The sequence below is a fragment of the Nicotiana tabacum genome, chromosome 3 (assembly GCF_000715075.1).
Source record: "Nicotiana tabacum cultivar K326 chromosome 3, ASM71507v2, whole genome shotgun sequence".
NCBI lineage: Eukaryota > Viridiplantae > Streptophyta > Magnoliopsida > Solanales > Solanaceae > Nicotiana > Nicotiana tabacum.
In genome coordinates, this window is record NC_134082.1 from 199,852,100 (window position 1) to 199,924,188 (window position 72,089).

Here is a 72,089-nt window from a genome sequence, read left to right on the forward strand (position 1 = left end):
ACTCTTCATTTCATATTCATGCATCATGTTTCAGTTTACAGTAACCAGCGTGTCAGTTGTGTACCTGATATTGGAAGCAAAAAGAAAAGGAAGATCAGCAGAAATGCAGTAGCATACAACAACAGCGACACCCAGCAACCAGTAACAACCAGCAACGAGAAACCAGTGACAGATTTTAAATCAAGATAAAAATCCAGCAAACCAGTGAAGTAGTGGCAAACAACCAACCAAACTCAAGGAACAAATCAAACAAAAATCCCGAGACACCAACAACAATTAACGGGCAGAAGCAAAGGGAATCTTTTCAGATTGAAAGACTAGTTAATATTTAACCCTTAATTTCTGAATCCGTATATCAGAATATTTAGATTGTATATCAGGTGTATACTACTCTCTTTAAATTTCCAGAATGTTTTTTATTTTTTATTTTTTGGAAGTCTTAATATTTTCGGAATTTCCTCTCTCTTCAATCTCTAGCTAATTCTCCTCCTCTTTTGTGTCAAAATGACTCTTATTTATAGCAAGACCCTTGTCTTGAACCACTAACCCGAAAATATTCTTCCACCCCCACACTTGCATGTTTTGTTCTCCACTATATTAAACAACTACATTATTGCCCACTAACTTATATCTTGTCCCCCACTATATTAAACAATTATATCAAACCCCCACTACCTCATGTCTTGTCCCCCACCATGTACTATTTTAATATTATTAAAATATTATTTAATCTTAATGGACAGAGCACTCAAAATAAATAATTGATCAGATTTTCAATTCCAAAAATACCCCTCCGACCTTATTGAAATTACCATTTTACCCCTGAAAATACTGCAATTTACCAATCTACCTCCATCAGCTATAACCAATTCGTCTAATCAATTCTAACCAAAATACAACAGCTATAACCAATTCCTAAACAAATTTGAACAACAAATTCAAACTAAATGATGAACAATAAAGAAACAACTGGAATTATTTTGACTGAACAATATCTTTTAACAACAAACCTACTTTCAGATTCAACAACAATAACAAATTGATCATAACAAACAAGTAGATTCAAATCACTAACTCAAAAATTAATTGAACTTCAAATTAAATCTAAAAACATTATAACAAGGATGAAATGATTCAAACTAAAATGAACACTCGACATTAAATCACTTGACGAACAACTAAAAAACTTCAAACAAAAAATGAACACAAATTAAATCTATATTAAACAACAAAGATGACGGATCCAAGCGATTAAACTAACACTCTTCTATAAAACTAAACAAGAACATAAAACAAGTTGAAGAAATAATTAATTGAACTTCAACTTAAATCTAACAACATTATAATTAAACTAACAATTTTTTCATAAACAAGAAAAAAATTAAAAAAAACGATAAACACAATATTAATATCAAGCATATATTGATTTCAGATCCGAAAATATCAAACAAAATACGGACAGAAATGAAACTTAAACCAACTAACCGGATTGGAACAACGACGAACTCGAACGGAAACAAATCTACCCGGAAATAATTATCGCACCAAAATAACTCGACGACGAAGACGACCAACGAAGAAGAAGGAGCAGCAAACGCAGCAGTGGCGGAGCAGCAGCAGCGACGGGCAGCAGTAGTGAACAGTAGGGTCGTTTGGTCGAAGACGATGAAGAAGCAGCAAGGTGACGGGCTGGGTTGGTGGAGCTGGGTCTCGACGAAGGTTTTCCGGCGATGTGACGACGACGAAGAAGTAGAAGGAACAACAAACGCAGCAGCAGCGATGGTGTTATGGTGGTCCGTTTGGACGTGAGCTGAGGGACACGACGAAGAAGACGCAACACCAGACGCAGCAGCCATGGCGAATGTGTGTGGCTGCGTTGTTTGGCGTAGATGGTGGTGGTTTGGACAGCCATGGGACGTGAGGTGAGCAGAAACAGCGGCAACGATGGCTGCTTGAGACGGAGCGACGATGTTTGTTGACGGGCTGCTTCAAGTGGTCGACGGAGCTGTTCGTCGTTGATGGCTGGAACGAAGGAGATGAAGACGGGGCAGCCATGGGAGGTGATGGTGGAGCTTGAAGAAGAAGAAAGAAAAAGAGGGGGGTGGCGGATGGGTAGTGTTTTAGGTTTTGGTTTTTTTTTTGTGAAATGAAAGATAGAGAGATAGGGGTGTTGGGTTTTTGGGGTTATGGACTGGGTCGACCCGGTTTGAAATGGACCGGGTCGTAGGCGAAGGTTGGGTATCTTTGGGTCTGTGGTTTAAAATTGAAGAAGAGGCCCAATCCGATTTTCGTCTATTTTTTGTTCTCTTTTCTTTCACTTATTGATAAAACTAAAATGTATGAAATTAAATTATAAAAACCAAAATTATCTTAAAATATAATTAACTTCTAATAATAATTATCGCCCAAAATTAAACATCAATAAAATAAAATCACACAATTTGGACATTAAATGCTAAAAATGCAAAAGATGCCTATTTTTGTAATTTTTATTCTTGTAAAACAAACTTAATTACTCGTAATTGCAAACCTAAATCTTAAATGCAAATGTGACATATTTTTGTATTTTTTATTTATTAATTTAGCAAATAAACATGCATAGACAAATGCAAACAATACAAGAAAAATAACACAAAATTCACAACAATTGCAAACAATCAAAAAATTGTTTTATTTTTTTGGAATTTTTGGGAGTAATTCTCGTAAAGGCAAAAATCACGTGTTTACACGCAGTACAATACTGCGTTTTCCTTAAACGCAGTATTGTACTGCATTTTCCTTAAACGCAGTATTGTACTGCATTTTCCTTAAATGCAGTATTGTACTGCATTTTTCTTTAATTAAATATAGGCATTATGACAGAGTTATAAGGTGGGCCCAATTTTAATAGGGAAACGCAGTACAATACTGCGTTTAAGGGAAACACAGTATTGTACTGCATTTTCCTTAAAAAATTATTATTTTTAATAAATCGCAGTATAGTACTGCATTTAACTTTAACGGCTAATCTTCCGTTAAAGTAAAACACAGTATTATACTGCATTTTATGTACTTGTGTAACTTTTTTTTTAACAGTAGAAAGGTAGTTTTTGCCCAAAAGGGCACTATTTAAGTTATGCTACGTTTGGAAAATTTCACCTGTCATCAGTTGTTACATTCTGTGTTGCTGAAACTAATCTGACATAAAAGAAGCATTAATTCAGAGTAGCTCAATTAACTGTCACCTCATTGTATCCATTTCTATAAGGTGAAGATCTTGCATTAATTCCTCAGTTAAAACTACCTGCTGCATATATATAGTGCATACTCCTCCCCGAAGAAAAATTCTACTCAGAAAATGCCCACGTTTTGATATTAAGGTAAAGAGAAACTAGCTAAGCTGTGTGCAGTATATATTTATAGGCCACGTAGCTTTTAAATATATTTGACATCCTAAGAAACAGTAGGATTTGACGCACTCAATTCAAGTCATGACATGGTAGGAAGAAGGAATGGAGGGAGTTGGAAGCGTTGGGATATACTATTAACCATGCGATTTAGATATAGTATTATATTTTATTCTTTATGGAACAATTATTTATTTAATAGATCATTTGTTACATGTGTGTCCTTTTAATTATGTGGTAGATAATTTAGTGTATGGAGTCTTAGCTCATGTACAAAAGATTAAATTGTTGGTTCTCATAATTAATAAACTATATTCACAATCAAAGATATTGTTGGACAAAATATCTTGATGATTGTAGCACAAGATTATAGTATAATTTGTCTTGATTATGGGAGTAGTTTTACTCCAACTTCTTGTGCTAGTATACTCAGTGTATATTGAACGAACCAAGTAGAGAAAAGATATTTTTTATACTGAATATATAAAACATTTTCTCTAATTTATTAAATGAGCTTATACTCCTAATTTTGATATAATTATTATGATCAATGTAATTTGTTTATTGTTTTGATTTATCAAAAGGTACGACTCTATTTAGAGTTAGTGTATGCCTAATAGATTGGACAATAACTAATAACATTTGTGAATAATAATTAGTTGATAGAATCCATGACTCGTTTTGAGTTTGATGATACCCCTTTATGTAAGCTTATAAGTTTTCATGTGAAAACCCGGCTGGTAGATTTTGTATCCGTCACACGAAATGTTTTAACCGGAATTGTAAAGGATTTAATTGGTTGATTAAATTAAATTTTCAGTGATTTAATTTAATCAACTGATATTTGAGATCTTAACATGGGGATTTAAAATAAGTGTTATTGAATTTTCGAAATTCATATTGAGGAGTTTAATTGCAGTCTTTTAGTGGAATAAATTGCAATTTGTTATAGTAAGAATTAATTCATGCTAATTTCAAATTAATACTATAATTGGTAGCCTCTTATTATTTCTGTGGTCCCTGCTATACCTAGTAAAAACCTGGACAAGACTTGGGTAAAAAGTGACTTGGGAGAAAAGTCATCTAATAGAGTTGGAGTAAGATTCTACTTGGAGAAGGAGAATCCTACACATTTTTGGAGGAAGATTTTCATCCAAAAATAAGTCTATTAAAGGAAGACTAGTTTCACCTAATAACTTACCTTTCAGTTGTGTTGTTCTTGCCCACCCAATAACAAAATCGTCCAAAGGTTTTACTAGGTAAATAGCAGAAGACTGCAGCCCTGGATTCTTGTTGCTTGGAAGGTTTGTGCAACTACTTTAAGAGGTTAGTGCTTTTAATCTCGTTATTATTGCGTTGTCTAGTTCACATGTATTTAATGCCTGAATTGTATGCTTGCTTCCACTGCGCATGTTCTAACATGAAGAAAATCTGTGGAAATATCATAGAGACTGTATCATATGGTGCATCCTTCCAGACCAAATTCCATAAATTTAATTTACATTCTTCTTCAACTAATATCAGCCTAAAACTCAATTTCACCCAAAAAAAAGAAAAAAGAAAAATAGGGAGGAATCAAGGACCCAAAGAGGCTATTTTATAAGCGAAAAATCGTTAAAGTAGTGGCATCTGAACCAGCTTTCGTATATCTCGACTACTTCACTTGGAATCTACTACTCCCTCCAGCAAAGATATTAAGTAATTTTGTCTACAAAGCTTAGGCTAATTTGAAATTTTTTTACGTAACATCTTTTATTTCTGCTAGAATTTGTGAGCAAAGTGCAACACAACTTGCAGAGTATTGTTGGGATTGAAAATAACAAGCCGTCGTACGGAAACTAACAAAGCAAATTTTGACGACTATAAATCAGGCGACAAAGAAAATTTACTAAACAATACATAATAAATTATTATGATTATAAAAGATAAGACAATTTTTTTGAGAGACTAATCTCCCTCTAAACAAAATGTCGCAAGAGTTACATTGTAGAGGTTGTGTTCCGTGTAAGAAGGACTAACCTTCAATGTATACTGTAAGGAAAATAAGTAGATAATATTGACTAAGAACAAGAAGGTGTTGGTTGTATCTTCTTACTTGTTGTATTTGTAAATAATAATTCTGGAGAAAAGAAAGCTAGCGTATAAACGTAAATATAAACGAAACAGTAATTAATTTGAGCTCACTGAATTCATAGTGTTTCCTTAAGGAATTTAATCCCCTCCTATTACCCAAGATTATGGATCATTTCCTCCCAGGATTGAACGAATTACACACTGGTATAGCGGTACTTCAAACCCGGTGTTTCAGCAAACACAAAGTTCGGCAGCAAATCACACTTACGGTTACTTTGTTTGTAGTTTAAAACAATGCAGAACAATTGAGGAGAACTCAGAAGTCAAATGAAAATTATGAGATGAAGGACTTCAATTTATAGCCAACGTTGAGTTTTAATTGAAGAGGAGATCAACAACAGGCAGATTGCTCTCAATTCCGTTTCTGTCTGTTCGTATATTTTCAACAAGCTGCTGCACATATTTATAGTGCAACCAGCTGATGAAATGCCATTCATTTGCCCATGGTGGAGCATGCACTAGGCTGCTATTGGAGCAATCACTTGGAGCACTTGCTGTTATGGAGCAAGCACTTGGTCATGGTGGGAAAAACACTAGGCCGCTGGAACACTTGGATTCTATCCACGGATTGGAAAACTCCGTTACAAACACGGATAATATTATGTTAATATTCACTTTTAACAAATAAATTTGTTCCAAAAAATTAATCAATCAATTGATCATTTGACCAAATCCAAATCCAAATCCGAAGCCGAAGCCATAGCCGTAGCCAAGCCGAAGCCGAGCCGAGCGAGCGACGACGACAACGCGAGGCTTGCCTTCTTCTTAACTCTTTAAGACCTATAAGAAGAGCAATTGTATATATACCCACCAAAAGCCTTTTCCTCATCCAATATGGGACAATGTCTCATTGTCAAGAGAGGAAAACTTAAAATTTTATTTTCCCTTCATTTCTCATTCACCCTCTTTTTAAGACTTTTTCATCTTTAAATGAAACTCAACAATCCCCCACATGAATGGGGAATGGCTATACACGAAAGTATGCATGAAAAACTTGTGTGATTTGCAAGCAAGGATTAATTGCATCTGGATAAGTAGGTTTCCCTTTGAATTTTCTATCGTGAACTTATGTCGGATATACTCGGTCAATCGGTAGATTTGATATCATTGAACCGTTGAACTTTAGTGTATACCTACACAACCATAAGTCACACAATCAACCCTTAACCATCTTTGGTGTTCTCATTGTTGTGTTCGTTTCAACCATGAACACCGTCTGGTTTCATAAGTGCGTAGAGAATTAGCCTTGCAAAATTCTCCTTGAAGCGGCTAACACTTCACACTTACATAGGTGATTCATAAACGTGTCATCCCGTAGATACACTATTTGATATACCCCGTATCAAATTTAGAAATCATTAAAAAGCCTTAATGCTTTATCCTTGGTACTGAACATTGTCTCATCACGAGAATGGACCAAAATTTTTGTTGACAATGTTGAACCGTCATTGATGACTTTGTTTGATCTCCTTGAACCTAGATCTTGGGATCTTCAGTCTTCTAGGTAGAGTTACCGCCACAATGACTTGTTCTCGGCCATAGTCCCATTCCTCTCGATGATTTCTCAACTACCTCTCTAGTTAGGCCTTTTGTAAGTGGATCCGACACATTATCACTTGACTTTACATAGTCAATCGTGATAATTCCTCTATAGTGTAATTGCCTAACGGTTTTATGTCTTCGTCGTATATGACGAGATTTACCATTATACATAACGCTCCCAGCCCTTCCAATTGTCGCTTGGCTATCGCAATGTATACATATTGGTGCCAATGGTTTGGGCCAAAATGGAATGTCTTCCAAGAAATTTCGGAGCCATTCAGCTTCTTCACCGACTTTATCTAAGACTATGAACTCAGCCTCCATTGTAGAGCGGGCAATACAAGTTTGTTTGGACGGCTTCCAAGATACCGCTCCTCCACCAATAGTGAATACATATCCACATGTGGACTTTGAATCAGTTGAACCGGTAATCCAATTTGCATCACAATATCCTTCAATCACTGCAGGATAGTTACTGTAGTGCAAATCAAAGTTGTGGGTATGTTCTAAATATCCCAAAACTCATTTCATTGCCATCCAATGAGATTGACCTGGATTGCTCGTGTATCGACTTAGTTTACTTATAGAACAAGCTATATCTGGTCATGTACAATTCATGATGTACATTAATCATCCCAACACACGAACATAATCCAATTGTGATATGCTTTGGCCTTTGTTCTTTACTAATGCAAGATTCACATCAATTGGAGTCGTTGTAACTTCAAACCCCAAGTGCTTGAATTTTTCAAGTACTGTCTTAATATAATGAGATTATGACAATGCCAAACCTTTAGGAGTCTTTTGGATCTTAATCCCCATGATTAAATCCGCAACTCCCAAGTCCTTCACATCAAACTTGCTAGTTAGCATACGCTTAGTCGCATTTATGTTGGCAATGTCATTACTCATTATCAGCATATCATCCATATATAGGCAAAAAATGACTATGTGATTTGGAACATTTTTAATGTACACACATTTATCACATTCATTTATCTTAAAACCATTTGACAACATTGTTTGGTCAAATTTCGCATGTCATTGTTTAGGTACTTGTTTTAGTCCGTAGAGGGACTTAACAAGTCTACATACCTTTTTTCTTTACCTGGAACCACAAACCCTTCAGGTTGTTCCATGTAGATTTCTCCCTCTAAATCTCCATTTAAGAAGGTTGTCTTTACGTCCATTTGATTAATTTCAAGACTATAAACTGCAGCTAAAGCTACTAGCATTCGTATGGATGTAATTCTCGTCACTGGAGAATATGTATCAAAGTAGTCACGACCTTCTTGTTGTCTATAACATTTGACAACAAGTCTTGCCTTAAATTTATCAATAGTGCCATCATCTTTCATTTTTCTTTTAAAAATTCATTTAGAACCCAAAGGTTTATTTCCAGGAGGAAGATCAACCAATTCCCATGTATGGTTGTTCAATATGGATTCTATTTCACTATTGACTGCCTCTTTCCAAAACAATGATTCTGAAGAAGACATAGCTTCTTTAAAAGTTCGAGGCTCATTTTCCAATAAGAAAGTCACAAAATCTGATCCAAACGAAGTAAACGTTTTTTGACGTTTACTACGTCTTGGATCCTCCTGATTAAATGTACTTTCTTTTGTTTCTTCCCGAGGTCGTTTAGATCCTTCACCAAATGACTCACATTCCTTTTTATACGAATATATATTTTCAAAGAACTCAGCATTATCTGATTCTATAACCATATTATTGTGAATGTCGGAATTTTCTGATTTATGAATCAGAAATCGATATGCTTTACTATTGGTCGCATATCCTATGAAAATACAATCAACTGTTTTCGGTCCTATTTTTACCCTTTTGGGTTTAGGAACTTACACTTTTGCCAAACACCCCCACACTTTCAAATAATTCAAGCTGGACTTCCTTCCTTTCCATTTTTCATATGGAATGGATTGTGTTTTGCTATGGGGTACTCGATTTAGTATCCGGTTAGCCATAAGAACAACTTCCCCCCATAAGTTCGGTGGCAAACCAGAACTTATCAACAATGCGTTCATCATCTCCTTTAATGAACGATTCTTTCTTTCCGCAATCCCATTGGATTGGGGTATATAAGGGGCTGTTGTTTGATGAATAATTCCATATTCTAGACATATTTCTTCAAAGGAGATTCATATTCACCACTCCTATCACTTTTTATCATTTTGACTTTCTTGTTAAGTTGTGTTTCAACTTCATTTTTATATTGCCTAAATGCGTCTGTTGTTTCATCTTTACTCTTAAGTAAGTAAACATAGCAATATCGCGTACTGTCGTCAATAAAAGTTATGAAATACTTCTTTCCACCGCGAGATGGTATTGATTTCATGTCACAAATATCTATGTGAATTAAGTCTAAAGGATTTGAATTCCTTTCAACCGACTTATAAAGATGGTTAATATACTTAGATTCCACACATATTTGACATTTTGATTTTTAGCATTCAAACTTAGGCAATACTTCCAAGTTAATTATTTTCCGCAAGGTTTTATAATTGACATGACCCAAACGTACATGCCATAATCATTTGACTCTAGTAAGTAAGAAGAAGCTGAAGTTTTATTATTATTTTCGACAACTATTACATTCAGCTTGAAAAGACCCTTAGTAAGGTAACCTTTTCCTACAAATATTTTGTTCTTACTTATCACCACCTTGTCGGATACAAACACGCACTTGAAATCGTGCTTTACAAGAAGTCCAGTAGAGACTAAGTTCTTCCTAATTTCGGGAACATGAAGGACGTTGTTCAAAGTCATGACTTTGCCAGAAGTCATTTTGAGAAATATCTTCCCATATCCTTCAATTTTTGCTGTTGCAGCATTTTTCATAGAAAGCGTCTCTTCGGGCCCAGCAGAAACATATGTAGAAAATTCTTCCCTCACAGAACAAATATAGCGAGTGGCTCCAGAATCAATCCACCACTCCATAGCACACAAGTCATCAATATCTTCGTGCTTTTCAATCATGTTTGCTTGACCCTTCTTCGGAAACCATGTCGATGCATTGGCAGTCACCATCAGACCAGTTTGGTTTCCGTTGTCATTCGTCATTTTTTTCTGTAAAAGAATGACAAAACAAACGTTTAGTAAACATTTAAACTTGGAGTAAAAAAATCACGTAGATTTTAATCTCCAACAAACCGCCACGAAGGTTTTAATACTGGAGGAAAAAATCACGTAGATTTTAATCTCACACAAACCGCCACGAAGGCTTTAAAACTGGAGTAAAAAATTACGTAGATTTTAATCTCCAACAAAATACCACGAAGACTTTAATCTCCAAAACGGGAGTAGACAAAACCACAAAGGTTTTAATCTCCAGAGCAGTAAGTATAACACAAATACAGAAATAAAATAAAATTCCTTAAGCTTGTTGGTTGTATCTTCTTACTTGCTGTATTTGTAAATAATAATTCTCGAGAAAATAAAGTTAGCGTATAAACGAAAATATAAACAAAAAAGTAATTAATTCGAGCCCACTGAATTCACAGTGTTTCTTTAAGGAATTTAATCCCTCCTAGTACCCAAGGTTATGGATTATTTCCTCCCAAGATAGAACGAATTACACACTGGTGTAGCAGTACTTCAAACCCCAGTGTTTCAGCGAACACAAAGTTCGGCAGCAAATCACACTTACGGTTACTTTGTTTGTAGTTTAAAACAATGCAGAACAAGGGAGGAGAACTCAGAAGTTGAATGAGAATTCTGAGTGGAAGGACTGCAATTTATAGCCAACGTTGAGTTTGAACTGAAGAGGAGATCAACAACAGGCAGATTGCTCTCAATTCCGTTTCTGTCCGTTCGTATATTTTCAACAAGCTACTGCACATATTTATAGTGCAACCAGCTGATGAAATGCCATTCATTTTCCCATGGTGGAGCATGCACTAGGTTGCTATTGGAGCAATCACTTGGAGCACTTGCTGTTATGGAGCAAGCACTTGGCCATGGTGGGAAAAACACTAGGCTGCTGGAACACTTGGATTCTATCCACGGATTGGAAAACTCCGTTATAAACACGGATAATATTATATTAATATTCACTATTAACAAATAAATTTGGTCCAAAAAATTAATCAATCAATCGATCCAAATTCGAAGCCGAAGTTGTAGCCGAAGCCGAAGCCGAGCGAGCGACGACGACGACGACGACGCGAAGTTGGCCTTCTTCTTAACTCTTTAAGAGCTACAAGAAGAGCAATTGTATATATACCCACCAAAAGCCTTTTCCTCATCCAATATGGGACAATGTCTCATTGTCAAGAGAGGGAAACTTAAAATTTCACTCAAAATTTTATTTTCCCTTCATTTCCCATTCACCCTCTTTTTAAGACTTTTTCATCTTAAAAAGAAACTCAACAGAAGGAAAGAAGAACAACTTATCAAAAATACTATGTCCTGGCAAGTCACTACCTTGAAAGCGGTTTCGGCCCGACTGGGTGCAAATCGTTAAGACCGGTCGCTCCCCAAGTTTCCACAACACCTCCAAACACGTGCACTCGTGGCTAAAAGTTTAGAATTTGCACAAAAAAGTTGCCCAGAAAGAAGAGAAGATGAAAGTTTTTTCTGTAATTGTTACAGAAATTAAAATGTTGTTGGAAGAAAGTGATGATTAGCAAGATGAATTATTGGTTAAGAATTGAGTGAATATGATGGCTAATGATCATCTTATTTATCGTCAATTAGGGAAGTTGCATATATGACAAGTGTAGAGAGTCTTTAACACTTGTCCAAATATATTAGTCCATTTGACAAGTGTATCTAATCTTCCATGCATGAAGACACATGGTAGATTTGCATAGCCACTTGTCAAAGCCGTTCAACACTTGGATTTAAGGCTTCATGCAAGAAGCCACTTGGAAATAGATTGAAAAAATAAAATGAATTATGACTATTGGTTATAAATGAATTTTTCAAAAAGAAATTTTTGCCTTTGCATTATAAATAATACCAATATATACAAGTCCAATACATTTCTTAAGAAAAAGGATCAAACAAATATGGAAGAGATTTTTGTTTTCCTTTTAGTAAAATCAATTATGATAAATATATTACCCTTCGATCGATCGAGTAATGCAAAAACTCAAAAAGAATTAAAAAAATGAGGACAAACTCTAACAAGTACAACACTTAAGTGATCAAGATAATTCGTAAGCAAAGTCATGAGATACATTATTTTAGTTGGCCACTCGACATTTTAGAAACTGGAATAAAGTCTCCGTCTGAATTGTTCCTGGACCCAAATCGAGCCGGATATGGACTTCTTTTACCAAGAGGATATAGTGAATGTTTAAAGAGAAATTTTCATAAAACACTACTTTTTAGTAGTAATTAGCTATTTATAGATACCATTTGCTATATTACGGAATATAGATATCTTTTTTGTGGCTATAAGATGTATTTGATGTATTTAAGCTATTGTATTCATGAATACAGTAGCAAAAATAGGCGTGAATTAGGGAAGTCCAGCTAATCAGTTGTTGTATTCGAGTGTATTCGACTGTATTCATGGAGTGAAATATGGGATTACAGCTGGACAGATTATTGTATTCGACTGTATTTGACTATATTCACTGCGTGAAATAGGGGATTACACTATTTTTAAAACGGAAAGTGAATCAATTAACATAATGGACTCCTAATATAACTCAAACACAATTATAACACACAAATTTTGTATTTTTCACTTATAAAAAAGATTCTTAACCGCAAAATACCCCAAAAACATAGCAATCTTTAGAGAAATTATATAATACATCTGAATACATAAATTATATTAATTAAATAAATACAATCGAATACATTCATACATATAGCGAGACAATGAATACAATGAAATAGACAGAATACAGAGGGATACATTGAAATATAATGAGAAAAAAAGACACTGAATACAATGAAATATATGGAATACAACGAGATACATTGATTTACAAAGAAAAAAAAGATATTGAATACAATGAAATACATAGAAATACAACGAGATACATTGAAATGCTCTTTAAAAAAAAGGAAACAGAATCTTCAAATTGCTCAACCCCAAACTTCAGACGATCAATTTTAGTCGACAATTTCCGACGACCCATCGAATTCCGACCATGATTCCATAAGCAGTGTTGAGAGAAAGAAGAAAAAAAAGAAGACAACGAAAAAGATCCAAATCCGTTGGAGTCGTCTCCTGTAGAAGAAGAAAACGACTGCAACCCCAAACTATGTTATTGAAGCAAGAAAAAAAAAATCTATTCCCTGTTTGTGGAGTTGTCCTTTAAGTTCAAATACCAAATTACCAATCTATCGTGTGCAGAAAGTAATTATTCTTTCACTAAGAATAATTGATTAACCATTAGGAATATGCCGTTGCAGTTGTCGGATGTGGAAGTCGGAGCAATATTTGAGGTGGGTTTTGCACAAATTCGTTGGAAGGAGGAGGAGATCAGAAATTTTAATGGGATGGGGGAAGAGAATGGGATGTATCAACGTAGAGAGAGAAAGAAAATAGTGTAACTAATTAGCGTATTTAGTGGCTTAGGGCTAGGAGGTAACCAAAATTAAATAATTTGCTATAAACCTTAAAAGATATCTATAGAATATAATTTTTTTAAATGGTATTTATTTAAAATAAATAAGGTCTTAACCTTTGCTATAGGAGGTAAAAATTCCATTATTAATTGACATTGCTTAAAACTAGTAAGATGTGGGCTTGTCTTGACGTTGAATGAGGCAGCCCACTATTGGGTTGATGGAGTCAAATGAGCTCATGTCTTGGACATGAGCCCATTTGCTTTTGGACTTTAAATCTGCAGATATGGCCTTTTAAAGCTATGTTACAGATTTGGCCCTATCTTGCTATTTGCAATCCGTAGCCAACTATTTACAAAAATAAGTTTACAGATTGTCTTTCTAATCTACAACTTAACTACCTTACTAAATAAGTATTTTTTAAGAGATAAAAAAAGATTATTGGGACTCTAAAATATAATAATAATAATAATAATAATAATAATAATAATAATAATAATAATAATAATAATAATAATAATAATAATAATAATAATAATAACTTAGCTTGGTGACAACAAAGGGACAAACATGGCTACAAGGGTTCAAATTTTAATATATATGCTCCTTTCAGACAACCAAATGCCCAGTGGAATTATATCTAATGCTTTAGCAAAAATAAAAATAAAAATAATTAAAGATGGTTAACACAATTTAATTAACTAACATATCGTTATAACATTATCAAACATTCAAGAGCATATAAAAATGAATTACAATAGAAGGATAAAGCTACTAATATTTTCCAGCTTCATTATCTTTCATTCCAACTCGATTTTATGAGTTTACATGGTCCGAAAATTACCTGGACAGCAGAAAGAAGAACAAATACAGCAGAGTCAGCTCTTTCCAAAATCAACAGCAAAACGATTAAACGGCAACAACAACAGCAAAAGACAGCGACAACCGGTAGATTCAAACCCAAGAAAATAAACTAGAAATACCCCAGCAAAACAGTTGAAACAAACAATTATGTAACTCCAGAAAAAAATTTCAAGACTACTCTATTTTCCTTAAGCAAGTTTTTCACTTAAGAATCAACTCACAAAAGCTCACAATTTTCAGCTGCTAAGGGATATTATAGCTACTGATTTTTTCCTCTTTTTTGTGTATGTAGAGATCTCTAAGTTTGATGGAGTGTCCTCCTTCTTCTTTTTTATATCTGATAAAACAACCAGCTATTTAAAGATTAAAAGTCAATCTTTTTGACAGATTTTTTCACAAAATCTACTCTTAAATTCAAAAGCAAGACTTTTTTGGTTCAATCTTGTCCAATAGAGAATATTACAAACAAAATCTGCTCTTCACTATTCAAAGATAGACTTTTATTCAAAAATTATCCAAAAGTCTATATTTTCTTACCAAACAAATGACTTTTGAGTTTTGTACTCACAAAGTCTTGAAGCAGTTAAAAAAAAACAATTACCCTATACTCTCAAGTAATTCTTCACTACCTCACTTTCATCAATACAAAATAATTTTACCACTTCAACAAGTGCAAAAACACGAAATTTAATATTTCGAACATCAAAAACTAATGCTAAAATAATTATTAAGAGACAAAATAAAATCTGAAAATTAAAAATAAAATAAAAAATCAGCCATGAAAAAGAATAGGATTTTTACCATTTTACAAATCAAAAGGCCGAAAAAATGGTGGTATGCCAAAAGAGGGTGTTCGGGGAGGTTGCAGAAATTTGGCCGGATTATGGTCGCCAGATTTTTGGGGTAGAATTGGAATCAATAGGTAGGTCTTGAGGAGTTCTATCCATTGATGTAGGTGTTATGGGGTGGTAGTGGTTAGAGCTTCAAGAATTTGGACAAAAAAAATGACGGGTAAAATTTTCTAGATCTAAGATTCAAAGAGTTTGAGGGGTTTTTGAAGGATTTGGTTTGGAGATATGAAAAGAGGAGGTTGTGGAGATTACATGGTGTGAATTTTAAGGTGTTTGGAGGTGGTCTGCCGTCGGTGGGTGATTTCCGGCGGCGGCTAAAGGCGGCAAAGAGAGAGTGAAAAGAGAGAGAAGAGAGGGGAAGGAGAAAAGAATTATGGGTGAAAATGGGGATAATTTTCAGATTTTTTAGGATTTAAATACCTAGGCCAAGAATGAATGAGAGTAATTGGATTAAGATGGAATGGATGGGTAAGATTTGATCATGTTTCATTTATTGAAATGGAGTAGTTTTATTATGAAACTACGTCGTTTTGATCCGGGTCTTGACAAACCAACAATTGGACTGGGTCGGCCGAATTGGGCTAAAAAATTGGGCCTGATTTGTGCATAACTCAACTGAAAATGGCACTAATCTAAACCTTAAAACCCCCTTAATAATCCAATGCTAGAATCTATAAACACACACAATAAACCTATAAAAAATATAATGTAGGAGAAATAGAAAGAGCAAAAATTAAATGTTTACAGTCTTTACAATAAAAATGAGACTTCATTCTCTGATTGGATAAATAGACTACGACGGGCATAACTAGACCGACGTCTATCCAAGTCTATTATGGATTTGCTTATTCCACCAGGGGTGTCAATATTGTTAAACTCACGGGATATAACAATTATATGTTCGACAAAAATGTTAAACAACTTTTAAACCTGTTATAGGGACGACTGGCGAGTGATGTTTCTACTCTTATCGCAAATATCTTATGTTTCCATGAATTAAAGTAGAGGTAAATATAACATGTGTTTGAATTTGGTGCACCATAGAACCAGAAAGCGGAATAGATTTTATTCTCAGTGAAATCTTAAAATCTTTTCAAGAGATAATTAAGAAATTAAAGACAATTATATAAGGGCTTTTCACTATCTACCACTAAAAATAGTTCTCAAGTTGATAGTAGATAAGAGTAGAATTAATCCTATCAATTTAAAAGGCAGTTCTTTTGATTGGTCCCTAGATTAATGCGTTTGAAAGATCAAACATCCTTATCACTTTGCAGATTTTATTTCACGTTGCTTCATCTTAAGTTGTACTATAGTAATATTCTTCATGTCGTGTCGTACTTTTTAGTATTCTTTTAAAGTTTCCCTTGTAAATTATACTAGCGACACAAATTGTTGCTGCTAACATTAAGTCCATCAATTCAATGGAACAGTTCAAAGTATCAAATCCTGATAATGCTAAATCTAAAGAGAAGATAAAAATGAGGATAATGAAATGGACAGGAAGATTGGGAGTGTCCTAACACTAGCAAAATATTTGGTATACAAAGATTTAGAAGTGGAAACAAATCCGTTAGGTTTATCAATAAGGAGAACACAGTGGGGTAGCCACATATAATGAAGGGGGTCAGTAGAACACCTTTTAGCAAAAAATTGTATATAAAAAAATTATATTGCGTACATAATGAATTAAACTATTTATTAGACGCATGTTTTTAATCTAAAACCAAATAATACACCACCTGCGTAGTTAATTAAAAGTCCATTTTCAAACCTCATTTCAGATTAGGGATGGCAAAATAGTTAAAAGAAAATAGTTAACCACCCATATTATCCACACAAAAATGGGTTGGATAATGAACTTTTTAAAAACGGGTCAAATATGAATAAGAACCACATTATCCATTGAGAAAATGGATAACAAATGGGTAACCAATGTGTAACAATCCGACCGGTTGTTTCAAGCTCTAGCGCGTCGTTCTGCAGTTTGAGGCCATGAGCAGCTTCACTTCAGGTATTATGACTTGTGCGCACGGTTATAATTGAATTCCGGGAAGTTCGGAGTTGATTTGGAAAGAGAATTCTCATTTCAAAAGCTTTAAGTTGAAAGAATTGACTAAGGTTGGATTTTTGAGTAAACGACCTCAGAATCGGGATTCAAAGGTTTCAGCAGGTTTGTGTAATGATTTCGGACTTGGGCTTATGTCCGAAATGGTTTTTGGAAAACCCAGGAACGTTTCGGCGCCTGTTGTGGAAGTTAGCATTTTGGAAGAATTTCATAAGTTTGGGTTGAAGTGCATTTCAGTGTTATCGATGTCTGTTCAGGATTCCGAGTCTGGGAGTAACTCCGTATGGTGATACTGGTATTGGGAGCACGATCGGAAATGAATTCGGAGGTCCGTAGATCATTTTGAAGTCATTTGGCTAAAGATAGAAATTTGAAGGTTAATGAGAAGTTTGGCCGAGAGTTTGACTTTTTGATATCGAGGTCGGATTCCAATCCGAAAGTTGGAACAGGTCTGTAATGTCGAATATGACTTGTGTGCAAAATTTGAGGTAAATCGGACGTGATCTGATAGGTTTCGGCATCGAATGTAGAAGTTTGAGATTCTAAAGTTCATTACATTGGATTGGAGGTAGATTCATAATTTTAGCATTGTTTGATATGATTTGAGGCCTCAAGCAAGTCCGTAATGTATTTTGGGACTGGTTGGTGTGATTGGACGGGGTCCCGGGGGCCTCGGGTGGATTCCGGATGGTTAACGGATCGTATTAGAATTTGGAAGAATAGCTGAAGCAGTTAATATCTGGTATAACCGCACCTGCGAAGATTTGGCCGCTGGTGCGGAGCCGCAGAAGTGGCCAAAGGAGCGTAGATGTGGTGGAGAAGGGAGAAAGTTGGGACCGTAGATGCGGCCTGGGCACCTGCAGAAGAAGGAGCGCAGAAGCGGAAATAGGTTGGGAGCCTCGGACCGCAGAAGCGGCAATTGGACCGCACCTGCGGGACCGCAGAAGCGGTCAAGAGACCGCAGGTGCGAAAGGACTGGAGGCAGTGAGCTCTCTTTAAAAATCGAGTTTTGGTTCATTCCACCCATTTTCACTTTGGGTTGGACGATTTTGTAGCTTTCGGAAGGGAGATTTTCTTCATCTATGTCAAGGTAAGTTGTTCCCACTCATTAGACGTTAAATACATGGTTTTGTTACGGATTTGAGCATGAAAATTTGTAGAAACTTGGGGTTTGAGGGAAAACCTAGAAAATTAATATTTTTGGATTTTGACCACGATTTTGGGTATGAAATTAAGCGAAAATCATATAGTTGAGTTCGTGAGCTCATGGGTAAACTTTATCTTCGAAAAATTTCGGACTCCAGGCACGTGGGCCCGAGGGAAATTTTGTCAACTTTTCGATCAGGGTTAAGAATTATTATAAATTGGATTGTAATGAGTAATTTAACATATATTAATGGATTTGCATAATTATTGGCTAGCATTGGAGCATTATGCATCGATTCGAGTCTTCGGAAGAGCGTGGAATGCCGGATTGGATCTTCGGAGCGAGGTGAGTCTCCTTTCTAACCTTGTAAAAGGGCATTGTCCCCATAGGCGAGTTAATTAGTTATGTGCTCCTATTTGTGGGGGCTACGTATGCACGAGGTGACGAGAATCCGTGCGTAGCTACTATTATGCTATTGTCCGGATAGTCTAGGACCTAAAAGTATGTTGTACTTGAAAATATTTGTAATCCTATTGGCGGTTTGAATTGCTTAAATTCTATCGAATTGGTAAATGAATTTCTAAAAGGATTAAATTTCATTTTTCTTAAATCGTAAAAAAAAAAGAATTTGGATTTTCCTTGGATAGTTGTTCCCTAATGAAGTCTTGATTAACTGTTTGAATATGTGATTCTATGTGTACCTGTGTCACATGTATGATTCGCGAGCAGAGTATTTGTTTATTTTATGTTGACTGCGTCAATGGATGATTCGCGAGCGGGGTAATAGATGCATCTATGGTTCGCGTCGTTCGACCCTCAGCAGTGCACATTTTACATTTATGTTGGATCGGGCGGTATGACCTCATCATGATATGCACATGCTTGTATTGTTGCTTGAGATTTATAGATGTTGACATTTGCCTTTTCTGGCCGGAGAATTGATAAAGATAATGAAAGGTAAATCTTTGGAAATCCATTATTATTTGGGAAGTTGTTTACCTGCTATCTGGCTTTATGAATTTTAATTGTTGTTTTATTAAATTCCTTGATCTCCTCACATTTTTGCTATATTATCATTGGACCACTAGTAAGTGTCGAAGTCGACGTCTCGTCTCTACTTCTTCGAGATTAGACGGGATACTCATGGGGTACACGTTGTTTTCGTACTCATACTACACTTGTTGTGCATTTTTGTTGCACAACTTCATATGTGTCTAGTGGCTTAGTAGCATAGCGGCATAGTTGATACGGAGACTTAGGTGAGCTGCATTTGTCGAGACGACCCGCAGCCAGCAGAGTCCCCTTCAGAGTATTTTATGGTGTTGTCATTACTGTCCACCTTGTATTCCGGACAGTTACTGTATTTTATTTTATTCCATAGTAAATGCTTATGCACTTGTGACACCGGGTTCTGGGATGATTATGGGATATCTTGTATTAACTGCTTAACATTCATATTTGATTTGAAACGATTATCTTTTACTGGTAAAATTGAAGGAAAATCATAGTTCTAAAAAATTATTAAAACGAGAATTTAATTTAGTATTTTGGTTGGCTTGCCTGACAGCAGTGTCCGGCGCCATCACGACACTTAGTGAATTTTGGGTCGTGTCATAATAGGTCTAACCTTTACATTTGTAAAGCCTCAAATTGGGGGTTCCTCAAGTTAGGGAGACTAGGAATTCTCTCAAAAGTGATTATATGCAAAAAGTCAAGGATAATATGGTTACCCATATTATCCGCCGATTAACCTTTTCTTTATCAGTATTAAATATGGGTCGGATTGAATAATTTATCTATTTTTTTATTATCCGTTTTCGATCCGAACCACATTCGACCCGACACACCGCCTGTTTGCCCCTCCTAATTACACATATCAAGATGAGGGCAAATCGACATGTGCCGATCTTTAGCAAACGAAGGGCACAAACTTGAAGACAAATTGCTGTTCAAAAAAAGTTGCGTTCAAGGATTTTGAGTTTCTTCTACATACTGATTTAAGTCATGTAGCTTACAAAAGATTTTAAGAAATTTTTTCAAATACTTCCAATTATACAAAATGAAAAAGTAGGTATATCGCCGAATGTTGAGAGACTTAATTGCCATGACGTGTCTGTGCTGCAACTAATGTATGGGTATTCACTATTCACTATTCAGGTGCTGTGCTGGTGGTCCATCCTTATTTTTCTTGGGCCAAACATAGACGGACCATTAAATTGGGCCCAATTTTTATTTTGGTATTTTAATCAATTTTGTTTCATTTTGGCCCTCCAACTTCATTTCTTTTATTCCATTTTAACACAAAAACTTTTATCCCAGGTAAAAATATTGCGCATACAAATACCAAGCTGCTACTTCCGCCCCCACCCCACTGCCTCCCCCCCAGCAATTTTATTTTTTGTAATTTTAAATTATTATTTTTTTTTTGTTTTTCTGCCCCCTTCCCTCAGGAATTTTTTTTATATATATATTTTCAGTAATAACTACGGGTTCAACTAAACCTATAATTTTTGACGAGTAAAAATTCATTAAAATTGCAAAAATAATAGATATAAATCTTTAACTTTAAAAATATAATGGGTTCAATGTTAAAAATATTAAAATTAAATCCATATAATTTAAATTCTGGATCCGCCTCTGCGTTGGGAGTATGAAATTTGGCTTAAAAAATGACTCTCACGCACCTACAAGGGTGAGACAAATCACACATGGAATCTAGTCAGCTTTTGTGTTAAAGTAGAACAAAAGGACCAAAATAAAACAAGACTGAATTAAAATGCCAAAATAAAAAATTAAGCCAAATTTAATGGCCTGTCTATGTGTTTGGCCTTTTTCTTTCTGGTAAAAAGACGATCCTTCCTTATCCCACACCTAAACAGTTTGATATCAATGAACTCATATGACATCAATCAACTTTACCCTTCTCTTTTTCAAGAACATTTTCCAATTTCTCTATCGATATCATATGTATCGATGTACATACAAAATTTGAAAATTTATATCAAAGAAAAGTTAATGTAGCAAGGAGAATATTCACACTCATGATCAAATTATCTCTTCTGTGAAATTGTTTTCTTTTGAGATCCTATTTCTTTATGTATTCTTAATTTATGCTCCTTATTCTCTGCTTTCTATTTCAAGCATGCTGAGGTGATTGGGAATTATTTTTCGATGCTTTTCCATTTTGACATACTAATTTAATTATCTGAATACCAATAAATTGTCTACTAAATTTGTTTGATGACTCGAATACTAATAGCCAAAAAAAATATTTATCAAAATGAAGATTAATACATTAAACCATAGAATTAAACTTGTTCATGTTCCCGTTAAAATCAATCTTGCTCCAAGTCTTGTATTCTGTGAAAAAAGCTCTGGATTTTTGCCTTCTGCCCTTCTCTCATCAGCTACTATCCAACAACAGCAATGTGGTTTAGGCCCAAAATCGATTTCTTAAAAGGGAAATTTTCATAAAGTACTATCTTTTAGTAGTTATAAGCCATCTATAAATATTATTTGCTATATTACGAATTATAGATATCTTTTATGTAGTTATAAGATGTATTTGATATATTTAAGCTATTGTATTCATGAATACAGTAGCAAAAATAGGCGTGAATCAGGGAAGTCCAGCTAATCAGTTGTTGTATTCGAGTGTATTCGACTGTATTCATGGAGTGAAACATGAGATTACAGCTGGACAAATTATTGTATTCGACTGTATTCACGGCGTGAAATAGGGGATTACACTGTTTTTAAAACGGAAAGTGAATCAATTAACATAATAGACTCCTAATATAACTCAACAAACTCAATTATAACACACAAATTTTGTATTTTCAGTTATAAAAAAGATTCTCAACCAAAAAATACCCCAAAAGCATAGCAATCTTCAGAAAAATTAAATAAAACATCAGAATACATAAATTATATTAATTAAAAAACTTATGAATACATTCATGGCATATAGCGAGACAGTGAATGCAGCGGGATACATTGAAATACAATGAGAAAAAAAGATAATGAATACAATGAAATACATGGAATACAACGAGACACATTGAATTACAATGTAAAGGGAACGGGAAAGATGGGCAGTAAGGGCGGAGAGGGACGCGGCAGTGGTACGACGGTCAAGAATGATTTTAACATTTCGGAAGATGAAGTATCAAGGGAAAATTTTGTTGCCCATATCATTCCAAGGTGATTTACCCGTCCTTGACACTGAGATGTTTGACCTGTGTCAGCTGCTTCGGGATTAGTTTATAAAAAAATCTTGATGTTTGACCTGTGTCAGCAGCTTTGGGGCTAATACATATTTTTAAAGAATTTTTTGAAAGAAGACACGATTGTCATCGTCGGCGTAGCAGAGAAATTTTAATGGGAGGGGAAGAGAATGTGATGTATCAAAGTAGAGAGAGAAAGAAAATAATGTAACTAATTGCGTATTTAGTGGCTTAGGGCTAGGAGGTAACCAAAATTAAATATTTTGCTATAAACCTTAAAATCTATCTATAGAATATAATTTTTTTAAATGGTATTTATTTAAAATAAATAAGGTGTTAATTTTTGCTATAAGAGGTAAAAATTCCTTTCTTAAATATTGGGCCTTAAGAATTGGATTGTCCAGCGTAACAAAAGAGCATGAGGTACACATCAAAATGGATATCTAGAATAGAGATTTTTACATTCTTATGTCATATAGTAAACTATATTACCCTCCACGCTTAACTTTTAATATAATTACCTTTTATATACCTAATTACCATTTATGTACATTTTAGGGGTTTAATGGTATTAATTAGTCTTTTAATTTAACTCTACCGTATATTCCCACTCCCTCCAAGTTTCTCTCTCCAAATCTCACCCCCTCACCCACGTATCAAACCACACCCCACGATTTCCTCTTCAATCACCCACTATTTCCTCTTCTAAAACTAGCGAAAATTTGTAACCCCTCCACCATTAACAACCATTAATGTAACATCCCAGACTTTAGACAGAGTCCCACATCGGCAAAACACAAGAGGGATGCTGGGTATATAAGTTAACAAGCCTTAGACCCTAGTGACACGTTTTAAACCCGTGAGGGTCTAGTCCCAAAGCGGACAATATCACTAGCGGGCTGGGCAGTTACAGATGGTATCAGAGTCACTCTTGTGTCAGTCATACTGATGTAGATTAGAGATCAATTGAGTTTAGGCAAATTCCGGTTAGGCGGGGCAAAACCTCAGTGCTGAGTCTAGGCAAATCCCATGAGGTGGGGCAAACCTCAGCGAGGACGCTGAGTCCAAAAGAGGGGGTGTATGTAACATCCCACACTTTAGACAGAGTCTCACATCGGCAAAACACAAGAGGGGTGCTGGGTATATAAGTTAACAAGCTTTAGACCCTAGTGACGCGTTTTAAACCCGTGAGGGCCTAGGCCCAGAGCGGACAATATCACTAGCGGGCTGGGCTATTACAATTAAAAAGATTTGAAGCTTTGAATTCGAAATTGGGTTTTCAAAAGACATTGTTTGTTTGGATTGAATGTTGTTGCAAAGAATTGAGAATTCTCTCTACGTCTCTCTCTATCTCTCAATCCCAAATTTCAGTAATATAAAGCAAAGGAAAAGAGAACAACAATTCTACCATTGACAGCCATTAAAAAACTTTGAAGCTTTGAATTCGAATTTGGGTTTTCAAAAATCATTATTTGTTTGAATTGGGTGTTGTTGCAAATAATTGGGAATTTGGTTTGGAGTTTATATCTCAATTTTGAGGGGTTTTGGTAAAGATTAGACTTGGTTTTGGCTGAATTTCAGATTGAAACTCGAAGAAGAAGAAGAAGAAGAAGAAGAAGAAGAAGAAGAAGAAGAAGAAGAAGACACGACATACATTATATTGCAAAAATTGTAGAAATATTGTTAAAAAAAAATTGTATTCTGTTGTTTATTTATTTTTCTTTTATTCATTTAACTATTGTATGAAAGTTGAACAACATTGTATAAAAATTATATTTAAGTTATATGATACTGTAGTTGTATATAACTGAGTAGAAATAATGTACAAAAATTGTAGATAAGTTGTATAATATATTATTAGTTGCATGAAATTTGTTTTTACTATGTATAAATCATATACAAAATATACAAAAGACATTGTATAAAGTTTGTATTTATGTTGTATGTTATTGTAGTTGTATTTAACTGGGTAGAAATAATGTATGAAAGTTGTAGATAAATTGTATAATATATAATTAGTTGTATGAAATTTATTTTTACTATGTATAAATTAGATACAAAATATACAAAAGATATATTGTATAAAATTTGTATAAAAATTATATTTAAGTGGTATTATATTGTAGCTATATATAACTGAGTAGAAATAATGTATGAAAGTTGTAGATAAGTTGTACAATATATAATTAGTTGTAATTTGTTTTTACTATGTGATTAAGTTGTATGATGTTATAGTTGTATATAACTGGGTATAAATAATGTATGAAAGTTGTAAATAAGTTTTACAAGCCTATGACATAAGCTTTGAGATTTTTTCGGTCTCTTTTAATTTAGACAATGTGATATTGAAATTATATAAGGTAGTTGAAGGGGCAATTCGTGTCATAATTGTACATAACTGGAGGAAAAGTGGTGGGACACAAATGCACGGATTGTTTTCTTTGTGTCCTCAATCCTACAAGAATCATGAATTCTTTACCAAAATAAAACTAAAATTAAAATTTGTGAATTTTAATCTTAGTGAACTAATCTAGGTTGTCCGCTTGGAGCAAACATTACATAATCCTGGTGAAAGCATAAAGAGTTTGAAGACAGACTTTTTAGAAATAAATTTAGTATCTTACCAGAATTGGTTTTCATAATAATATTCATGATCATGCACGTCGTTGTTGAGAGTTTTATGCTCCAGAATTGGTGATCTAGTGAAGAAGAGAAAAAAAAAGTAAAGGGTGTAACTAAATCCCTTAATTGAAGGCACTAATAATGGATTGGGAGCCTTTTAAGGTGGAATGTATATATTTTATAAACAAAACTTGTGTAGGTAGGGTAATTTACTAAACATGAACATTTAGGGTAATAATATTTCCAATAGTGTATAGGAATGAAAAAATCTGTTTAGAATTTTATATCCTCGCTTGCCCATGGACAAAACTTCAAATTTAATACGTGTTGCCCCTCACTTGTCTCATGGGCAATCTTTTTAACTTTTGACCGATGGAGAAAGTGTGGATTAGAAATTAAAGACCACCCCAAAAAGTGTGATATTTCTGTAATTTTTTGCTGAGTCAAAGCACGAATGGTCAAACATGTTTTGCTGGAAAAAACAATACAATTATATTTTGAAAAAAAAAATCTCTGAAAAAAACCCAGAGAACTCTTCCAAAACCAAACATAAACACTCATAAAAGAATAAAATTGAAACTAAATCAAAACAAAAACAGAACAATATTCTTATCCAAACACGTTAAGATCCAAAGGGTCTCAGAAATCTCCTCCAACCTCTGTATTTTCACTAAGTTTCTATGACTTTGAGTTTCTCTTTAAATGATGACTAGCAGTAAATAAGTAGTATTCACGATTCGGTTTGAGTCGGTTTTCCTCCTAAAAAACCAAACCAATTAAGTTTCCATTTTTCTATTACTGGAATCAAGCCAATGCAATTGAATTAATTTTTTATCGATTAAGTTGTTGTCGATTTTGTCAGCTTTTCGATTTTTTTTGTTGGGCTTTCTATAAATATGTGAAATACACCGTACGTCATGCACATGTCCTACGGACTATATTCTAGCATAACACTTCCAAGCTAATTACTCTCTATGAATAGTTATCGTTTACCAATATATTTTGATGATAATTACATAAAATAGTGATGAATAATTTAAACACTCAATTAATGACAAGTTATTTTTAACATGAAATAAATTATTAAACTTAACAAAACAAAGACTACAAATCAAATTAGAAAGTAAAGGCAAAGAACTAAATTACTATAAAGGCAAAGAACTCGATTACAAACCAATAGTGTAAAAGATTAATATGTACTGTAAGATTTTATGAATTTAATATAAAAGTGTACACATATGTGTGTAACTATAATTTTTAAATAGGTATTTGGATAATCTGATTGATTTGATTTTTTTGGTTAGTTTTTCTTAAAACCTAAACCAAACCAAATATTGTCGGTTTTTAAAATTAAAAATTAAGATCAAATCAAACCAAAAATATGTCTATTTTTTTCTTAGGTTTGAGTCGGTTTTTGGTTTGATTCGATTTTTCGTTTCCGTGAACACCCTATTAGTAAATAAGCAGCATGGGCACGAGAATAAATAGGGGACAACTTCTTTTCGCCATCAAATGATTGCAGGTATTCAGATATGTTGTATAGTTTGGTGTGCTGAACTGATGGTTAATAAGAGAAGCATGTCACATGGCTGAGCTGATTTCACCCCTCCGTTAACAGAAGCATGTCATTTCTCTTTGTGTTTCTTCATTTCTATTCACAGCGCGTAACAAGTTGGCATTAACAGCAGGTAGTTACGGACAAAAATACATTCCAACCCGCTGCAATGAGTTGATTAGTATTATGCAGACGAGAAAGAGTTACTTTAGTTATTGAGCTGGTAGATGGTCCCGTATTGGTTGAGGGTCTCGTCTTGGACAATACTCACCTCATAAGCTAGTTTTTAAGGTATAGTTACGCTTGTTCTAGATGTTAGGCCAAGCGTGTGTGGTGTTAGAGCAGTGACAGAGCCAGGATTTTTATTAAGAGAAGTCAAAATATAAAGAAACGAACTCACCAAGAAGTCAAGGGGTGTCATTATATAGTATATATACATATTTAAAAAAAATTACTGAGCTAAACAGTGTAATTTTCTGACGAAGGGGTGTTGGTTGACACCCCTTGGGTGCATGTGGCACCTCCACTGTGTTAGAGTGTCGAATCAACTCTATGCTCCAGTTTCTAAGCGTGAGCATGGGGACGGTGTCAGAGTGTCCCGCATTAGCTAAGGAATGCGCTATTTATCTCCTTATATACTCTTGGACAATCCTTAGTAAGTTATATATTCAATTGGTATGATTGCCCGTAGAGAAGTAAAATTAAAGTATTCTGTAGTAAATGGTGATGTAAATATGTGTAACTAACTAGTGACATTGTACTTATATAAAGCAGCTCACTGACTATCCCGAGTTCAAAGTAGAAACACAATGACCAAGCTCTTCTTACTCGCATTACTCTTCCAATCACTCATTGCTGTCTCTGAACATCACGGGTCAGGGCAGAGCGTTGCACCACCAATTGCAGGTGGCACAACTCCAGCTGCCCCATCCAGTGCCGCCCAAGAGTTCTTAGATGCTCACAACAAGGCAAGAGCTGAGGTGGTGTTGGCCCTCTGAAATGGAGCACGATGCTGGCTAATGCCACCAGCATTATTACGCGCTATCAGAGGGACAAACGTAACTGTAGCTTTGCAAACTTAAGCAGCATCAACTATGGCCAACTTCAACTCCTGTTTAGAGGATTGGTTGCAATACCACCACAAGTAGCTGTGGATATCTGGGTTGCAGAAAAGAAGTTTTACAATTATGCTAACAACTCCTGCATACAGGGCCACGAATGCTTCTCTTACACCCAAGTGGTCTGGAAAAACTCGCTGGAACTTGGTTGTGCTCAAGCTACTTGCTCCAACAACCACTATTCTAACCATACGTTTCTATAATCTACCCGGAAATGTAATTGGAGAGAAACCTTACTAATCTAGTCTCCACTTTTCTGATCTACAATTTTAAGCAGAATCCAAAACTATTGCTTTTTATTAACATATGCTTTCTTTGTCTTTTTTGCGCCAAACAAACATAAATACTTTAAAACTCCAGCGATAGTTGAGCAATGAATATGAATTAGATTTATGTACGAGACTGAAACTCAAAATTGCTGGTTCTTACACACAAAGTAAGCTTTGCTCTAGTAGCAGTAGCAAAAGAATGGAGGGCACTTCCACAAAGACACAAAATTATAGGAACTTTGATCATCCTCCATTCTAACACAAATTACCATTCATTTATACAGAAGGGATGAAAGAAAAAAAAAATTGAGACCCCTTTCAAAAAGAAAAGAAATAAACAACTGGATCCTCAATTAAGCTTAAACATACCATCAAAGTAGTCATTTCACCAGGTCCTTCATTATTAGATACCGGAAAGCAAAATTATGTGGAGCCCATTCAATGTTCTTGCGGCCCTTCCCCTGTGGAATCTTCTTAATGCTCTTTCTAAGAGAATCCGGTAAAGACTGCTGGACCATCTCCATCAAACCGGCAGGACATAGGCCAGAATCCTTAGCAAAGGACTCCACTACTTTTGGCAAAACTATTTTCTGATCCTTCCTCACACCGAAGGTAGCCCTGATATATTCTTCTTTTGCGACTTCCAGCTCCTGAAATACTCTCTTGGGTGTATAGACTCGAACCTGGGAACAAAACATTTGACTCCCCCGTTAGACAAACAAACGTAATCGTTAGTCATCAAATTTTGTTCTCAAATGATTACAAAATATTGTCATCTTTTTCTTCCTTTCTATCATTAAGTGCAGAAGAAAAGAATGAAACTAGTCTCCAGAGACTTCTTAGTCCAGATCCAATTTTATAGATGCCAAGGAGGCTGGCTTCCACGTCTCCACTAATTCAACTTTTTTCAAACGTGCAACTGAATTTGCATAGTAGAGATCAACTATTTTCATGACCGGTGAATAGATGTCCACAGATCTTAAATTAGTTTTAAGATGGAACTTGATGCTATTTCTAGCTTTGCGATGAACAAAAGCAGTAGTTTAATGAAATTGCTCATGGAGAAGATAACAACAAGAACATATTATAGCCCAATACCGCGGGATCTGAGTGGTTGCCAGAGCAGAGTGAAAAATGCAGTAGGGGTTCTGGATGTTCAATAGCGTATGTTTGTCTTTCATCCCCCGTCTTGAATTTTCCTTTAGAAGAAAGTAACAAGCGAAGCCACTGCATCCAGATTGAACTTTATCAGCATTTCAAGTATCAAATTCTCCAAAAGCAGTAGAATTAGCGATGTTTTAAGAACAAAAAACACTAGGCTTGAGTATTATTCTGGAAAGAGTTCAGACATTTTGACTACAAGAGGTAAATAAAGATGCTAAAGCTCTTGGGATATACTTCAAAGAGAGTATATGTATTGAGGTGTTAGCTTAGAAAACAACTGTTGCACGTGTAAGTTAACCTGAAACGGACATCTAACAAGAAAATAGCTCATGAGGTATACCTGTCCTGGTCTGGACATTCGACATCCCAGGATAGAGTTCTGTATCACATCTGCACTTACTACATGACCTCCAACATTATAGGCAGCCTGGATTAAGCAATAAGGTAAGACAACATTTCCACCAAGCAACTCTTAGCCAAATAAAAAAGTTTGTTGGCTAACCTTTAAGAGTAGATATATTCTCTTCACATTGTTTTGGGGAATACCGTAAGCTAAAAATGCCTACACAGAACAGTAAAACTCCACCATCAGCTAAAAAGTAGTTATTGACTTCATTGATTTCTAAAACTACAATCAACGAGGAACCTTACATGCATCACCAATGCATTATGTACGTTAATCCAGAATGCTAGCTTCTCTTCGTGAGTCAACTTTCGTGGATCTATTTGTTCTAAGCGAGAAATAAGTGACCTGCATTATGACACTTCAATGAGCATTATCCAGTAAGAAAAAGCTAAAGTCGTGCCATGAGGTGCCTGAATATCAAACTGTACTCACCTGAAATTCTGTAACATCGGTTCAATATCCCCCAATTTCTGAGTATCTCTATATACACACTGTACTTCAACCATAGTGCTGTAAGGTCCACTGAATTCCTTCAACCCTTCCACATGAAAAGGATTGTCCAGCCGAACATCAAAAGATGAATCATTCCTAAATCCTGGACTCCATATGTCTTTTGGAGAAAATGCACTTATGGAAGACAAAGATGAGGTTGGCGATGAAAGACCAGGATTTGTTAGTGGAGGATCAGCAAGCTTGCAATATATGGTGCACATGCACTTTATCATATCCTCAGACAGCTTATTTGGTGTCTCTGGAACGTGATCAGAGATACGGGTGCCAAGATGCTCCGCCAAACTGATTACATTTGAAGAAACATTCTGCGCATACTGCAAAGAAGGCATACGCAGACGGCTCAATTTTTTATAGTTTATCGGTTCTGTACAGAAAAAACTACTCCACATTTCTAAGACTTTTAATGCAAAAGAGAGTGCAACAAGAATTCGTCTCCATCGGGTAAATTACCTCCATCATAGATAAAGGCTGAGAATGACAAGCACGCAAAGCTTTGCCCAGTGTCTCCTCAGGTGGAGAAGCTCTGCTCGACTGAGCTGAACGCTGAGATAATGAAGAATGGCTTCTATTAACTCCAGACTCATTAATTTTGTCTTCTGCCATGCTATTAGTTTCTTTCCGTGGATTTAATTCTGCTTGACTATTAACTCGGGATGAAGAGTTTTGCCTTCTCAACATCACATCAGAATTGGAGAATTCAAGACGCCTTCTTGAGGTACTTATAGGAGATTTTAGTTTAACATCTTTTGTGGGAGGAGACAAGGATGAGATTTGTTGATCAAATGCTTTCCTGTATAGTGAGAGAAGATACTGTTCCAGATGCCCAACTTCCAACTCTAGTACTGCAATATCTCTAATCAGTTCTGTTGCTGGCTGGAATCAATTGAGAAAGTACAATCAGCATATGACAAAGACAAGGGTAACAGATCATCTAATATATAAGAAAAGTATCTAACAACAACCATGAGCCAACAACAATAGACTATTTGAGCCTTAAACTATGAAACCAGCTTCACAGAGAGTTGTAAATGTGGAAATCCCCAAATTTACACATACTCTGACAGTATATCTAAAGCTAATAATATGTGCATCTCACATATCTGAAATCCAGCTCTTCAAATTGGAAGTACCTCAAATATATAGCATATTATATAGTTCATTTTACGACTACAAGGAGCAGGAGGAGGTACCTTAGGCATTGAGGTCACTTCATTGACATCTTGAGAAGAAGTTTTATACCCTAATGCTTTCTCAAGAGCACATCGAACTGCAACTTGGTCATGTAATCTTCTCTCCAGCTGCATTATCTGCAGTGAGATATGGTTTTGACAATTACATTAACAATCTATTTAATTCAACTGTCTGAAAAGATATATCATCTATGTTAGGCTACCTCTTGCCTCAGAGAACTCTGAACTTCAGCCGTGGATGATTGTTTCTTCTCGCTCACATTACTGTCATTCGCGTGCCTCATATCCTAGTGAAATATAAAATGAATGTCAGTTGAAAAAGCTGGGTACCTCGACGAGTTGTACTTATTTCTTTCTGTTTGAAGAAGAGAGAATTAATAAATCGAATCATAGAGATATTAGAAAACAAGAATCCAGTCTCAGCATTTCCTTGGTCAAGTACACAGAAAGTGAGAAATGGATTTTAAAGCAGAGAAGGACAAGGAATACAGGAAGCTAGGTAGAAGATCATGACAGCATGATGTGGGAGTTCCATTCTGTTTTTTTTTTTTTTTTAACTTTTACCTTCCTTTTCCAACATTTTGACATTGCAAAATTTCACTCACAGTATAGCTTGAGAGCCTTTAAATATCAGAAGACAAGATGGAAGTTTCCTTACCAACTTCAATCGATTAGAGGCCTCTACAGAAGGATCCACAATGTCCTCCTTGGGTCCTCGTTTATCCGGGAAGCTGTCATTACAGAAACCACATAACAAGATTGAATAAAGCTGTAGACGACACTCAAGAAACCACATAAAGGAAAGATTTAGCCACGGGGCATATCCGGACTACACCAAAGACTTCTAAAATAAACAAACATGCTTTATGCAGAACTAAAGAAGTAGGATTTAAGAACAGAAGAAAATGGCATGGAAGTTCAGAAACTTGGATGCTAGATTTAATAGTCCATATCATACAAAAGCCCTTTCCCCTTTCCCAATCTTCCTACAAAAGCTTCCTAATTTTGCAGTAATGCTAAGCTCACAATGGTACCAAGAAAATTGCAACAAGGGTCAGTTCATCAAGTAAACACATAATTGCACAGATGTGATCTGGAGAGGTTTCTTTGTACAAAACACTAAGTATTATCTACCTTGGGGAACATACCCAATAAGCAAATTTTCCAGTTAAGCAGACCTCTAATGCAGTGAAGTAAGAAAGAGAAAATGAGAAATTATAAAACAAGAAGAAATCCAAAGGCTACCTCTTCGAACGCGTGTGTATAGAAGATGTCACTCTATTTCCAGGCAATTTACTGGTACAGGTACTAAACCCTTCAAAATCCATATCTGCAGCCCACTCAATGACAACGAAAAGCTTCCCCATTAGCCATCAAGAAACTAATTTTCTCGGCCCATGCGTAAATGGAACAGCAACAAAATGGATCACAGAACACTTACCATTGCATACTTCAATACAGCTAACTATCAAAAATCAGATTTTTGGAAGATGGAAATAGACCCACAGGCATAAAGACCCCAAATAGGCCTTAAAAATCTCAGCTTCGAATCAAAAACTCATTTTTTCTCCTTGCATTTGCAGAAAACTCAAGCCACCATACTCAAGAACTAACTGGGGCTCAAGCTCAACAGTGTGAAATCAGAATAAAGGCCAAAAAAGGCAGCCCTTTTGACCATGAGTTGAAAGTAACAGATAACAGATGCTCTCTTTTGCTCCAAAAAATCTGTTATTCCCACATTCCCAATATAGCTTTTGTGCAATGAAGGGGAAGGTGAATGGAGCTTTTTTCTACTGAAAAAGAGTAAAAGAGTGACAAGAGTCTTCCTACTAAAGCTCTAAAATGTCAAAGGTATCTAAAAGTAGGTATATTTACTTGACCATAAATTAGAGGAGTTCACAAAAGGTCAGGGATTGGAGGGAGGAATAAAAATGGTGGCTTAAAGGGCTTAATTAAAACTAAAAACAGATTACTAACAAATTCAAATGTATTAATCAATATTACAAGTATTGACAACCCATTTTTCCACATTCGTTTCACTTGTTGTTGGTAAGCTAGTGGGAGTTGTTGACCGGCCCTTTCACCCCTTTGTCCCACACCTTTGTGCCCACTCTTATGTATACCTCTTAGTCCCCAAATTTAATCCGTATATTTTTCTATTTGTTTGGCTAATTTACAAATCCATAGACCATAGGTCATAGGTTATAACGTATTTCTACACAAACTTTTTAATGGAAAATTGAGCCTTTCAAAGGTTGTTTTTGAGGTCAACAAAAAAGTTGTATACTAGTATAAAATTGTAGGACCTATGGCACACTTAATAAGGTATTTCGTGTGAATTCAACCACTCATATACTATAAAACTATGCACACATGTATATGCATGTACTTATGATATTATCATTATTATTATATGATTCATACCCAAGAACGACCAAATCCTCACATATAGGGCATAAAATCTTTACTAGCTAAAATAAATACGAAGCTTTCAGTTGCTCAATCATGGTTTATGTGACTAATTTCATGAGGAGAGAGAGACCAAAAAAAAGTTTAGTTTTCTTTTTTGGGGGGAATTATGCTTTCTTAAAGAAATTTTGTGTTTGAAATTTACTGTTACTTTTTTAAAGCTATTGTGGAAATCATAAATCTTTTTCCATTTTGAAGCAGCACTTTTCTTGAAGTACCAAATTCATTTAACTTTTGTTGCCTTTACATGAGGGGGTCCTTAAATGTGGCTAACCAAGTATAACAAAAAAGGGCCAGTAATCGAAAGGAACCATGTCTATATGTGAAATTAAGGTTTTTAACATATATAAGGTTAAAAGAAAAAAAAAAGTAGTGCCATACCTCAAAAGAGATGAAAAGTGAGGGGTTAAAGGGAACATTGGATGCTTGAAAGGAAATGAAGTTTTGTGGGGTTCCTTTTGTCTAAATTTTCTTCTTTTTTATTTTAATTAAAGGCTAATAGGAGAAGGCAAAGAAGATACCTAATTGTCCTTGAGTACCAAAGAGACTAACGTTTGTCAATAGAATCCTGAAAATAAAATATGCTCAAGGAGGGACCTTAACACTTGACCTTTTCCAAGAAGGAGACAAAAGAAAAAGAGCTATACTATTCGCTAAATGTAGTCATCAGCCAGGCCTTTGGTTTTTGTCGTGATGTTCAACTACTCAGTAGAAAAGCTTCTTTCTTATTAGCATCAAATCAAAGGAGGAGGTGGTGCAGCGGACCGAGCTTGCTTTTTCCTTAATTAGAGATTTTGTGTTTGAGTTATGAGTATGAAAAAATTCTTGGTAGGGAGTGTTTTCTTCCGAACAGGGTTAAATTGAACGAGCTAGCCAGTTTTCGGACTGGTCATTCAAAAATAGTTAGCGTTTACAAAGTCATTGAAAAACAGCATTATTTTGCTGCAATAAGAACCGGTCCAGCATAATATACTGGAGATCGGTACACTTGTGTATGAACTTCCAGCATATTATGTTGGAACTCCAACACGCGGAAAGTCCAGCATAATATATTGGAGAATGGAGCACCTTTGTATAAACTTCCAGCATATTATACTGGACCGGTATATTATACTGGAACTCCAGTATATTATGCTGGAGTTCCAGTATACTTATGTTGGAACTCCATTATAATATATTGGAGTTTTAGTATACTTACGTTGGAACTCCATTATAATATATTGGAGTTTCAGTATACTTATGCTGGAACTCCAGTATATCATGCTAGAGTATTTTTCGGATTTTGAATATTATTTTTATTCAGATTTATCATTACATGAAAAGTGACTAAATTTCGATTACTTTTGAAACTGTGGCTATTTTTGAATGATCACTTGTAAAACTGGCTACGTGGTCCGAATTCGAATATAGCCGGGCTCCGATGCGAGTGAAAGAGAACAAAAAAAAAGCTTCTTTCTTGTATAGCTACTTGTGAAGAGCAAGAAAGGAACAGTTTTCCAGAAATAAATTGTATGATTTTTTACTTTTTGCAGAAAGAAACCAAAAAGTTTACAACGGAAGCAATGAAATGATACAGTAGCACAGAAGATAGTGATTTCTTACTGTCGAATAATGCCACTTACATTTTCCTTTCAACTTTCTTGATTTTTAGTGATCTTGATAAATACGTAACAAATTAATTCAGCTTTAAAACTAAAATGAAATGGAGTTGTATTTGCCTGGGTAGATCAAAGTTCTGATCCTTGTACTGAGATAATAAATTTAATGAAGTCCACTATTATCATATAGTTAACTGTTTAAGAGCAACAATAGAAATTGGAAATCTGTGGTCCTAGTAATAATGAGTTAAAAACAAAACCGAAAAAAGAGAAAAGGAAAGAAAAACTGAAACTTCTATTTTATCTTATTGTCCATTTTTATATGAACTGATTCGGACTGGGCATCTCCCAATGTGGTAGGCAGAAGATAGTTAAAAAGTGTATTATAACATAAAGAAATATGTATGATTTAGTGGAGCAAGTGAAGCATCTATTTTCAAATGAATCTGACAGACAGGCCTTGTGGTTCCATAAATAGTTGAGCTGTTTTATTGATATTCTGTAAATTGTGGATTACAAAAAAACACAGACATGCCTAGTATATTTTGCTAGTAATTTGCTTAGTAGGTGCACAGAGATTCAAGACTGAGATTTTCTTGAAAATGTAGTTGGTATCTTAGGCATTAAAAATTAGTTAGATCCCCTGTATCCCCTTAATTTAATTTCATTGAAAATCTGACTTTTGAAACCTTGTACCTCACCAACAAGGATTGCGATGGAGTGGTAAGTACTCATTCATCCTTAACCATAGGTCTCGAATTCGAGTCCCTGAATATGGAATCGCTTTTGTTAGGGAACGTTTTATCCTCCAATGTGGGACTTCCCGGTGTGACGTCGGATTTAGTCGGGTCCCAATGTGGATATAGGACACCGAATAGGAAACCAAACAAAAAAAACCTTTATACCTCTCTCAAGAAACTCTCATCAGCACAATTCTAGTTGAAATGTTTAGCCAGGTCCAATGTGAATATCGGACACCGAGTAGAAACCAAACAAAAAAAACCTTTGTACCTCTCTCAAGAAACTCTCATCAGCACAATTCTAGTTGAAATGGTCAAACAAAGATTAAACTAACAAAAATCTGGAGTGTTTCACTGCTATAGTTACAGCAGTAAATAGACATTTACTGAAATTAACAGTAGTTTCGAAAAATCAAGCAGAGAATCAATAGTTTTTTTTAACCTTCACGAAATTCAATCTAAATGGTGGAATAAAACAAATTAGAAGTAAACTCTAAAAGAAAGTACTAGCTTGATTGATTGAACGTAGTTACTGACTTCACATTCCAAATGAAGATCGTATAACATAAGCTTAATTTTCTTGTCGCCATCAATGTTAACCAATTGCTTGTACTTATTATGTACACGCCCAGAAGTTTAAATTAAGAAGTTGAAAATTAATTTACAAACTACTAACTAATTAAGTAAGTTGAAAATATTACAGTGAGAAACACTGTTTCAAGTTTATCCACATATCAGTAGCTAGCTCTTTCTAAGAATCAATGCAGAAAGACTGTCGTATAGCAATAATATGTGACAAAAGTCATTTATGATTACTGAGAAGAGTACAATCGATTTTTGAAAATATAGGAAACAGTTCACGGTTCTTTTGATGTGCCCATATTGTACTCATTTGTATTCAAAACTGAAATGAATCTATCAGAAATCAGATTCTTGTTTTCACTTCTTTTTGCTTGATTCAGTTGTTACTTATGAGTCATGATGTGAATATCTCACGAGCTGAGGCCTGAGCTTCTGGCATAGAGTCAGCAAACAAAGACATTGTTAATAAACTTGACACTAAAAGGATCCGACATGGAGAGAAAAAAATAAGGCTTTTTTGTGGGATGGTGGGGCTGAGACGAGGGGCAGAAAGGTGTTAGAATCCCCATAAAAAGACATTAAAAAGGGAACTTTCCAAAGGGATTTGGACAAGGGAGTCAATGCCAATGATATAAGGATGCATAAAAGGCATCTCTTTCTCCCATGGCTGTCCCCACAATATGTAAATGATACTATAAGGGTTCGCTTGGTACGGGAGATAAGGGATAATTATTCTTGATATTAAATTTGAGATGAGTTTATCCCACATTTAGGGATTATTTGGTTGGAATACGATTTATACCGATATAAGTTATGCCGGTATAAGTTATATTAGGATAAGTTATGCTAGGATTAGTTATGCTGAAATTGTTATTTATTCATTGTTTGGTATGTTATATTAAGAATGACAACTGCATAATTTCTAAGAAGAAGGTATAAGTTATACCGGTGCTAATTACCCCACCTTCTATAAGGTATAAGTTATCCCAATATTAAAATTAACACCGGGATAACTTATACCTGGTTTGCTAACCAAACAGAGTATTAAGGTGGTATTAAAGTTTTATACCACCCTTATACATTCTTATACATCATACCAAACGACCCCTTAGTTGGGATATAATCACGATATAACTAATCATAACTTGAGATTGTTGTTAGAACCGAAAAAACCAAGTGTCATGCGGAAGCTAGCAAAGTAAACCTTGAACGACGATAAATCATACAACAAAAGAGAAATATACCAAAAGAGACACAAACATTTAACGTGGTTCGATCAACTGACTTACGTCCACCGCGGAGATGAACAATCCACTATAATAAAAGAGAGTACAAAATATCGAGAGAACAATCTCACGAAGAGGCAAACACAAGTGATACACTAACACTTGTCCCGTAAAGTTCTCCCCCTAAACACGACTCTCAAGCCCCATATGGGTACATTGTGGATGCTACTGAATGAGAAGGACGGATCTTCAATTTATAGAACTCCAAACCTTTCCTACAAGAAAAAGGGACTAGCCAAACATGGAAGAATTATATTTTCCTTCTAGGAAAAGAAAAACCCAATTATGGTAAATATGTTGTCCTTTCCTTTATCAGATAGGAAAACCAATTATGGTAAGAAAATCTGGACAAACACCTAATAATTATAGTGTTATTTTTATCCCTATATGAGGGTGAAATAAGGGATAATTCTTTCCCAACCAAACAACCCCTAAGGATACAGTTACGGATTAAGCAGAACTCAATCTTTATATACTCCCTCCGGTCCATAATAAGTGACCGTTTTAATTTTGGCATGCCCATTAAGGAAATACGAACTTCTAGAGGAAAAAAAGATGTATTCACTAAATTAACCTTAATTAATTGTTACCTTGACACATTGAAATATATGTAAATAAGGGCAAATTTTGAAAAAATAAAATAAATTGCTTCTTAATTATGTAAATGGACACCTATTTTGAACCAAAATAAAAGATAAAATGGTCACTTATTGTGGACCGGAGAAATTATATACGAAAAAATACTCGTAAATAGAATTAGATATGCATTGCAGACTAACGACATCTAAATCCTAAAAAATTGTCATTGGTCTGTCTCTCGCACACACTCCTAACTCATGAAACACAATGTGGCTCTCTAGCTGGTGTTGTTGCTGCATTTCTTGTTATCCATAGTCATTGGCCACTAGTAACATCACTGCTGCTACACTATTCCACTACCCAACGGCCACTATACTTTTTGCCCCCCACGCTATACACCACCTCCTTAAAAATTTTGACATGTTTCCTTGGATCGTTCCGATCGGATAGAGATAGTTATATTTCCTCACATATAACGGGTTGTTTCGATCTTTGGTTTCATTTCATATATTAGGATTTAGGGGGCTGTGCCATTTTATTTGTTTATATATCTTTGAAGCTGGCTGTTTGAGCAAAAAAAGTTTGAAATCTTTTTTGTTAAACTAATTAAATAAGAAGATAGAGGGTAAATCCTAGTTAAAGATAATTAATTCTAGATTCGAGATGAATAATATGAATAGAAAAATATAGCTGAGTATAAATGCTGGCAGTGATTATGGCCAGATTTAATAGCATAAAGAGAGATGCATTAAGTAACATTAAATGACAACAAAATGTAAATAAACGAAAAGATTCACCCAATCTTGAGTGGAGCGGATCCTCTTTTATTTGATAAAGATGAATGATAACAGATACAAGAACCTTAAGACTCTTTTTGGATCTGATCAAGATCTGGGATCAGAGATCCTCTGATCTCTTTAAAGAGGTATATTTACATGTTTTCTAGAGAGAGGGAGAGGGAGAGAGAGCCCCTTTTTGGGAAGTTCTGTCTTCCTATTTATGAGGGGTATCCATAGAAAATCCTAAAAAAGTACAATTTAGAGAGAATATTCAGTAGAATATTCCCTTTGAGGATTCCAAAGCAAACTAGCTATTTCATCGTTGTCCGATCTCGGCCTTATTGATGAATGTCCGACCTCAGCTTTATTGATGACTGTCCGACCTCGGCCTTATTGATGACTGTCCAACCTCGACCTTATATCTCCGCGTGCTGAATTTCTCGGATCTAATTTTAGCTTATACAGTTAGTCCCTCCACTTATTGGGGTCGTCTCTTGGTCGAGCTCGATGAGCGAACTTCATTAATCGTAGTTCGAGAAATTCGAATGGGGAGGTCGACTAGTGTGGATCGCGGCTGAAGGTCCCAATCTTTACTACAAAGTGGTATCCCCGCAGGATGAACTTTAGCAGAGTTCGATCAGGGCCAATGACTCGAGTGATGGGTCGATCGAGAAGACGGTAGAGTTGGAGAAGTCCGTCGAGGCCGGGATGGCGGCTTTGGCAATGATGGCGGCATCGGAGGAGATCATTCACTTCCTCGGATCTGGACGGGCGAGTAGGCCGAATGTGAATTCTGACGAGGTCGCCGAATGTGAATTCGGGCGAGGTCGCCGAATGTGAATTCGGGCGAGGTCGCCGAAAGTTGATTCGAGCGAGGTTGCCGAGTGTGAATTCGGGCAAGGTCGCCGAATGTGAATTCGGACGAGGTCGAAGGTCGATTCGGACGAGGCCGAAGGTCGATTCGGACGAGGCCGAATGTCGATTCGGACGAGGCCGAAGGTTGATTCGGTTGAGGCCGAAGGTTGATTCGAACGAGGCCGGAGGTTGACTCGAACGAGGCCGGAGGTTGATTCGGACGAGGCCGAATGTTGATTCGGTCGAGGCCGAATTCTTCTTTTTGGCGATGGCCCTTAGCAGTAGGGTGTTATTTCGAGCTGGTCGAAATTTTAACCCGTCGTGGTTCGAATGAGGTCGAATGTTGATTCAGACGAGTCCGAGTGTTGATTTGGACGAGGCCGAAGGTTGATTCGGACGAGGCTGAATGTTGTTTCGATCGAGGCCGAATGTTGTTTCGATCGAGGCTGAATTCTTCTTTTTGGCGATGGCCCTTGGTCGTAGGGGTTTTATTTCGAGCTGGTCGAAATGTTAACCCATCGTGGTTCGGACGAGGTCGACCTCTTTTTTTTGGCGATGGCCCTTGGCCGTACGGGGTCGACCTCTTCTTTTTTGGTGATGGCCCTTCGTCGTACGGGGTGTTATTTCGAGCTGGTCTAAATGTTATCCTGTCGTGGTTCGAACGAGGTCGGCCTCTTCTTTTTTGGCAATGGCCCTTGGCCGTACGGGGTCGACCTCTTCTTTTTTATGATGGTCCTTAGCCGTACGGGGAGTTATTTCGAGCTGGTCGAAATGTTAACCCGTAGTGGTTCGAACGAGGTCGACCTCTTCTTTTTTGGCGATGGCCCTTGGTCTTACGGGGTCGACCTCTTCTTTTTTGGCAATGCCCCTTAGCCGTACGGGGTCGACCTCTCTTTTTTTGGCGAATCATAGGCTACCATACTGTCTGTAGACATCGGAGCGGATCTTGGTGTACTCGATTTTGTTACTTTTTTTTTTGGAGAGTTTCGGGTGTCCTCTGGGGAGTCCCAATTTCTCTTAGCTTCTGCGTTTTCTGGGTGAATCCCAGTTTGCTTTTGTGTGTTTCCTGGGTGAGTCTCAGTTTGCTTAATTTTGCTTGCATTGGAAAATATGAGGTGTTCCCAATTTCTCTTTTTTGTTTCTTTTGGTCCTATTTCTAAGGGTTGGGCTTGTACCATGAAACAAAGCAAATAGATTATGGAAACGGAGTCGCGGCCCAGAACATCATAACGTCCACTTAATCACTCATTGATGTAAAGTTCTGTCTCATCAACATGCTCAAATGTTGGTATTAGCACATGCTTTAAGGACTTTTAGGTCTGCATCGTAGAGCTTCACTATGCTAGAATAGAATTTTGGATCTAGAATAAACTAAAATTTTAACTAGAAAATTCCCACAAACGGCGCCAAATTATTTGAGCAAAAAAGTATGAGACCTTTTTTGTTAAACTAGTTAAATAAGAAGATGGAGGGTAAATCATAGTTAAGGGTAATTAATTCTAGATCCGAGATGAATAATATGAATAGAAAAATATAGCTGAGTATAAATGATGGCAGTGATTATGGCCAGATTTAATAGCATAAAGAGAGATGCATTAAGTAACATTAAATGGCAATAAAATATAAATAAAGGAAAAGATTCACCCAATCTTGAGTGAAGCGGGTCCTCTTTTATTTGATAAAGATGAATGATAACAGATACAAGAACCTTAAGACCCTTTTGGATTTGATCAAGGTCTGGGATCACAGATCCTCTGATCTCTTTAAAGAGGTATGTTTATATATTTTCTAGAGAGATGGAGAGGGAGAGAGAGCCCCCTTTTTGGGAAGTCCTCTTTTCCCTTTTATAAGGGATATTCATAAAAAATCCTAAAAAAAATACAATTTAGAGGAAATATTCAGTAGAATATTCCCTTTGAGGATTCCAAAGCAAGCTAGCTATTTCATCGATGTCCGACCTCGGCCTTATTGATGACTGTCTGACCTCGGCCTTATTGATGAATGTCTGACCTCGGACTGTCCGACCTCGGCCTTATTGATGACTGTCCGACCTCGACTATTGATGACTGTCCGACCTCGACCTTATGTCTCCACATGCCGAATTTCTCTGATCTAATTTTGACCCATACACTGACCATTAAATAATGGTCTAGTTTATGGTTAAGTAATATAATGCGGAAATCATAATGATTAATGAAGATTGTTCATATAGTGAATAACAACAATCATTGTCATGTGGTGAATAATATATGAATTGTAATGTAAGAATTGCGTAAATTTAAGGGTATTTTTGTCTTTAACTACTATTATTTATGTATCACTGACATAGGTATTATTGTCTCGCGTTTCATTCCCTATAACATAATACATAAATTCATGTATAGGAATTAGTAATAGTATTTGGTTTCCGGTATCAAACTCTACGTAACTTTACATTAGATGATAATCTATCTAATTATATTATTATAAAAGCATGAATATTTCACGCTAAATGTTAAACGACAAAAATATTCTTAAAATATTAATCGACTATTTTGCCCTTACAAAGCTAAATTCATTCATTGGAGAAAATTGTAAATTTAACTTTACCAAATATTTCGACATCTCCATTCAACTAAACTTCTGCCTACTTAGAATTTTGATCAATCCACCATGAATCGGAAGTCGTTCCCAATTCAAGTTGGCAACTTCCAACTCTAATTTCTCCGCTTCTTCGTTTTCGACTATCAAAATTTATATAAGCTATTAACTTTTATTTTAATTATATAATATCAAGGCACGCGATTTTTTTTTTTATTTTGAACTATTGATAGGTAATTTTGTAAATTTTCTATGATCATACATTATTTGATTTGTAAAAAAATCTCTCCCTATTTAATTATACATGTATAGTAATTGTGTGGTAAATTTTTGTATACTTTATTTCTGTTCTACATAATTTGTTAAAATTTTAACAATTTAATGTATAATTTTTTTATATAAATCTATATCTATCTATCTATATCTATTTTATATTGTTATAAATGTATGGATGTTACACGCTAAATGTTGAACGATTAAAATATTCTTAAAATATTAAGTAACTTTTATGTCAACTGATAGTTAAGTTATCTATTCAAAAAATAATTTCATAGTGAAATTGTAATAACCTTTATGTAATATAAATTTATATAGAACTTCTAATCTTAATCAAGTGCCAACCTTTTAGCTATTTGGGATATCGTGTCCTACATATTATTTACAATTCTAAAACCAAACCAATTCTATAAGGATGAAAGCAATTTGGACCAATTATGGAGAGTTATATTTACTTTGAACACATACGGCTGAGAATTGTGTAGGGAGTAAATTCTTAGGATTTTAATCCTTCAAAATATATTATATATATCTTATACTACTCCCTCTGGTTCATTTTATCTCGATAGAATTTTTTCTTTTTTCCAAAACCATATACATACAACAATTATTTATTGTTGTCCAATTGAAGTCCTCCCGTCCAATGAATTCAGCTAGATTTAAAAGAAGTCCAGAAACTTATGACGAACTACATTGAAACTATCCTAATTATAGTTAACAAGTTCTAATGAGTAACAACGATAAATGCCTTACCGATAGTTTTTTTTTTTCAAAAGATAATTTCGTGTTGAAAAATTTAATTACATTTTCATTATATTGGATAAATTATAACTACCATTTATATTTTAAACTTTAGATGAACTAATTGAATGACAAAAATATCCTACAAAATATTGATCAAACTTTTGTATCTTCCAAAACATAAATTAGTGTTAAAAGAGACAATTCTAAGATGAACAAAATTGTAAAATCGAAGACTTTGCCTATTCACTTAGTTAACTTTTAGTTGAATACATAATTAAGAATTATAGTTAAGATAGGAGTTACTAGAAAAAGGTAAAGTTAGGTAGGAAAACGAATTTGAATTGAACTTAACGATTTCACGTTGGATAATAACAAAAAAAATGTCCAAAAGTATCCAAACTAAAGAGGACAAGACTTTGGTTGAGAATAGAATTGCTTCAAGAATTCTGTAAGTAGTTCTATCTTTAATACCTAAAGATACTCGTGCATTGCACGAACGTAGAGATTAGTATAATAAAAATGATAAATAACATGTTATAATAAATTAAGTTACATTGATCACACAAATAAATTTTTTACTCAATATATAACTTAAATCCTTATAATATTATATGGCCGATAATATCGCATTGCACTGTTGAGCGTACGAGATATGCAGTTAGATTATATTGATTATACTAGTATTAGCACCCGCGCAGATGCGCGGACACTAACCATATTAAATATTTGAGTTATTTGGATTATACGTAAAAAATCTTAAAATTTAAATCTTCTCGATAAATATAGATAATCATTGGATATTAATTAAGACATGAAAATGATTAAACATTTCTCAAATCTCCTAGTTATAATTCTATTTTTCTTTTTTGGTACCATTCTCGCCGGTGTCATTGGATAAAAAAAAATAGTCAGAAAGTAAAATAATAACTCATATTTATGCAAAACAATCAAAGGTTAAGATTATGAAGGACTCTTTGGATACGACTTGACTCTTTTACTACAGCTTGAACTCTTATTTGGTGTGTTGATATATTCTAAAATTATTTCTATTTTAAATTTCAGTTTCTAAAATTTTATTTTTCAATAATAGTTATATGAACAACGTAAGTGAAAATATTATCCTTAATTCAAAACTCATTTTAGTCGGTTATCTAAAATTTAAAAAGTTCTTTAGCCAGTGATTTTCTTTCTAGTATGACTCCATTTTGATATTTGACATTAACCATGTTAAATATGTGAGTTATTTGAATTATATGTAAATAACCTTAAAATTTAAACGATCTAGGTAATTATAGATAATCTTTAGATATTGTTTATGAAACACTACATGAAAAAAGGCTAACATTTTCTCAAATCTCGTAGTAATAATTTTATTTTTGCACCATTCTTATTAGTGTCATTGGAACCTAAAAATAGTCACGAAATAATAACTCGTATTTATGAGCTCTGGAAAAGCACAAAGGTTGGCACAATATGAACGATTCTTTGGTTACGACGTGACTCTTTTACTACTACTTAAATTCTTATTTGGTATGCTATTATGTTTAAAAAAATATTTCTATTTTAAAATTTTAATTTCTACAACATTATATATATTTCAATAAAATAATTATTTTTATAATGATGCAAGTGAAGATATTATCCTTAATTTAAAATTTACTTTAATCGGCTAGCAAAAAATTTAAATGATTCTTTAGTCGGTAAATTTTATTTCAGTATGACTCCATTTTGAGTTTATCGATATCTCTAGCCACAAATTTCAAATTTTGAATACCCTTACATATTCAGATTTTTTGTTCTTTGAATCATTAAATGTTAGATTAATTGATTGTTATTATATAACATTGCATATATTGTCTTAAAATTGCTAAGCAATTTTCTCACCATATTTGGCTTAACCTCAATACAAACTACTTAAATTATAATTAAATTCAAATTCGTACATCATATCACTTTGTTAGCAATAGTGATTTTTTTAAAAACGACACACAATGTAAATAAAAAAATATTCTAAGATATCCTTATCTTATAATCTATGTATTTGAGTTGAAAAAAATATTTGAAATCGATGAGATCATCTTCCAAATTGTTTACACTCAACAAAGATGAAACAGAAGAAGAAATTCGTTGTCGTCTCTTATTTCTGGTTTTTAATTTTTTCATACATTTTTTCTATATTTATTTTCTTTTATCCTATTTTTTTTTATGTTTTTCTTTCTTTTGTTACACAAAATTAAGTTATTTCGTAATAAAATGATGAGTTTTAATAGAAATTGTCCACATAAGAACTCTATTTATATTTTTAATCTTTGGTTGAAATTTTTGTCATATTTTTCTTTTGGCTTTATCTTATCAACCAAAACAGGAGCTCACCCAACCACTTAAACTAAAAAATTGAGGATGTGTAATTTATTTATAATTCATATGTAACATGTGTATAATCGTGTGTAATAGGTATATCATCTATGTATATTAGCTATAAAAAGTAAATAATAAATCTGGCCGGATATTTATGTAATAATCCATAAGATTTTGGTTTCTTGATTTTATCCATGATATGACTTCTATTATAATTATTTTAAAAACTCTCTACTAAAATTTAAAAATATCTTATCTTTTATTTTAAAAATTACATTATAATTTAAAAAATAATCCCATTTCGAAATAATTTGTTTACATTTTAAAAATAACTATTTCACGTCATACCAATTTTTTTTTTAAATATACTTTTCGTTACACTTGAAAATCGCTATAGAAACTATCAATTAGAAACAAATATCGCTCCTTTTGAATTCGAGAAAAAAAACTTTCACATAATCTAATGATTCAAAACTAATATTTTTCAATGAAAAAAATACTACACCCTTGCAATGTTGGTTTGACTGCAGCTAAATGAAGAGGTCGGCTTATATCCTTCAATTCCTAGAAGGTGTTAAATAGAAATTAATCAATTATATAGTCAAAGTTTTGTTATTTGTTTGATGTCCTTTATATAAATTGACTCTTCAAACAAATATTTTTCAAAAAAAAAAAAAACTTGTGTTGAATATTGATTGATTTTTGTAATGTTTCTTTCTCCAGCATGTAGGTTTACTTCATTATATATGCAAGTAAATTTTTATCAACTTTTAAACTTTTTTTTTGTTATAAACATAGACGTGTACCTTATATATTATATTTATTTTAAAAGAAATTCGCTTTATTCAAATCTAGCTATAGTGTTTTAAAGAATTATAATTATAAGATTTTAAATGTAAAAGAGTTTATAGTTATATGGAGTATTATTTATTTATTTTTGCTAGAGGCGAAGTGGAATTTACATAATCTGAATTAAGATAACAAAAGTTCCTAATATAATTGCATATGATCACTAACCGAATTAAGTATGATAACATGGTAATAAAAGATATTTTTTTTATTTTAATTCAAATTTAAAAAAATTATATTGAAATTATATATATATATATACATATTTGACTAACATAGTCAAATATAGAATAAAGTTATCATATACTATTGATATTTATTAGTTTGTCACTTGGCTTAACTACATAATCAATTATTTATGGCAACTTTATAGCTTTAATATATATATATATATATATATATATATATATATATATATATATGTACGAGATATGCAGTTATATTATATTGATTATATTAGCAAAATAAGCTGTACGAAATTAATAAACTAGTGAGCCAAATCTAAGATTCAACTCCGTGATTAGTGCAGCTTCCTGATCTCTGGGGGCCAAGCCGTCCTTTATAACACCCAATATACGACGTCAAATTATTAATTGCGTTAGCAACTAGCAATGAAGCATTAATCCAAATAAAAAAACATTAGCAATAATATTAGTATGCAAATTAACATAAACAATAATGCATTTTGACATAATAATAACAAGACTGGGACGCGAACTCTGTTTCTCTCTCGACGCATGTTAGCTAAACGTGTGCATCCATGGGGAAGAGGACTCAAATAAGATGATCGAAGCAAAAGAATCATGTAGACAAGCTACAAATCCGATGAAGAAGCGAGGAAATCAAGTAAATCAGGAAGTAATGGTGAATTGCAGTAACAGTCAAAACCTAAAAATGGTGACCAAGGAAATTGAAATTGAGCAAATTCGAGGCAAGGAGAAGGAAGATAATCAACAAGAAGTGACATGCAGAATTGAATTACCATCACAATCGGAGATAGATTTAGCAATTGAAGCAATCTCCAATGATACAGTAATGGCTAGCTCTAATGGAATAGTAATGGCGGAGGAAAATGAAGTTGTGGGAAAAATGGAAAAATTGAAAAGGGCTTTGTAGGAATGGGAGGAAGGAATACAACAATCTGGGAAAAATCAGGTGCAAAACAACACGGGCGGGAAATCATGGGCAGATGAAGCTGAAGAAGTAGTAAAAACTAGGGCAAAGATATCAATTTGGGAAAACTTTGATATCACAAAAGTTGCAAATGCTGGCTTCAAATTGGAGTATGTGAATCCAAGTAAGCATGGAGAAACAACAATTTGTGAGATCGAACTGGAGGATATTATTTCTGAAATTGATTTCTGGAAGAATACCATTGTCTGCTATGTGCTGGGAGCACACCCTCCCTCCAATGTGCTTAACAGTTATATACAAAAACAGTGGGGCAAACATGGTATTAACAAGGTCTCAATGCTGAAAAATGGGATAGTTATGGTGAGGTTTGACAATGTGATTGGGAAAGATGAGGTACTGCAGGGAGGGATATATCATTTTGACAATAAACCATTTATTGTCAAGGAATGACATAAGGATATGGAGTTTACCAGGGAGGAACTCTATACTGTCCCAATTTGGGTGAAACTACCTGGATTGGATTTCAAGTATTGAGGTCCTAAAGGGCTTATCAAGACATGAAGCATGATAGGCAAGCCTCTTATGGTGGATAAGAATACAAAGAACAAGATATGTCTCAACTTTGTTAGACTCCTTATTGAGGTAGCTGTGGACTCAATAAGGTGAGATTCAGGAATGAAAAAGGGGTTTTGATTGAACAGAGAATCCAATATGACTGGAAACCAGTTTTATGTAAACATTGTCACAAGTATGGTCACTTAGAGGAAGAATGTAGAAGGAAGAAGCAAACAGTTCCTCCAAAACAACAAAATGTTGAGCCAGAAGGAAAAGACACAAATAAAGAGAAGGAAGAGAACAAAGTAGAAGCAGTAACAAGAGTTGAAATCACAAAGCCAATAGAGGAGAAGGAGCCAACAAAAACAATAGGAGGAAATATGAATGCAGAAGGATGGGTGACACCTCATAACACAAGGAAGTATCCTAAGGAACAAATACAACAGTTTTCAGCAGGACATAACACCTTCAGTGTGCTAAGTGAGAGCATCACAAATAGACAGTTACAAAGCAGACAAGTTTCAAATGGGGGAGGCACTGTCCTATCTCCAAAAGGCCATGGATAACATGCTAAGCTGGAATGTTAGGGGCTTAAATACTCCTAACAAACAAAAGGAGGTAAAACTCCTATGTACTAATGAAAATATATGTTTAGTAAACTTGCTTGAGACTAAGGTGAAAACTGGCAATATGGAGAAAGTAATAAATAATATGTTTGGAGGATGGAAGTATATTACAAATCTGGATCACCATTATAATGGTCGAGTAGTTGTAGCATGGAGACCTGATTACTATCAGGTCAAGTACATAAGTGGTACTGCCCAAAGTATAACCGGCCTGGTTACAGATGTTGTTCTGCAGAAGGAATTTTATATTACAGTTGTGTATGCTTTTAATACAAGGGAAGAAAGAAGAAGTTTATGGCAACATTTAGAAAGTATGAGTGGAGGAATTAAGCAACCATGGTTGGTAACAGGAGATTTCAACTCTGTCCTGCTAGCAGATGATAGAATAGGAGGAAATCCTGTTACTATATGTGAAGTGGTGGATTTCCAAGAGTGTATTGACACTTGTGAACTCATGGAGTTACCATGTGGAGGTAGTAGATACACATGGAATGATAATATGGTGATAATAGAGTCTTTTCAAAGATTGACTGGGCTTTTGTAAATAGAGAGTGGATGGATTATATGCCAGTGATTCAAGCTATATATTTAGTGGAGGGAATAAGTGATCATTGTCCACTGAGAATAAGTAAAGATACAGGAGGGAGGAAGAGGGATAAAACTTTTAAATACTGTAATGTGTGGGCTCTACATCCTCAGTTTAAAGAGGTTGTGACACAAGGTTGGCAACAACAAGTAGCAGGGTATAGTATGTTCCAAGTAGTTAAGAAATTGAAGTTACTAAAGAAGGCACTGAAAAAGCTCAATCATCAACACTTCAGGAATATCTTAGTAGAGGCAGATGAAGATAGGGCAGCTCTAAACCAAGCTCAAAATAGATTGCATTCTGACCCCTCTAACAAAGCTTTACAAGAACAGGAGACAATCATGTATCATAAATTCAGGAATTCCTCTTATCTAGCTAAAATGTTTTTATTGCAAAGGAGCAAAGCAAGCTGGATTAAGCTAGGAGGTGACAACATCAGATATTTCTACTCAGTAATCAGACACAAAAGACTCCAACAAGCCATTACACAGATCAAGGATCACCATGGGGAATTAACTACAGATAATGCAAGCAAAACAAATGTTCTGGTAGACTACTATGAAACTATGCTAAGCAAGGAAGGAAGAAGAAGAGCAAAAACATTTCATAGCTTTCTGAAGAATTGCACTACACTGAATTCTTCACAGCAGATGGAACTCATACAACCATACACAGTCAAGGAAGTGAAATAGGCTATGTTCAGTATAGATGTGAACAAAAGTCCAGGCCCAGATAGTTATGGAAGTAGATTTTATAGGGAAGCTTGGAATATCATTGGTAATGATGTGACTACTGCTTATTGGAATTCATGGAGAATGGAAAACTGTTAAGGCAAGTAAACTCAACAGTAATATCCTTGATTCCCAAAGTCCCAGTCCTAGAGTTTGCAAGTCAATTCAGACCAATTTCTTGCTGCAATGTCATATAAAAATGCATTTCTAAGATGTTGTGCAAGAGGCTTAAGAGAGCTGTATCAATACTAGTAGCTGAGAACCAAACAACTTTTGTTGAAGGTAGATCACTAATTCATAATGTCCTTATATGCCATGATTTACTGAGACACTATAATAGGAAAACACCTCCTATGTGCCTTATGAAAATTGATTTGAGGAAGGCATATGATATGATCAACTAGGATTTCATAGAGGAAGCTTTGAGAGGATTTGGATTTCCAGAATCATTCACTAAACTGGTGATGACTTGTATGACTACAACACAATTCTCTATAAGAATTAATAGTGAAAACCATGGCTACTTTGAAGGTAGAAGGGGGCTTAGGCAAGGGGATCCTATCTCAACTCTATTATTTTTTCTAGTTATGGAATACCTGTCAAGGGTTCTTGGTAAGATGAGTGAACTTCCTGACTTCAGATACCACCCCATGTGCAAGGAGACAAAGTTAACTCACTTAGTATTTGCAGATGATTTGATGATTTTCTGCAAAGGAAATCTGAAATCCATAGCTAGAGTAATGGAGGCATTACAGCATTTCAGTGATGCCACAGGTTTGGAAGCAAACATAGACAAATCTAGCATGTTTGTAGCAGGGGTTGATGAGGAGACAAGGCATGATATGTTGAAGATTACTGAATTCACACTATGGACCTTTCCTATAAGGTACTTAGGCCTTCCTTTTACATCAAAGAAGTGGAATAAGATGGATTACAAGCAACAAGTAGACAAGATCACAAGCAAAATTACTGCTTACATAAGGCAACTGTCATATGCTGGGAGATTGCAAATAATAATGGCTGTTCTATTTTCTATATAAAACTTTTAGAGTGCTATGTTTATTCTGCCTCAAAGTGTGGTAAAGCTTGTGGACAAGAAATGCAGGGACTTCTTGTGGGGAGCCACTGAAGACAAAAGGAAGGTTAACCTAGTAGCTTGGGATAAGGTCTGTATTCCTAAACAGAATGGAGGGTTAAACATCAAAAGCTGCTGTAAATGGAACATTGCTGCAGTAGGTAAACTACTATGGCAATTAACTAGGAAAAAAGACATTATATGGGTCAAATGAGTTAACAATGTATACATAAAGGATATGGCAAATATATGGGACCACCAATCACCAGCAGACTGTAGCTGGTATTGGAAGAAATTGAACACTCCCAAGCTTCAAATGGCATAATGGTATCAAGGTGACAAATACATGCTGTCAAAATCAGGAGAATACTCTATGTCAAAGAGCTATCAACATATATTGGGGCTCTGTCTAATACAAGGGAAGTAAAGCTAATATGAAGTAAAATAATGCTTCCTAAACAGAGATTTATTGTATGGTTGGCATGTCAAAATAAAATGCTAACCAAAGAAAGGATGCAGAGATTATAGTTAAAGGTAGAAGATCACAAGTGTTGCTTATGTGAGCAGAATCAGGTGGAGACTCAGACTCACCTTTTTGGACAATGCAAATGGATAGCATGCCTCAGAGAAAAGTTGAGTAGCTGGTTGGGTATCAAAATTCAGAATAATGAAGCAAATAAGGTGATCAAATGAATCCAAAGAAGAAGATGGAACCAAGTTCAGAAGGAGATAGTAGTTGTTGTATGGGGAGCCATGTTATATTATATGTTACAACCCATATCTACATGTGTTAGTTCATGTCATATATTAGTTAACATAAATCCAAGAAGGAATTATCTTTGATATGATAAGAAGTCAATCCTATTGGTCTTAAGTGATACAAGAGTGTATAAGGGTGATTAACCAGTATTAGAAGTTAAACGAATCAAGGATGTTGTAACTCGTATTTTCAGGTAATCTAGCGGTGCTTAATACACTCAAGAGGTCATTTATTACGGTATTTTAATCATATAATATCCGTATCATAAGTCTTGAAGTCAAACGAGTTATGAAACAAAAGTCGACAAAAGTTGTCGCAACTTAGGTTCATAATTTTACTTAAACATTAGGTCAAATGTTTCTAATCTTTTATCATAATTTACAAGTAATTACGGGGTGATCTACCCACCAAATTAAAGATCTATGAGTCTAGTTTCCAACGCATTAAACCGTTCATCGATACGATCTCGGATTAGAGAGATATTCGCATTTTCGCGAGACTGCGCCAAGCACCTCTCTATGGGGCCCACTAAGTCGGTTTAAGATATTTGGACCTATATAGGATGACTACAATCCGTTTTAAGTCATTTCTTTTCACTATTTTCAGACCTTAGAACCCTAGGAACATCCTCTCAAAGTTCTCTCAAGATTCAAGACCCAAAAAAAGGGCAAACAACACAAATCAAGTGTCGGGAATTCCGTGGCGCTAGTAAGTCTCGTGTTCTTCTTGTTGTTGCTCATTTTTGTGTCGTTCCAGCCCGTGTGGGAGGTTGTTTTAAAGGGTTTATGTTCTGTAAATACTCCCTCATGTTCTTAATATCAATCCTAGGTGATTTCAAGCCTTCTAAAGTGATTCTAGTGCCGAAAAACACTAATTGATCACTAGTTTCGTTGTTTTTGTTGTGTGGCAGCATTAGAGGGATATTTCATGAAAATTTAAGGTCAAATTGGAGTTGTTCTTTCTGTATAAAGGTAAGGAACCTCTTACTCTATATGTATTTAAGATTATCCAAGTTGCGGCTAAGCCATTAAAGCTAAAACTTGTGAGATATATATCGAAAGGTTTGGTAGTAATGTTATTGTTTTGTGGACTGTTTTGCGTTGTTGTTGGGCTGCGTATTTTACTACTATCTTGTGGAGTTTTGGAGGAGGAAGGGTGTGGGGAAACACCATATATATGTAGGGTTATGGGCTGATAGTTATTCGTAACATTTCCAGATTGTTTGACACGACTATGGTGGTCGTCGTATGTATGGAGTGATTAGGCTGTGTGTGGACTATATTGGGAGGCTCAATATGTTTATTATTGATGTTGTTTGGGCTGTTTGGTGACTATTTTGAATGGTGTGAGGTCATATATATAGGGGAGGTGCTGTCCGTTTCATCGTAAAATAGGTTGTGGTCGATATATAATAGTTATGACGCTTAAATGATAACGATAGTATCGTTTCTCTTATTGTAGACTAAGGAGTTTTGACAATTGCATAGCTTGAGATTGGGGAAGTATATACAAGGTATGTGAGTCTATCCCTTTCCTTCTTTTGTACGACTCCGCTTGTACATAATGTAATGAACGAGCTTCCAAAGATACTCTACTCTTAGAAGCTAGCAGTACTTACATTGTTTTCCCTCTTATGGAACGATTGATGTTAATGTTGCTTCTCTTATTCTTATGTTATCAATGTTATTGGTACTTCCTGATTCTTATAAGGTTCATAGTGAAGAGTTAGTCCTAATAACGTGTACAGAGGATACCGACCTTACGTCACTCCGAAAGGTTTAGAATGTGATTCCATGAGTCGAGCATGCATTATATATATGTATCTATTTTACTCTACCGAGCCACGCTATAGTTGGCCGGGTACGGCACCTATTATGCAACCACTGATCAGTTGGGTTTTACCGAGCTCCACGTGGCCGGGTACGATTCTACCGAGCCTATTATGGCCGGGTACGATATGATGATGATGATGCCCACAGAGGCGAATGCTTTAAAGGTTTATGTATTTATACATATGTATCATGCATTTCATGTAAGTAGCCCTCAGAGGTACTAAGATGTTACAGGTGGTATATTCTTTATCCTTGCTTACATTACTGATCGTATTTATGGTTCCTTGCCTTACATACTCAGTACTTTATTCGTACTGACGTCCTTTTATTTGTGGACGCTGCATGTCGTGCTGCAGGTCCTGATAGACAGACAGGTGCAGCTCCCCCACCACAGTAGACTGTCCAGTTCAGCGGTGATTGGCGAGATCCCTTCTCCGGACTTGCCTTGGTCTTGGTATGCAATTTTTGTTATAGACATTATGGGTATGTCGGGGCCCTATTCCGGCTATGTTGCAACACTTATGTTCTTTTAGAGGCTCATAGACAGGTGTCGGCTCATGTATAGTTTGGTATGCCTTGTCGGCTAGTTTTTGTTGTATAGTCTTTCATAGTAGCGTGGTAGCTCATACCTTATATGTAGTTTCTTGATTGTCTGGTCATCCCCTGCTATGTATGTTCATGTCGTCATATTTTATTGCTGGTTGTCCATGATCTAGGTCTACCATTTATATTGATCTCTTTAGCCTTAAAAGATAATAACGAAGGTTAGATAAAATGTACGTTGGTGCTCGGCAAGTGTGGTCGGGTGCTAGTCATGGCCCTTCAGTTTGGGTCGTGACAAACTTGGTATCAGAGCAAGTCTGTCCTAAGGGTTGTCTATGAGCCGTGTCTAGTAGAGTCTTGATTATGGATGTGTAGCGCGCCACATTTATAATCAGGAGGCTACATGACATCTAGGGTTGTTACCTTCTTCCTGAATCTAGATCGTGCGTAGAGTTGAGTCGTAAGTGTTCGTCTCTAATATTCACCTTGTTTTTTTTCAGTGATGCCTTCGACTAGGAAGCAAACGATTAGTAGACGGCTTGATACAGCAGCGGGAGAGGGTACCAGTCAGGTGCCCCAAGTCAGAGCAGGACAAAGTGAGGCTCAAAGTGAGATGCCCTCTCATACCTTATCTACTCCATCTCCTCCAGAGGGTATTAGAAGGCACCCAGCGCCTCCAGTTCCTCCGTCTGGCACTCCAGACAAGGATATGCAGAGTGCTTTGCAGTTATTGACTAGCTTGGTAGCTGCTCAGGCTCAGAGGTAGAATACAGGTGCTGCTGAGAAACCAGTTAGTACAAGAGTTCGTGATTTTATTAATTTAGACCCTCCAGTGTTTACCGGATCAGACCTCAAGGAGGACCCACAAACTTTTATTGACCAGGTTCATCGTACACTTCGGGTTATGCATGTTAGTGATACAGAGGCAGTAGAGTTGGCTTCTTATCAGCTACGGGATTTAGCGGTTCTCTGGTATGATAGTTGGGAGAGATCCAGGGGTCCGAACCCTCCTCCAGCTGTGTGGAAGGAATTTTCTGAGGCCTTTCTTCGTCACTACTTGCCAGTTGAGATACGACGAGCTAGAGCTGATAAGTTCTTGAACCTTAGACAAGGTAATATGAGTGTGCGAGAGTACAGTATGCAGTTTGATTCTTTGGCAAGGTATGCTCCCCATATGGTGGCCGAGATGAGTGATAGGGTGCATATGTTCGTGAATGGGTTGGGACCACATCTAATAAATGAGTGTACGACAGCCTCTTTGGTGGAGGGCATGGATATTTCCCGTATTCAAGCTTATGCCCAGACCCTAGAGGATCGTAAGCGCCAGCAGAGGGCAGTTCGGGAGCAGGATAGAGGCCAGCATAAGAGGGCGAGATTTGCAGGGTATTCTGATGACTTCAGAGGCCGCATCAGGCCACAGTTTTCGAGGAGTTCGGCGCCACCTGTAGCTAGTGCTCCTCCACAGTTTCAGAGGCCTCGATATGATCGATCCTATTCTGGTCCAGGTCAGAGTTCGCGGGCATCTGGCTCGCAACATCACAGGGATACTAGTCAGATGAGACCCCCAACACCACATTGTGATCAGTGCGGCAAGGCCCACTTTGGACTGTGTCGTCGAGGTTCTGATGCATGCTATTCGTGCGGGCAGCCTGGCCATATGATGCGGGATTGTCCTAATAGAGGAGGTGATGGTATGGATCAGCCGACTGGATCTGTGTCTGGTTCTTCCTCATCAGTTCGACCTCCAGCATGGGGTTTTCAGCAGTCGACAGGTCGTGGTAGGGGTAGAGGTGAAGTGCCGAGTTCGAGTGGTGCTCAAAATCGAACCTATGCTCTAGTAGGTCGACAGGATCTCGAGTCGTCTCCAGATGTTGTTACAGGTATTATATCTGTATTTTCTTATGATGTATATGCGCTGATTGATCCGGGATCTACATTATCATATGTTACACCCTTTGTGGCTAATAAGTTTGGCATTGAACCTGAATTGATAAGTAAACCCCTTGCGGTATCTACTCCGATAGGAAATTCTGTGATTGCTAGAAGGGTATATAGAGGTTGCACTGTGATGATTTGTAGTCGTCAAACCTCGGCAAATTTATTTGAGTTAGAAATGGTTGATTTTGATGTGATAATGGGAATGGACTGGTTGGCCTCATGCTATGCAAATGTTGACTGTCGTACGAAGATGGTTAGGTTCCAATTTCCGGGTGAACCCATCATTGAATGGAAAGGGAACATTGCTACACCGAAAGGTAGGTTTATTTCCTATCTTAAGGCAAGGAAAATGATCTCAAAAGGTTACATTTATCATCTCGTTCGCGTTAGGGATGCGGAGGCGAAACCGCCTACTTTACAATCAATCCCTGTGGTTAACGAATTCCCAGATGTTTTCCTAGATGAACTCCCGGGCCTTCCTCCTGAAAGGGAGATTGAGTTTAGCATTGATGTGTTGCCTGACACTCAACCGATCTCTATTCCTCCATACAGAATGGCCCCGGCAGAGTTGCGAGAGTTGAAGGTGCAGTTGAAGGACTTGCTAGATAAGGGATTTATTAGGCCTAGCACTTCACCTTGGGGTGCACCAGTCCTATTCGTGCGGAAGAAAGACGGGTCGTTACGGATGTGTATCGACTATCGACAGTTGAATAAGTCTACTATAAAGAACAAGTATCCACTTCCAAGAATTGATGACCTGTTTGACCAACTCCAGGGTGCCAAGTATTTCTCTAAGATTGATTTACGTTCAGGGTATCATCAGGTGAGGGTTAGGGAGAAGGATATTCCAAAGACGGCCTTCCGGACAAGATATGGGCACTTTGAGTTCTTGGTGATGTCGTTCGGGCTAACAAATGCCCCAGCAGCTTTTATGGATCTCATGAATACTATATTCAGGCCCTATATTGATGTGTTCGTGATTGTATTCATTGATGACATTCTAGTGTATTCTCGTTCGGAGGTGGAACATGCGGGCCACTTGCGGATAGTATTACAGAAGCTTCAGGATCGTAAGTTATATGCTAAGCTCTCCAAATGTGAATTCTGGCTGAACTCAGTAGCATTCCTTGTCCATGTGATATCTGATGAGGGTATTAGTGTCGACACTCAGAAGATCGATGCAGTAAAGAATTGGCCGAGACCTACAACACCATCAGAAGTCCGCAGCTTCCTAGGGCTAGCAGGATATTATAGGCGGTTTGTAGAAGGATTTTCCTCTATATCATCACCATTGACTAAGTTAACACAAAAAGCTACCAAATTTCAGTGGTCTGACACTTGTGAACGTAGTTTTCAGGAGTTGAAGAATCGATTGACATCTGCACCAGTGCTCACTCTTCCTGAAGGAACAGAAGGTTATGTGGTATATTGTGATGCCTCAGGTATAGGTTTGGGGTGCGTATTGATGCAGCATGGGAATGTGATTGCTTATGCATCAAGACAATTGAAGAAGCATGAAAAGAATTATCCAACCCATGATTTGGAATTGGCTGCAGTAATATATGCTTTGAAGATATGGCGGCACTACTTATACGGCGTCCATGTTGACATCTACACAGATCACAAGAGTTTACAATACATCTTCAAGCAGAAAGAGTTGAATTTGAGGCAGCGTAGGTGGCTTGAATTATTGAAAGACTACGACGTCGAGATATCGTATCATCCCGGTAAAGCCAATGTTGTGGCAGACGCTCTCAGCCGTAAATCAATGGGAAGCTTAGTACATATTGAGGCAGGTAGATGGGGGTTGATTAAAGAGCTTCATCAGCTAGCCAATATGAGAATCAGATTGTTAGACTCTGATGACGGAGGTGTTACTGTACAGAATACATCAGAATCATCTTTGGTAGCTGAGGTAAAAGCACGACAATATGAAGATCCTATCTTAGTACGATTAAGAGAAAGCATTCAACAGTGTAAAAGTATGGCTTTTAGGATCGGAAAAGATGGGGCACTGAGATACCAGGGCCGATTGTGTGTGCCTAATGTGGCAGGGTTGCGAGAGAAGATTATGAATGAGATTCATCAATCCCGATATTCCATCCATCCCGGCTCGACAAAGATGTATCATGATGTCAAAGAGCAGTATTGGTGGGATAATATGAAGAAGTCTATTGCTGAATTTGTAGCCTAGTGTCCCAATTGTCAACAAGTAAAGATAGAACATCAGAAACCCGGTGGATTGCTTCAAAATATAGAGATTCCGACCTGGAAGTGGGAGGTGATTAATATGGACTTCATTATTGGATTACCTCGCTCTTATCATAAGTTTGACTCCATCTGGGTGATAATTGATCGACTTACAAAATGTGCCCATTTTCTGCCAGTGAAGACAACTTACGCGGCTGAAGATTATGCAAAGTTGTATATCAAGGAGATTGTTAGGCTTCATGGTGTGCCCATATCTATTATATCAGACCGAGGAGCTCAATTTACGGCTAACTTTTGGAGGTCTTTCCAGAAGGGTTTAGGCACACAAGTAAATCTCAGCACTGCATTTCATCCGCAGACTGACGGACAGGCTGAACGTACCATTCAGACACTGGAAGATATGCTACGAGCATGTGTTCTAGATTTTAAGGGGAATTGGGATGATCATCTTCCACTCATAGAATTCGCCTATAACAATAGCTACTATTCCAGTATTAAAATGGCCCCATATGAGGCACTATACGGGAGGAGATGTAGATCACCAGTTGGATGGTTCAAAGTCGGTGAAACAGAATTATATGGGCCAGATTTGATTCACCAAGCTATTGATAAGGTGAAAGTGATACAGGAGCGATTGAGGACGGCACAAAGCAGGCAAAAATCTTATTCTAATGTCCGACGTCGTGATCTAGAGTTTGAGGTTGGTGATTGGGTTTTCCTGAGGATCTCACCAATGAAGGGTATTATGCGTTTTGGGAAGAAAGGTAAGCTGAGTCCAAGGTATATCGGGTCGTATAAAATTCTTCGACGGATTGGACAGGTTGCTTATGAGTTAGAATTGCCATCCGAATTGGAATTTGTTCACCCGGTATTCCATGTATCTATGTTGAGAAAATGTATTGGAGACCCTTCTCGAGTCATCCCTATCAAAGATGTACAAGTTACAGAGGACCTATCATATGAAGAAGTGCCAGTGGCGATATTAGATCGGCAAGTCCGCAAGCTGAGAACAAAAGATGTAGCTTCCGTCAAAGTATTGTGGAGGAACAAAAATATGGAAGAAATGACATGGGAAGCAGAAAAGGAGATGAAGTTAAAATACCCTTACTTATTCCAGAATGAAGATAACAAGGATGCTGGTGGAAGACAGGATACATTGGAAGAAGAAACGACTCTATGAGATAAGCAATAATTTGAGAATACTCCCCCTTAATACAAAATGATGATATGTAGATAATGTAAATACGTATAATGCTTTGTGTAGACTTGTGAAACCATATGTTGGGCTTAATTACTTGAAAGTTTTGCTAGTGACCATTTTATAGGGGAAAATTGATCGGAAATTTCCATTGGAATCCACGATGATTTAAACTCCCCATAAACCCTTACATTCGAGGACGAATGTTCCTAAGGGGGAGGGTGTTACAACCCATATCCACATGTGTTAGTTCATGCCATATATTAGTTAACATAAATCCAAGAAGGAATTATCTTTGAGATGATAAGAAGTCAATCCTATTGGTCTTAAGTGATACAAGAGTGTATAAGGGTGATTAACCAGTATTAGAAGTTAAACGAATCAAGGATGTTGTAACTCGTATTTTCAGGTAATCTAGCGGTGCTTAATACACTCAAGAGGTCATTTATTAAGGTATTTTAATTATATAATATCCGTATCATAAGTCTTGAAGTCAAACGAGTTATGAAACAAAAGTCGACAAAAGTTGTCGCAACTTAGGTTCATAATTTTACTTAAACATTAGGTCAAATGTTTCTAATCTTTTCTCATAATTTACAAGGAATTACGGGGTGATCTACCCACAAAATTAAAGATATATGAGTCTAGTTTCCAACGCATTAAACCGTTCATCGATACGATCTCGGAGTAGAGAGATATTTGTGTTTTCGCGAGACTGCGCCAAGCACCTCTCTATGGGGCCCACTAAGTCGGTTTAAGATATTTGGACCTATATAGGATGACTACAACCCGTTTTAAGTCATTGCTTTTCACTATTTTCAGACCTTAGAACCCTAGGAACATCCTCTCAAGGTTCTCTCAAGATTCAAGACCCAAAAAAAGGGCAAACAACACAAATCAAGTGTCGGGAATTCCGTGGCGCTAGTAAGTCTCTTGTTCTTCTTGTTCTTGCTCATTTTTGTGTCGTTCCAGCCCGTGTGGGAGGTTGTTTAAAAGGGTTTATGTTCTGTAAATACTCCCTCATGTTCTTAATATCAATCCTAGGTGATTTCAAGCCTTCTAAAGTGATTCTAGTGCCGAAAAACACTAATTGATCGCTAGTTTCGTTTTTTTGTTGTTGTGGCAGCATTGGAGGGATATTTCATGGAAATTTAAGGTCAAATTGGAGTTGTTCTTTCTGTATAAAGGTAAGTAACCTCTTACTCTATATGTATTTAAGATTATCCAAGTTGCGGCTAAGCCATTGAAGCTAGAACTTGTGAGATATATATCGAAAGGTTTGGTAGTAATGTTATTGTTTTGTGGACTGTTTTGCATTGTTGTTGGGCTGCGTATTTTACTACTATCTTGTGGAGTTTTGGAGGAGGAAGGGTGTGGGGAAACACCATATATATGTAGGGTTATGGGCTGATAGTTATTCGTAACATTTCCAGATTGTTTGACACGACTATGGTGGTCGTCGTATGTATGGAGTAATTAGGCTGTGTGTGGACTATATTGGGAGGCTCAATATGTTTATTATTGATGTTGTTTGGGCTGTTTGGTGACTATTTTGAATGGTGTGAGGTCATATATATAGGGGAGGTGCTGTCCGTTTCATCGTAAAATAGGTTGTGGTCGATATATAATAGTTATGACGCTTAAATGATAACGATAGTATCGTTTCTCTTATTGTAGACTAAGGAGTTTTGACAATTGCATAGCTTGAGATTGGGGAAGTATATACAAGGTATGTGAGTCTATCCCTTTCCTTCTTTTGTACGACTCCGATTGTACATAATGTAATGAACGAGCTTCCAAAGATACTCTACTCTTAGAAGCTAGCAGTACTTACATTGTTTTCCCTCTTATGGAACGATTGATGTTAATGTTGCTTCTCTTATTCTTATGTTATCAATGTTATTGGTACTTCCTGATTCTTATAAGGTTCATAGTGAAGAGTTAGTCCTAATAACGTGTACAGAGGATACCGACCTTACGTCACTCCGAAAGGTTTAGAATGTGATTCCATGAGTCGAGCATGCATTATATATATGTATCTATTTTACTCTACCGAGCCACACTATAGTTGGCCGGGTACGGCACCTATTGTGCAACCACTGATCAGTTGGGTTTTACCGAGCTCCACGTGGCCGGGTACGATTCTACCGAGCCTATTATGGCCGGGTACGATATGATGATGATGATGCCCACAGAGGCGAATGCTTTAAAGGTTTATGTATTTATACATATGTATCATGCATTTCATGTAAGTAGCCCTCAGAGGTACTAAGATGTTACAGGTGGTATATTCTTTATCCTTGCTTACATTACTGATCGTATTTATGGTTCCTTGCCTTACATACTCAGTACTTTATTCGTACTGACGTCCTTTTATTTGTGGACGCTGCATGTCGTGCTGCAGGTCCTGATAGACAGACAGGTGCAGCTCCCCCACCACAGTAGACTGTCCAGTTCAGCGGTGATTGGCGAGATCCCTTCTCCGGACTTGCCTTGGTCTTGGTATGCAATTTTTGTTATAGACATTATGGGTATGTCGGGGCCCTGTTCTGGCTATGTTGCAATACTTATGTTCTTTTAGAGGCTCATAGACAGGTATCGGCTCATGTATAGTTTGGTATGCCTTGTCGGCTAGTTTTTGTTGTATAGTCTTTCATAGTAGCGTGGTAGCTCATACCTTATATGTAGTTTCTTGATTGTCTGGTCATCCCCTGCTATGTATGTTCATGTCGTCATATTTTATTGCTGGTTGTCCATGATCTAGGTCTACCATTTATATTGATCTCTTTAGCCTTAAAAGATAATAACGAAGGTTAGATGAAATGTACGTTGGTGCTCGGCAAGTGTGGTCGGGTGCTAGTCATGGCCCTTCAGTTTGGGTCGTGACATTATACATGGCAAGCAAGGAATTGAAAAATATTCAAAAAAGTAAATGTGAGCATAGACCTTGTAAATGATAAAATTAGAAAAGAGATACTAGATAGAGTAGAGATAGTGTATAAAAGAGGAAGAGATAGAAAATGCAAAGAATTGCTTCAGAGAATATGTAAATAGATTCTGAAATATTTGGAGATCTGGTGTTTGCTTCTGTTTCAAACACTAGAGGCTCATAGGTTGTAAAAAACTTTTTTTCTGGTTGGAATGGTAATATTCACAGGTGTTACCAAAAAAATAATGCATTTTGATTTTTGTGAACCTGTTAAATCACCCCTTCCCTCAAATAGCAGAGAGTGCAAAAAGAATTCATACACTCGCTCCAGGTCCAACAATGCTCTTTGTCTGATTAATTTAGGATTTTTTTTATTTTTAGCCCGTGCTAGAAACTATTTACATTTAGTAACCGAAAAAGTATATATAATTTGTATAATTTTTGTATATAACATACATCTTGACTAATGAATTATGACTAAATATCTCTATTATTGACCCTACTTTGAGGATTTAGATCTCTGTTGGGCTTGCATTCAATTAAAGCCCATATATTGTGGGTTGAATCTAGAAACTGCCCACTATTGGGTCGTGGTTTACGATTTTTCGCCCAAATTGTCCTTATTTTTAGGAGTTCTTATACTGCGTAAGTGCTTACAGATTCAACTTTTCAGTAAATTGTTTTTTTGTTTTTTTAACAAAAGTAAATAGTATCTTGGTTGACAAGAAATAGAGATATATCATCAGCGTACTACACGGCTAACTAGAGTTTCATTGTGGAAGAAAAAGAAAAAAGACGAGCTAGGCCTCTTTTATTTGCATTTTTGTAGGAACAAATTTCAATCATCTTAGCAACAATGGCTTATGTGGCTCTTTGTCGTCGATTCCCTTCACCAAAACTTGTTAGAAAATCCTCTTTTTATTCTCCATCATCATGCCTAATACCCACCCTAAAGATCATCCATTTATAAATTACCCGAATATATCAAGTTCCTTCTCTTCAATCTATAATTACCATAATAGTGATTATTCAACGACTATCCCATATCGTTTTATGAAAAACTCATGTGTTAATTCTGTCAACATTGAGCTCCTCCTTAGGCATGAGCTCCTCCTTAAGCATCAGAATTACTTGAATACAAGATTTGTGTCGAGTGAAAGAGTTAGATATTTTTGTTGGCATAGATATAACTTTATTTAGTATATTTTGGTCTTATTAAATATATAGAGTTTGTTTGTAGTTAGGAATCTCATACTACTCCAATAGTGGCATTCTAGTTTAGGAGCTTAGTTAAGGATATTGATGGATGAATTGAGCCAATCTCTGCTTTTTTCTGTATTATTATTGCTTTGTCCCGACTATTTACCTTGCGTGGATCTCTTGCTGAGAATGAATGCAGAGAACACTTTCTTTTGGGTGAAGATCATTTGTATATGTAATTTTTGTTTTCAAATTCAGATATCTTAGCTACTATTATTTTCACCTTAAGTAATTTGCACGTGGCTTATTCTCAAATATGAATTAATAGAGAAGTTCTTTTAGGGTATGTTTAGAAAACTATCAGGTAATTAGAATTGGAGTAATTACTAGGGTAGTAATTATACAACCTAATAATTACATAGTATTGCAATTACGACTATATGTTTGTTTGTCATATTGTAATTGCAGTGTAATTATAAGGGTATTGTTTGATTGCACAAGTGTAATTACACAATTAGATTAAATTATAAATATAAACTTAATTATTAAAAATTACTGTATAATTACATCCAATTATATCCAAATCCAATTACAGAGTGACTTTCCAAAAAAAAACCCTTAGTAAGTTATCGTAAAACCCACCCCGAATTTCAGGTCCAAAACAACCTTAAAGATCTATTGATCTATTACCATTTTTATTAATTTGATTACCTTGGCCTCTTTGGCTAGTCCTCCACCTCTTTAATGGTGGAGGTTTTTAATTTCATATGCCCAAGGTCATAGAAATGTCAATTGGTAGATTTTCTGTAATAGTAGTAATTATTTTGCCCTGTGTGATTTTTGTTTATGATATTATGATATCTTAATTGTTATTTTTACTTTAATTGATTTGCCTATATCTCAAATGATGAGATGCCTCATCTATATATAAATATAAAATTAGGAATGAAAAAGATAATGTGGCAGTCCCTATGATAGCATTAGTATTTATCTATTTTTTCCTTTTTCCTGCAATTTCTTCTTCATTCTGCTATAGAACAAAAAAAAAGTGATTCGAAAAAAGACTAATGGTTTTGCTTCTGAAGGGTCACATTGGTAACGTAAAATGTTAATCTGATAGGTCATATTGGTAACGTAGAATGCTAACCATATGTTCTAAAAAGTCAAACTCAAATTAATTGTATTTAGTTTAGGCTTCCAAATACAATGTCCATGTCTTTCACCTTCTTTCTTCTTCCAATATACCCATGGAAAGTGCATCAATTCTAAACACACCGCGGTACAGGTATGACTCCTTATTCTGTCTTGCAATATCGCTATTCTTCACTTTATGAAATTATCAACAATTATATGATTGTTTGAATTAAAGTATTGCTATTCTTTCTTTGTATATAGTTTTAGTTTTGCAGAAATGAGAGATGTGAAGGTGTTATTTGAAGAAAATTCTATTCTAAAGGACTAAATAAGTTATCCAGAATGACAATACGTACATGTTTGCCAGGCGTATTCATTAATGAAAACTTCGAAACTTATCTTTATGAAATTGTATTGTATTCACAAATTTTTAGTTAATACATTTGTTAATAAATTAAATGTTGATTGATAACTTGGAAGTCATCAAAGACTTCTTGTGTTGATCCTCCAAATTATGGTGATTGTTGAAATACATATACATTTGCGTGCCGGCAGAAAAGGTATTTGAGTTTTTGCATCTAAGATTTCTTTATCTCATGATATATATCGCATTTTTTAACATACAAGACAAAACGTTTTTTGGCATTAAAAATTGAATAAAGCATACAGCCAATCAATTCCCTGAAGTGTATCAGCTAATTAATGCTTTGAATTCCTTTACGTGCATACTATTGTTATGCTTTGGGGCCTCTTTAGTTACTTTCAACGCAGAAGAAGAAAAAGAAAAGGAAGATTTGGAAAAAGCAAAATATGCTCATGTAATGAATTAAAGAAATAAGTAAAAATAAGTGTTAATATAAGATGGATTAAACATGAAATCTACTCCATATTTGGACTTAAGGACTAAATACTTTTAATAATCAGATATTAGGAAAAAAATATATTTTAGTTTTATTTTTACGACCGCACGAAGCGCAGACAATTTTACTAGTTCTAAAATAATAGGTAGAGAAATTCTTTCATTAATTTTATTTTACTATTATATAGAAATGGGAGTTAAAATGTGTACGAACAAGGGCGAACAGGACAATTTAGAAATTTAGATGTTTGTCATTGATATTTTCGTACTTTGATTTTTTAATTCTTCTGACACGTATTTAAATTCCACTCCCATGACACTGATTTTCAGTTCTTTCTTTGGACTTATGGCTCTTTTTATTCTTCAGACTTTTCATTCTGTTTCTCTCTCTTCCTCTGTTTCTGTATTCTCTCTACAAAATTGATGCATTCTTTTTGCTCCAAATTTGTTAAGAACTATAATTATTCTCTTAGTTAGTTGATTAGTCCCTTAGTTAGTCGATTATTATGACAGCTGTACAATTAGCTTAGCAGTTGTTAGTTAATTGTCTTAGCTTAGTGCTTAGTCTTAGCTTTGTATATAGTGGAGACTCCACTCACTCTTTCAATTTAATCAGTCTAATTACACAATTCTGGAACCTTCTCTCGTCCTCTCTCTTCTCTCTCTCTGGGTTCTCATGGTGGACAATCCACAGCTTCATTTCCATTGAAGCACAGCTTCAGATAATGGTAGAAGCTTAATTACTGTTCCATTGACTGATTTCTGACATGGTATCAGAGCGGGAGCTTCGATTTTGGATTCAATTCACGAGATCTGTTGGTTCTCCCTTTGTTGATGATCGTTCAAACCTAATCGCACATATACAAATTCATTTCTCCATGAATTTCGAGATATAGCTTAAGAACAGGTTTTGTTTTACTTCTGATTCACAATTCTCTGAGAATCATTGTTGAATTTCATTCATCTTATATTTTTAGATATCAAAGTTTCTTAGATTTCTCTGTAATTCACAAGTATGAGGTCCGATGAGAACGATAATCCAACAGTACCAACTGTGAATGAGCCTCTGAGTCAATCAGGCATTAACATTAGTAATCCTCTATACATGCATCCATATGATAATCCTGGGGCAACCTTAGTTCCTGCTCCTTTTGATGGCTTTGGTTATCGATCATGGAGAAGAAGTGTGATGCGAGCATTGTCTGTGAAAAATAAATTGGGATTTATTAATGGAGACTGTAAAAGACCACATCTAGATTCTCCAAACTTTCGCTTATGGGAGAGGTGTGATGACATGGTTACATCATGGATCTTAAACTCTTTGACTAAAGAGATTGCAGATAGTGTTGAATACGTAGCTGATGCATTTGAATTGTGGAGAGAACTTGAGGATCAATATGATCAAACAAATGGAACAAAGTTGTATCAAATTCAGAAGGAGATCAATGATCTGTCTCAAGGATCACTTGATATTACCAGTTACTATACGAAAATGAAGAAACTATGGGAGGAGCTCAATACTTTGATTGCTAAATCTCATTGTACCTGCAATTATTCGTGTGGGGCTAAGGAAAGTATGCATAAAGCAGAGCAGGATAGGAGGCTCATACAATTCCTTATGGGATTAAATGAGACATATACTGTTGTTCGAGGGAGCATATTGATGATGAATCCTCTTCCCTCAATTGCCCAAGCCTTTTCTTTGTTAATCCAAGAAGAAAGGCAGAGGGAAATCAAGCCCACTGGCCATCTGGTACTGGAATCATCAGTTTTGAATGCCAACACAACCAAACCTAACACATTCAGGACAAATTACTCTCCCAACAACAATCATAACAACAGAAACAGACCTTTTTGTGACTACTGCAAGAGGCCAGGACACACTAAAGAGAAATGCTACAAGCTTCATGGATATCCACAGAATTTTGGTCACAATCAGAATCCAAACACAGGACAAAACAGTTTCAGTCAAAACACAAGGCAAGGTTCCAACTATAATTACAGCTATAACTCAAACAACAATAGTGCCAACAGACTCAACAGAGGCAACAGGACCCTAGCCAATGCATATGTGGCAGCCACTGAATCTCAACCTGCAGAGAATGATAAATATGTTAGTCATGACAATCCTCAGAATGTAAGCCTTACCAAGGAAGAATACAACCAGTTGGTGACCCTGCTACAACAATTTCAGTCATCAGGGATAGGAGATCATGGAGGTGGTACCAATGCTACTTCAGGAACAACAAACTTTGCAGGTATGATAGCTTGTACCTCCTCAATTGATTTTTGCAAACTTTCATGTGAATGTTTCAAGAACAAAGCTGACTCATGGATTATAGATTCAGGGGCATCAAACAATATGACCTTCAACAGATCCCTATTAACCAATATAATCAACCTACCTTATCCCTTGCTAGTCATACTTCCAAATGGCTATAAAGTAAAGGTGACAGAAATAGGCAGTGTAATTCTCAATTCTAAGATCACTCTAGATAAAGTGATGTATGTTCCAACTTTCAGATACAATCTAATCTCTGTTCACTCTTTAGCTTCTCATTTAAGTTGTATTGTTGCCTTCTTCAATCTCTGTTGTATGTTGCAGGCCCCTTCAATGAAGAGGCCTCTGGTGATTGGTAAGGTGAAGGATGGGCTATACATCTTATGCCCAAGTTGCTTAAAGAAAAACAATGCAAGTCTTGCAAAAAAGGACAACTCTAGACTTCCTGTCATTTCTACTTGCTGCACTTGTGATACACACTGTCCAACTCATTCTATTGTAAATGTATTAGTCCACACCAATAAGTGTGTCTCCTTTCCCTCTCTCATTGTAAATAATTCATGTGCAAGTGCTAGTAAACATGTTCCTTTTGAGGATGTATCTTCTGAATTGCCTGGTTTCTTCTCTCAATCTTGGTCTGAAAATAATGTAAATGTGCTGTGGCATAACAGGCTTGGACATATTCCCTTTGTGAAGATGAAAAGGATTACTTCTATTCCTGCTAATTTCTCCCCTAAACAACCCTTTTATCTGTACCATTTGTCCAATGGCTAGACAAGAAAGATTACCTTTTCCTCAGAAAACCAGTGTATCTGACAAAATATTTGAGCTTTTGCATGTTGACCTATAGGGTCCATATCATATCTCTACACATGATAAACACAAGTACTTTATCACCATAGTGGATGACTATAGCAGATCTACATGAACACATCTTTTGTCCAGCAAGAGTAATGCTATTGATATTCTTAAAAACTTCATGTCCTTGGTGGAAAACCAGTTTGGTATCAACATCAAGTCCATAAGATCAGACAATGGACTAGAATTTACCAGTGGAGAAGCAACCAAATTGTTTCAATCCAAAGGAATCATTCATCAAAGAACTTGCCCATATACACCACAACAAAATGGTGTGGTAGAAAGAAAACATAAATACCTTCTTGAAACAGCTAGAGCCCTCCTTTTCCAATCCAAATTACCTCTAAGATATTGGGGTGAATGTGTCCTCTGTGCTACATATATAATAAACAGATTGCCATCCAATTCCATCAACAATAAAACCCCATATGAGCTGTTGTATAAGAGGAAACCAAAATACTCTCATCTCAAGAGCTTTGGCTGCCTATGCTATCCCACTGTACCAATACCACATAGGGATAAGTTCAATCCCAAGACTGCCCCTCATGTCTTTGTTGGGTATCCTTTCAACACAAAGGGGTACAAAGTTCTGAACCTCGCCACTATAAAGATTTACATTTCCAGAGATGTGGTGTTTAATGAATCTATCTTTCCATTTAACTGTAGCATAAACAAGTCTTCCAATTCACTCGTCTTTTACCCTGTTCCTTTCATTGATTCACTTGATGAGCATCTTCCTAAGAACACAGGAAACATGCAGACCACTGAAAACTTGAGTGACCAAGGAAATGTGGATAACACACCTATCTCTATGTCACCTATACATGCAGCCAGTCCTTTATCTCATGGAATATCTAGCCCTTCACCACACAACACATCATCAGAACACAACATTGAACAAACAAATACAGAACAAATCCATCCAACTAGACAGTCACACAGAACTCACAACATTTAACAAATAGATACAGAACAAATCCATCCAACTAGGCAGTCACACAGAACTCATAAACTCCCTACATATCTACAGGACTATGTTCACTCCTTACCTCAATTCAAGAATAATTCCACTTCTCTAAATGCTTTATTTTCTGTAAACAACACATTGCCTCTGATCTACTAACTCCTGATAGTCAGGCTCTTGTGAGAAATGTTTGTCATGAGAGGGAACCATCATCATATGAGGAGGTAGCTATTGATCATGCATGGCAAGCTGCTATGACACAGGAATTGGATGCATTACATTCAAATCATACATGGGACTTAGTAATGCTGCCACCTAGGAAGCAAGCAATTGGATGTTGATGGGTGTACAAAGTGAAACATAAAGCAGATGGTAGCATTGAGAGATTCAAGGCCAGATTAGTTGTTAAAGGGTACACTCAACAGGCAGGAATAGATTATACAGAAACCTTTTCACCAGTTGTAAAGATGACAACAGTCAGAGCTTTAATAGCTACAACAGTCAAGAAAAGTTGGCTCATCTCACAGCTGGATGTAAACAATGCCTTCTTGCATGGAGATCTCAATGAGGAGGTATATATGCAGGTGCCACCTGGGCTAGTGTTAGAGAAGCCAGGCCTGGTATGCAAACTGAATAAATCTCTTTATGGGTTAAAGCACGCAAGCAGACAATGGTATGCAAAGTTGACTGAGGCACTTTATTCAAGAGGATACACACACTCCATGTATGACTACTCACTTTTTTACAAGAGAAATGGAAGTGACTCAGTGTATATTGCTGTGTATGTGGATGATGTGCTGTAAACTGGGACTGATGAACAAGAAATTCTTAACTTAAGAGGTTCCTACATGAGCAATTCAAGATCAAGGATCTGGGACAGCTTCACTATTTCCTGGGACTAGAGGTTATGTATAAGGAAGATGTGATCATTATATCACAAAGGAAGTTTGCATTGAACCTGCTAAAGGAGTATGATTGCCTGGAACACAAGACCTGCTCTTCACCATTGGATCCAAATGTGAAACTAAAGGCCAAGGAAGGAGCAGTATTGCAGGATTCTACTTATTATAGGAAGTTAGTAGGGAAGCTGAATTTCTTGACCAATACTAGGTTGGACATAGCATATGGTGTTCAACATTTAAGTCAGTTTATGCAGAAACCCAGGGAGCCCCATTTGAAAGCAGCATTTCATTTGCTAAGGTACCTGAAGAATGATCCTACCCTGGGAATCTTTATGTCAAAGGATGGAGATCACACAGTCAGAGCTTATTGTGACTCTGACTGGGCTGCTTGTCTAGATTCTAGGAGGTCCATCAGTGGTTATTTGGCGTTGCTAGGCAACAGCCCCATCAGATGGAAGTCCAAGAAACAAGAGACCAT

At 35.9% G+C, this 72,089-nt stretch overlaps 5 protein-coding genes across 7 annotated transcripts; 4 read left to right on the top strand and 1 right to left on the bottom strand.

Annotated features, from left to right (window-relative positions):
• Window positions 1-28,537: 28,537 nt before the first annotated feature.
• Window positions 28,538-33,448, bottom strand: LOC107815317 (uncharacterized). 3 transcript variants are annotated; one of them, XM_016640876.2, is made up of 12 exons: window positions 33,042-33,448; window positions 32,846-32,930; window positions 32,259-32,331; window positions 31,804-31,887; window positions 31,601-31,717; window positions 30,861-31,283; window positions 30,330-30,724; window positions 30,143-30,242; window positions 29,994-30,053; window positions 29,832-29,918; window positions 29,426-29,554; window positions 28,538-29,010 (listed from the first exon to the last, which is right to left on the bottom strand). In XM_016640876.2, exons 2-12 carry the CDS (start codon window positions 32,926-32,928, stop codon window positions 28,708-28,710), a joined length of 1,854 nt encoding a protein of 617 aa, XP_016496362.1. In that variant the 5' UTR covers window positions 32,929-32,930; window positions 33,042-33,448; the 3' UTR covers window positions 28,538-28,707. The 3 variants fall into 3 exon arrangements, with proteins under 3 accessions (XP_016496362.1, XP_075106501.1, XP_075106500.1); XM_075250400.1 differs by lacking the exon at window positions 32,259-32,331 and having other exon boundaries at window positions 33,042-33,069; XM_075250399.1 differs by lacking the exons at window positions 32,846-32,930; window positions 33,042-33,448 and adding an exon at window positions 32,735-32,811.
• Window positions 33,449-49,551: 16,103 nt separating this feature from the next.
• On the top strand, window positions 49,552-50,154 carry LOC142178570 (uncharacterized). Its single transcript, XM_075248394.1, has one exon. It carries the CDS (start codon window positions 49,552-49,554, stop codon window positions 50,152-50,154), a length of 603 nt encoding a protein of 200 aa, XP_075104495.1.
• An 11-nt stretch (window positions 50,155-50,165) lies between these two features.
• Window positions 50,166-50,888, top strand: LOC142178572 (uncharacterized). Its single transcript, XM_075248395.1, has one exon. It carries the CDS (start codon window positions 50,166-50,168, stop codon window positions 50,886-50,888), a length of 723 nt encoding a protein of 240 aa, XP_075104496.1.
• A 626-nt stretch (window positions 50,889-51,514) lies between these two features.
• LOC107815689 (uncharacterized) lies at window positions 51,515-52,216 on the top strand. The gene is made up of 2 exons (XM_016641309.2): window positions 51,515-51,871; window positions 51,977-52,216. The coding sequence occupies exons 1-2, from the start codon at window positions 51,515-51,517 to the stop codon at window positions 52,214-52,216; spliced, it is 597 nt and encodes a 198-aa protein (XP_016496795.2).
• A 15,405-nt stretch (window positions 52,217-67,621) lies between these two features.
• Window positions 67,622-71,050, top strand: LOC142178574 (uncharacterized). The gene is made up of 3 exons (XM_075248399.1): window positions 67,622-69,639; window positions 69,833-70,678; window positions 70,879-71,050. The coding sequence occupies exons 1-3, from the start codon at window positions 67,622-67,624 to the stop codon at window positions 71,048-71,050; spliced, it is 3,036 nt and encodes a 1,011-aa protein (XP_075104500.1).
• Window positions 71,051-72,089: the final 1,039 nt, after the last annotated feature.

Excerpts from the sequence above, each read along its gene's own strand:
- LOC107815317 (XM_016640876.2), bottom strand. The coding sequence starts at position 32,928 with ATGGATTTTGAAGGGTTTAGTACCTGTACCAGTAAATTGCCTGGAAAT. Across the intron at positions 32,332-32,845 it reads ATACACACGCGTTCGAAGAG|CTTCCCGGATAAACGAGGAC; the intron begins GTAGCCTTTGGA and ends CTGTAATGACAG. Across the intron at positions 31,888-32,258 it reads CCTCTAATCGATTGAAGTTG|GATATGAGGCACGCGAATGA; the intron begins GTAAGGAAACTT and ends ATATTTCACTAG.
- LOC142178570 (XM_075248394.1), top strand. The coding sequence starts at position 49,552 with ATGCTAAGCTGGAATGTTAGGGGCTTAAATACTCCTAACAAACAAAAG.
- LOC142178572 (XM_075248395.1), top strand. The coding sequence starts at position 50,166 with ATGGATTATATGCCAGTGATTCAAGCTATATATTTAGTGGAGGGAATA.
- LOC107815689 (XM_016641309.2), top strand. The coding sequence starts at position 51,515 with ATGGAATACCTGTCAAGGGTTCTTGGTAAGATGAGTGAACTTCCTGAC. Across the intron at positions 51,872-51,976 it reads AGATGGATTACAAGCAACAA|AGTGCTATGTTTATTCTGCC; the intron begins GTAGACAAGATC and ends TAAAACTTTTAG.
- LOC142178574 (XM_075248399.1), top strand. The coding sequence starts at position 67,622 with ATGAGGTCCGATGAGAACGATAATCCAACAGTACCAACTGTGAATGAG. Across the intron at positions 69,640-69,832 it reads CCTAAACAACCCTTTTATCT|CAAGAGTAATGCTATTGATA; the intron begins GTACCATTTGTC and ends TCTTTTGTCCAG. Across the intron at positions 70,679-70,878 it reads CAAATCCATCCAACTAGACA|TCAGGCTCTTGTGAGAAATG; the intron begins GTCACACAGAAC and ends AACTCCTGATAG.